The 71,733-nt window shown below is 45.9% G+C and overlaps 1 protein-coding gene and 1 long non-coding RNA gene across 2 annotated transcripts; one reads left to right on the top strand and one right to left on the bottom strand.

The window, feature by feature from the left end:
- Positions 1 to 22,711: 22,711 nt before the first annotated feature.
- Positions 22,712 to 63,984, top strand: CLIC6 (chloride intracellular channel 6). Its single transcript, XM_030880935.3, has 6 exons — positions 22,712 to 24,046; positions 55,365 to 55,474; positions 56,320 to 56,445; positions 57,048 to 57,154; positions 57,715 to 57,896; positions 63,467 to 63,984. The coding sequence occupies exons 1-6, from the start codon at positions 22,712 to 22,714 to the stop codon at positions 63,626 to 63,628; spliced, it is 2,022 nt and encodes a 673-aa protein (XP_030736795.2). The 3' UTR covers positions 63,629 to 63,984.
- On the bottom strand, positions 45,165 to 49,525 carry LOC138842668 (uncharacterized). Its single transcript, XR_011377394.1, has 3 exons — positions 49,441 to 49,525; positions 49,001 to 49,194; positions 45,165 to 45,211 (listed from the first exon to the last, which is right to left on the bottom strand). It is a non-coding gene; the product is annotated as an uncharacterized lncRNA (long non-coding RNA).
- Positions 63,985 to 71,733: the final 7,749 nt, after the last annotated feature.

The following is a 71,733-nucleotide window of genomic DNA, read 5'->3' as shown; positions in this document are numbered from 1 at the left end:
TGCTGATGGTCCCAGCATAAACCTGGCCGGGAACACCCAAACCTTCGGCCCCTGGGTGCTCACTTGTCCGGGGTGGCAGATGTAGGAGGTGTGTTCTGTGCCTGCCCCGCACAGGTCAGTGGAAAAGAAGAGCCACCAATGGTGACACGTAGATGATTTCAAGACTTCAGGGGGGACAGGAATAGGAAGCAGAGTGCCCTGTGTCAGGATGCTGTTGGCCATAAATAACAGAAAGCCCAACGCAGACTGGCTTAGACAAGTGGCTTATTTACTGGCTCACCTAACTGCAAGTCAGACCTCCATGTCCCATGGTTCCCTTGGTTCTGCCCTTCTGTGCGATGGATGCCATGTTCTAGGTCTCACCTCTAGGCACAACAGCATTCGGAGGACCAGAAGGGCGTTTCCTCCTGTGGTTTTTTTCTAAGAGCAAAGGAATTTCCCCAGAGGCACCCCCCCTTCCCCCGGCAAAATGGGTCTAATGGGTCCACCGCTGAACTAATCTTTGGTGCTTGAGTTCCAGAATTCAACTTTAATGGGGGGATGGGACCACAATGACCAGCTTAGATGAATGAGACTCTGCCTTGGACTGGAGGCCACCATAACCATAGCCTGACTGTTACCCCTGGGAATTTATCCAGATGTTGGTGAGCACACTGGACTTCCCTTCAGACGCAAGATAGGGGGTTCAGGTCCATTTTAGGTTGCAAATGCTACTACAAAAGAATTGTGCATACATTCATTTATTTATCCTCGAAGACCATTTCCGTGGAGGAGCTTATAAAACCTCCCAAGCAAACAAAGCTGGTTGATAGGACAGATCAACCTCTCATACCCTCTCCTTTGAAGAGCTCTTCCTGTGATAGTTTGATAATACTCAAAGGAAAGCATCACGTTACCGTGATATCCATAACTAGATGGTTGCCCTAGGTGTTGGAATCCAGAGATAATGGTCAAAGTACACCACCACTAAGAAATTCAGGGGTTTAGAAATAGACTAGGAAAAGAGGAATCTCTTGGGGAATCCTAGAAGTCCTCTCCTCACTTGCAGGTCTCGCCCAGCGTGAGGAACAGGTGTTATCTATTGATAAATATGAGTGTATGTTACTATTTTCTCCCTCTTGCTTTTTTCATTTAATATGATTTTCTGGACATCATTCCATAGCGGTATAGGAACTATTCCTCTTTCATTTCCACATCGTGTACCTGGGCTCCAGTTTATTCAACCAGTTTCTAACTTATTCAACCACTTCCCTATCGATGGACATTCGGGTTGTTTCCAGCCTTTTGCTCTTAAAAGCAATGCTTCTGTGAATGGCTGTGTGCGTGTATCTCAGTTGCATTTTGTCAGTATACCTTTGGGAAAGATTCCTAGAAGTGGGATTGCTGGGCATATATATGCATATATATATTTGCATATATAAATTTGCTAGGTAATGCCAAATCCTCCTCTGTAGAGTTAGACCATTTGAATCACATGGTTTTATCTCTCTCTCTCTCTCTCTCTCTCTCTCTCTCTCGTGCTGTTAAACCATGTTGAAGCTCTATGTTGAACTTATTGTCAAAGCGTCCCACTGAGTTAGAAAAACAAAACAACCCATCTCCTCCCTGCCCTGCCCCCTTCCCCCGCAATGTGTCTCCTTTACTTTCACACAGAACACGTCACTTCTGACACTTCTGGTCACCAAGTAGGTGGGTTTTTTCTCCCACACCAAGCATTTCTGTGACGCCAGCTGTGTCCTACACTTGAACTCAGTCCTGACACTACTGGAGAGAGTGTCAGATCCCACAGATTAGGGGCTCAGTCCCACAAAACTCCCCTCCGCCCACTTCAGATGCCAATAGAAAGACCACGTTGTCACCTGCGCTAGTGACCTAGCGGCTATGAATCAGAGGTTCCCACGACCACCTCCTCGGGTTCACTTAATTTGTTAGAGCAGCTCACAGAACTCAGGAAACCAGTTTACTTATGTTTATTGATTTATTATAAAAGGATATGATAAAGGACACAGATGAGCATCCGGAGGGAAGAGATGTGTAGGGCCAGGTGTCGGGGGAGGGGCACAGAGCTTCCACCCCTCTCCCTGGCACCCCCACACGCTCGCCAGCTCGGAAGCTCTCCGAACCCCTTACTGCTGGGATTTTATGGAGGCTTCATCATGTGGGCATGATTAACCATTAACTCCATTTTCAGCCCTTCTCCCTTCTGAAGAGAATGGAAGGCGGGGCTGAAAATTCCAAGCTTCTCATCATGGCTTGTTCTTTGTGGTGGCCAGCCCCCATCCAGGAGCTGTCCAGGAGTCCACCTATAGTTGCTTCCTTAGAACCAAAGACACTCTTATTACCCAGGAAATGACAAGGGTTTCAGGAGCTCTGAGCCAGGAGACCAGTATGTATATATACAGGTAATTTTCCCCCTATTACCTCACACCCACTTAAGAAAAAAATTACCTTGACAGAACTAAGCTTTTAGTTCCCATTACAGGTTCTATTCAATGTGTCTGTGTATTGGAGTCTTTATTAAGCATGAAAACAAGCCAATTTGGCTACTTAGTGATTAGGCACTTACAAAGGTACCCTAATGCCCTATTTCCAGTATTGATGGCTGTCTATTTCAGCATCATTAAAACTATCGCACTTTGAAATTATTTCAATGAGAAAAGTTCATGCTGTCTGCTGGGGGAAGGATTCTGGTGTTAGAGTATCCCCTGATGGCATTACATGTCCCTCAGGTCTTCTAGAAAAGGGAAACTCCCTCTTGCACCGGACGTTGAATCTCCTGCAGCAAGTCCACTTTTTGTTTACTCCCATGGGTCCAGCCAGGACTCTGGATCCTCTTTGCCTCACAACACCTCCAAAGAGAGCCGGCCGAGGTGCAGCCCCTGGAAATGTGGGAAGGGTTTTGATTCCATTTATCTGGGCGTGGTGGAGGCATGCCAGCCTGTCTGATAACAGACAGGTGCGTCATAAATTCCATGGGCTGACCCCCTAATTTGGGGAATTTGGGCCCCATGATCTGGGGCTTTTGGTAGCAAGTCGAGGCTTCAAATTCCTTTGAAGATTGATCACCTGCCAAAAATCCCCTTACAAGTGAACGTGTCCCAAAAGGAGGGCTTGCACACCTCAGTTACATGATCCACCTTCTTCATGAGCCGGTGGCCTCTAAAAAGGCTTGTGAAGGGATGGGGTGGCAGCAGTGGAAGAAAACAGGAACCTTGAGCTCTCAGAGCCTATGGGTACCAGGGAGGGATCAGGTGATCGAGTCATTCAAAAGCTTCCCTGTAGAAATAAACGCAGGTCAGTTCTGGAACAAAACAAGATTCACTGAAACCAGACCACTGTTTGGCTTCAGGAAAGATTAAAGGGAAGGTTGAGCCTTTTCAAAGAAATAGGGTGCACATCTGCTGTGTAAATTTCACAGGAAGGGAGTAACAGCCCGTGTGATGTTTTGAGAAAGAAGCCACTGATCTATTAAGAAGAAAGGTCATCAGAAAAATCCAGCCTTTGCAAATAAAGTTCAGAAAGGATAGACATTTGGAAATCTGAATTGCTAACCTCTTTTAAAAATAATTAATTAAATATTAGTTTTAAAGTGGCAACAATAATTTTTAATATTATCAGTTTTAAACATAATAAATTGAATGCAGAGGAATCAATAGTCAAAGTCATACTAAGAAAGTATTCAGAGAAACGACTCACTCCCACCCTCACTCCCTCCCCTAGTAACTATATATTGTTATTTTTCCTGCCTTGAGACCACAGCCAGCCCTGGGAATGTGGGAAAGGAAAGAAGAGAAGGGCCTGATGAACAGACAATCCTTTGCAGCTCTGGCCAGGAGGCGGCACCTTTAATCTGGGCTCCTTTCCCCTCAGAGGGGGCAGAGGGGTCCCCTTAATTAAGTGCAGAGCAGAGCCTCCAGGCAAAGCAGAGGGAGGGCCTGGGACGGAGATGGAGCCAGACCCAGGCCAACTGTTGAAAACCAACCTCATTTGTACACTTGCTTCAAGCCCACATTTGCTGAAAAAGTTCCTAAGGGAAGAAGTTCAATTTGGGGAGGGTAGAAACCTTTGGTCTAAAAAAAACTTTAATGCCTCGGAAGAAAATCAGCAACCTCCCAAATCATCCCATTTCAGAGCGCACACTATCAAATGGGCTATCGCCAAAGCCAACAGTTTTTAATGGAACGGCCCCATTAGCACAAAACAAGTTTTTTGAGCCTGTACTCCCGATATCCTAATTTATGTAAATATATTAATTTAAAAATTTAGCCACAAATTTGTATATTTATTTTATTCATAGATTTTATATATTAGTTACAGAATGTTACATTATAAGACATACACAAAAAGCAGGTATTAAGAGCATTAAGGGAATTCCCTGGCGGTCCAGTGGTTAGGACTTGGGGGCTTTCATTTTGGAAGGCTCAGGTTCAATCCCTGGTCAGGGAACTAAGATCCCTGCAAGCCGGAAGAGTGTTAATACCCAAAAAAAGTCTCAATATGTGCTTGTATTTACTTCCTTCACCTCTAGGGTGTGGACACCCCACCCCCTTTGGGACCCCTTGACCCCGGAGGTGGGGGGATGGTGAGACGCGCCTTCATCTCTCTGTTCCAGACTCACAGGGAGGAGGGAGAAGGGGGGACAGGGCTTATGTTGATTGACAGTCTATCATGAGTCAGCACGTCATCAACTCATTTTTATCCTGGATCCAGGGATTAGTGTCTCACTTATCAGACGAGGCTCCCAGGTGGGTGCTGTGTCATGCAGCCTCCACAGGCTGGACCAGGGTGCGACCCCTGAGCAAACCTACTCCAGGGAGTCAGGAAGCTGAAACCAGGACTTAGAGTCCAGCACAGGGACATGCTAACTTCTTTTATTTTGTTTATTTTTCTGCTGGGAAATTCTTTAAAGCATTGTTTTATTTCTTTTGCTTTTTGAAGGTAGCCACTTCAGAGAGCGCTATTCCTCCATCTTCGTCCCACGGGACACTTGTTGTGACTTGTTCACCAGTTGCTTTGTTTGGGACATCTGTTCTGTTTAGCACAGGGTTTCCCATCGTGAGCACTGCTGGCATTTGGGGCTGGATCAGTCTTTGATGTAGGGGCTCTTGTTCCTTGTAGGCTGTTCAGCCGCATCCCTGGTCTCTACCCACTAGATGCCAGTGGTACCCCCCCAAGCTGGGACAACCAAAAATGCCTCCAGATTTGACCAAATGTCCCCCTCAGTTGAGAACTACTGGTGGAAAATCAGCCCCACAATTGCGTTGTTCCTTTCCAGAAACCCCTACCCCGCTACCCTTTGTTATGGAGCCCAGTGCAACCGTCCTACCCTTCGAGATTGGAGCCCCCACTTTCCAGGAAGCAGTTGCATGAGATCTGAGAGAGTGGTGGCCAGTGCCCTCTCCTGGGCCACAGCCACGTCCTCCTAACTCACCTCCTGCAAGTGCTTGCTCCAGATGCATAGCAGTTCTTATCACCCCTCAGTGGACAACGCTTTGGGGAGCCTCAGTGCTCTTCAGATAGCCCAGACTTTCTGACTGGCTCATGGGGTTGTTCTACGCTTGGTGTTTGCCTGCACCTTAAGGGAGATCCCCCTTTACAGCCCGCCTCCCTGAGCCCGTCACGCTTTGCTCCATCCTCCCTGAGATGACTTTTTCTTGACATAGTCCTTGCCCTGGGATTTTTCCATGCTCTTTCATCTGCTGAATGCTATCTCCCACCTTTTTACTTTTTTTTTTTTTCTCTCTCCTTTCCTTTCCTTTCCTTTTTGCCAGCTAAACTTCTATTCTTTTTTCAGGTGTTCCTTAGACCTGACCAAGACTCACTCCACATCTATCCAGCCCCATGTCAGGGCAGGGCGCTGCTCCTATGTGTTCCTAGCAGGCGGCCCTCTCCTAACAGAACATTTGCTGTCCCCGTGTTGTAATTGCTTGGCTAATTGTTTGAGGACTCCTGGGAGTGCGGCTCCATTAGGGCAAAGGCTATGTGCCTTTGTCACCCCTGTATCCCCGTGCCCAGCACAGTGGCTGGCACACCAGCAGGTCTTAGGGCATGCATGCACTGGACGGTGGCTGGCACCAGGTCCATGCCTCCCAAATATTAGGAAGGGTTAAGTTCATAGGATTAAGTTTACAGACTCTGGAGCCAGGCTGTCTAGGTGCGTCGCTGGACTGCGCTGTTTTCCAACTGGGTGCCCTTGGGCAAAGTACTTACCCTCTCTATTCCACAGCGCCTTCGTCTTTTGTGTAGGGTGGTAATAACAGTATTTACCTTAAGAATTATTATAAGTACCATATGAGTTAATATAAGTTATATGCTTAAAACAGTGTCTGGCAGAACTTCAGCGCTAAATAAGAGCTTGCTGTTAGAGTTTCTGAACACTTACTATAAGTCACCCACACTAAAGGGATAAGAGTTTTGATCTGAGGGAGACGGTAGGTGATTGGGAGGAAGATAGGGGGAGAGACAGGGTAGGCTCCGGAGTCCTCATGTCAGAAAAGGAGGAAACCAAGAGCCTGGAATTCTCAAGAATAACATCAGGACCTCGGAGAGGAGGGAGAAGAGGGGAGAAGGATTCCAGAAACTCACTCATTTTACAAGAATTTATGGTCTGTTAATTTTGGGTCCAGGAAAGAAGACTGAAACTCTCTTTGCTGATTCCTCCCCTGTTTGGCCCTCCCTCCCCCGGACTCACATGAGGAAGCATCTCCGGATACCTAATCACCACTTATCACAATGTTTCCATGAGAAAAATGCCTCTCAAGTTCCTCCCTTCTGACTTGTCAACACATCCATTAGAAAAGAGGGGGCTGCAGGTTATACAAAACCAGGGTGGTTTCTTGTTATCGAGCATTTGGCTGAAATGGAAAATTTAAATCTGCCTTGGGGGGTATTTCTAACTCTCCATATTTATGCCATTGGAGAGTTCACCAAAATCTGAAATCTTTTTTTGTTTTTAATTGAAATGTAGTTGTACAATATTACAAAACCCAAATCCTTCATCCACATTTTCAGTTTTGCATTCACAGGTCTGGAGCCATAGAGAAATCACCTGGTGTGGTGTCAAGTCTGGGTTTTGGTGTCTAGAGGGGAAACGACTTCAAACTCCTGAGCAAGGTTATCACCACTTGAGGAGAAGCCGAGAATAGGAACATGTTCTTGATTCTTGATCCTGCGTCCATCAGCTCACACTGGCATTTACTGATTATTTGAGCTCAAGCAGTTGGGAATGCAATGGAAACAGCCAGATTATTTGGAAGCTGTTGAGTTAATTTGGCTGTTTAAACAATTACATCAGGCAGGCAGCTGGGCAGGTAGATTGGATATATTTGCCTGACAACTGTGCAAGGCACCTGGGACAAGGCAAGGGCGAAGGTGGCCTGTTGTAGAGGTTCCGAGGGTCACCTGTGCTGTCTGAGAGACCTGGGTTGGACCACTGACTCTGCTGCTTTCCAGAGTTATTTGATACCCTGAATCTCAATCTGCTTATCTTTAAAATGGGGATGATAGTTTCAGGTACCTTGTAGAGCTCTGCAAGTATGGAGCGAGATAAGCCACCTGCAGAGTTGAGCACATTCATGCATTAGTTATTAATGTTACTGCCTCTGTTTTGTTCTCCAGCAGATGGCATGATCCTATCAGGGGAGAGAACTGATTAGCAAAAGCTCCCTGATGAGCCATTCTGGTTGGAACAATAGCTCTCAGGGAATAGGCAGATTGGGTGAGGAATGAAACAGAGAGATGGCTAAATCGCTTTGCATGATAGATTAACGGGGATTTGGGAGTTAAGTGTAAGCCAGCTAAGGTGGAGAGGGAGAGTGGGACCCCTGTTACAGGTATAACCAATGAAAATTCTTGGGCCCGGGAATGGACTAAGGGCCTTAAGAATCTGTATGTCTACTGTTCAAGTTTTTGGCATTTTTTTCTTGTCGTGGTTCTGACGTAACTAACCCCCAATCCACTACCCGTCATTAGCCCTAAATCTTAAGTAGACACCTCCCACACCATGGAGTCATGTGTTCTAGATTGCCAGGACAATCTCGTGGTTTACACTTGTAGCCTCAGCATAACACTTTCACTTTCAAAAGTGTCCAAGTTTGGACTATCGATTATGTCCCAATTATGCCAACTAAATACCTTCTGTGAGGAGGTATGTTTGAAAAACTAAGGCAAAGAGGCTGGGCTCACCTGGGCTGAGATGAGGAAGAGAGGGGGGAGAAGCAGGTAGAGATGGGACTGGGGTGGGGCAGACACAGGGGCTCGGAGCCAGAGGGGACCACGTGAGACGGGGCAGAGGCAAAGGGAGAGATGCTGAGTTGCCCTCCATGCTCAGATGGGGCTTCCAGCCACCTACCTCTTTGGGGAGAGCTGGAAGACAGGGGATATTCATGAAACTAGCACATGGGTTATTTTTGCAGCATTTTAAGGTCAATTAACATACACACTGAAATACAAAAATTCTATCAGCACTCGAAAATCTCCCGTGCCCTTTGTCGGCAATTCCCGACTCTACTCCCTGCCCTTAGCCAACCACTATCTGTTTTCGGCTTGGATAAATAGTTTTGTATAAAAGGAATCATGCAGTATGTAGCCTTTTGAGTCTGGCTTCTTCCAGTTTTCATCATGCATTTGAGATTCATCCATGTTGTTGCATATTTCAGTAGCTTATGTCTTTCTATTACCGAAAAGTGTTTCATGGTATGTATGTGCCGGTTTCTTTACCCATTTCTCAGTTCAAGGACATTTAGGCTGTTTTCATTAACTGTATAATTTTTAGAAATCAATACATCTGTGTAACTCATATCCCTGTTGAGGAGAAGCCAGGAATAGGAACATTTTAAGATAGACGTATAGGTTTCATTTAAAATACCACTGCGAAACAAATTCTAGTTCAAGGGTTCTTAACCATTTCCGAGCTATGTATCCCTTTGCTACTCTGGGGAACTCTTCTCTGAATATTGTTTTTAATGTATAAAATAAAATGCAGGGCTTCCCTGGTGGCACAGTGGTTGAGAATCCACCTGCTAATGCAGGGGACACGGGTTCGAGCCCTGGTCTGGGAAGATGCCACATGCCGTGGAGAAACTAGGCCCGTGAGCCACTGTGCTCCGCAACAAGAGAGGCTGCGACAGTGAGAGGCCCGCGCACCGCGATGAAGAGTGGCCCTCGCTCGCCGCAACTGGAGACAGCCCTCGCGCAGAAACGAAGACCCAACACAGCCAAAAATAAATAAATAAATAAATAAATAAAATGCATAGGATTATCAAAGAAAGCCAATTACACTGAAATTCAGTTATCAATTATTAAGAAGAAATGTATGCTTAAGAAGAAATATAAGAAGCAATGAAGGAATATATGTATTTCTTTATGAACACATCAAATAAAATCCAGAGGCAGATCTAGTAACTACTGAAATTTTGAAGTAGTGAGGAGCACATGTGACACTTCAAGTCATGTCTGGAATGAGATCTAAAAATATCTGTGATTTTAATTGGGGACAGAGTCACAGATACAATTATTGCCATTTCCCTCTCCTTCATAATTGAAGGAAATGCTAAATTTCAATTTGATTTTCGTGAATATAACAATAGGCATTTTCCCTAGGAACCTCCTGAATTGTATCTTTGGGGACTTGGATTATGGCACCATGCTATAATTAGATCATCCAACTCATTTTGCTGCTACCACCTCAGAAAGGGGAGGAGGGCAACTCCTTTTTGCCAACTTCCACGTCCACAGAGATAGAGCCCGGTCTTTCTCTCTGCTGACTCAACTCTGCTGTTGATTAGTGTATAACCTGCTTATTTCCAGCAGGTACATGATCCCTGGTCTTTTCTGTGACTTCAGAAACTGTTCAGCTTACTAACAGCCATCTAACAATTATGCCTTCAAATCCCATGACAGAAACTTGAACAAAGCCCCCAAAGTCCTCAGGTAGGTGAAACATCTAACTTTATCTCGACCTAGGAGAACTGCCACCTGCATTTATAGCCGTGTGCACACACTAAGAGTAAAAGCAGGGAAAAAAAGGCAAGAAAAGTTTAGCCCGAGTAGAAAAATACAACCCATATTTTGTGAGCTCTGAGTTTCTCTTGAAACATGAGCCAGTTTGATTCTGGGAAAATTCAACTTCCTGGTTTCAAGACAGGCTTACAAAAGAGCTTTCAAGTTTTACATGTATCAAATGCTTCTGCACTCACCCAACAGGATTTTTTAAAAATGTAATGAATATAAGTGCACCAGAGACATACAGACTAGTAATGCCTTAAAAAACCAATTAGACTTATAAGGAGAAATAAATATATATGAAAAAATCTCCAAATAAGTTTGTTTTGAAGTCTTTTTCTCAATCCTCCAAAAAAATCTAGGAATTTTCCCCCTTGCTACCATGTGCCTAAATTACTTTTAGGCCTACCAAGTTCCTTATTTACTCCTTCACTATAAAAACTCACATGGTTCAAATATACCTTATTATATTCTTTAGACAAAAGTCCCACCTAGGTTAACTTCGAGGAACTGTCAAAGATTCTCCACCTGAAAAATAGCTTTCTCACTTGATCTTGGGTACCTGTAAAATTTTAATGGGTGCAAAGCTTTTATTTCTCAAATAGAAATAGGACTTAATGTGCAAATATTCTCTGGAGTGGTAGTTCATTGATCCAAGTTCCCTTGAAGGTATAGATGTTTGATCCTTAGAGCAGTCTTTCTAAACCTGAAAGAGCATGAGACATTCCTGCAGAATCTATAGAACAGACACCAGGGAGTCAAGTCTGACCGATTGGAAAAATCATTTCTGGAGATGAGACTTAGGGAGTCTTTCTTTCTGACCTACTCCCCTGTCATTCTGATGCACAGCTGGGGTTGGACACCATTGCCTTCGTGGACTGAAGGTCTAACGAAGATGCCTTACCTTTGTGTGTCCACAGTTTATGGATTCTGTTCACACATATGTCTTTTTTAGTCCCAAATAACCTTGCAAGAGCAGGACAGCAATCACTTCCCAAAAGTCAGGTTGGGAAGCCAAGGACTGAAAATGTTAAGGGTTGCATCCAAAGACACCCAGATGCCCAGTGCAAGGAAAAGAGGGGGAAGGAAGGGCTGGGTCTGCCTTTGGATTGTTTTGAAATTTTGTTTAAAGGCAAAATCCTATATATTCATAAATGTCATGAGTGGCATCTGTGAAATCAGGGACTTAAATATGAAATGCAGTTTTTAAAAAAGCTGGCTTTCGCTTACACATGTAGTTGGGAGCCTTCCAGAGGGGTGCCGCGCTGGATGTTAAGGGTGTGTTTCTTTTAATTTTCTTGGTGAGAGAAGCTGCCATCTATGTGTCAGCAGAGGAAGGGCTGGTCACTTATCTTGGACTCACCGAAAGACAGGTGCAGGGGGGTTGCCCTGGGTTACTGAGGAAGGGTAGAGTTGGGCTGTTTTTGTTTTGAGGGTAAAGAAGAATTTAGCCCACCCTAGGGGATGTAGAGTGGTGCTGGACTGCACCCTAACCTCAGGCTCTCGGGACCAGCTTGGGCCCCGGGTAGGGGAAGGGAGCGAAACCCGCTTGGGGTGGAACCGAGGGGGGACTTGCTGAGAGCTGTGATGTGGGAACTCCCCTGGGGGGAACTTGGAGTCTAGGAATGGGGTTGTTGACCCGCGAAGCTTTAGCCCCTGGGGCTGTGTGGTGACTGGTATCAGGCATCCCTGCAGAGGGGAGAAGGGCCCCTGGCTTGAGCATCAGCATTTGGTGAAGATGGGAAACCAGAAGAGTGTCTCACCCCTTTGGCATGAGGAAACTTCTGGGGTTCTCGGGCAAATCAAATGAGGGAGAGAGGTCCAAGAAGAAGATACCCAACTTCCTTTCAATGAGGCAAGTGAGTCTGTGAAAAGAGGTGGCTGCATTTCAATGTTGACTCTATAGACAGTTCACATCCACCTGGGCAGGAACTGCAGAGTAACATTGCTAGTGAAAACACATTTGATGGCCCACTGACTGACCAAGGAGGACATTTGCTCCCTAAGAAAAAGCACTGGCTGTGCAAACAATCTGAAAACATTCGGTGGACTTGGATGGCAAGTCAAGCCAGTTCAGTCAAAATAGCATTCATTCATATAACACACCACTATCAAGAGTCTCCTGTATGCCAGGAGCTGTTCTAGGTGCTGACGAGGCACCAGGAGATGAGAGGTAGGCTCCCTGCCCTCCTGGAGCTTCCTGTCTAGGGGGGAGACAGAAGTCCAACAAATAGAACAGAGCTGAGTAAGAGGATGAGAGAGGGAGGGAAGGGAGGGAAGCTGTTTTGCACAGGACAATCAGGGAAGGTGACCTTGAGGAGGTGACTTCAGTAGGGATGTAAAAGAAGTCAGAGAGTGAGCTATGGAGAGACGGGCGTAGAGAGTTTCAGGCAGGGGGCCTGGTTTAGATCGTGTGGGACAGTGATGGGGAACAGTGAGGCAGGAGACAGAGGTCATAGAAAGACTGGGAGATAACACCAGTTTACATAGACCTTCAGAGCTTCTAGAAGAGCTTCAGATTTAGTCCTACGTGTAAAGTGAAGCCATTGGAGGGATTTGAGGGGAGTGGTATTATCCAGTTAACATTTTTAAAGGGTGACTCAAATTGCCAAGTTGAGAATTCACCTGAGAGACAATCCTGGAATCAGGGAGAAGTGTTAGGAGGCTACTGTAGTGGTCCACGCTAGAGATGGAGGTGGTCCGAACTATCACGTGATGAAGGTGAAACCAATTCATTCTTTCATTGACATACAGACAACAAATTTCCATGGGGCTCCTACAACTAATAATCTCTGTTAACACCAAAACACTGACTATAAGAATTTACAAATAATAATTAATTTTTAATTATTTAAAATTAATTTGCAAATATTAATTTTCAAATAATAATGGTTAAGTGGAGATGTTCATGAGGCTTTAGTCTGTGTCGGGCATCCTTCTAAGTGCAGTTGATTCTTGTTATTCTCGGTAGTTCTATAAAGTTGCTGTGAACACTGAATTAGCAAATACAGAGCCGTTGATCCTGGAGAAACACAGGGTTAGGTCCCTGCAAGTCTTTGGTCACAGCTCTTTCATCAACTGATCAATATATAACCTTGTTTAATGTGTGTTTCTTTCTAAAACACATTATTGTGCCTGAGCAAATCTTATTTAATGCATATATTTTCTCCAGCACATCTGTAGCCTTCTTGCAAGTAAGAACACTAGACAGCACGTCAGCACTGCGCTTGGGGGCCATTTTAAACAGTGATGTCAGCAAAAAAGTGCAAAAACCTTGGCATTGAATAGACTGTGAAAAAGACACTTGTTTACAGCATGAGAGCTGAAATAAGGCAGAGTGCAGCCTTATTCAACTTCAGATGGATGTGTATTAGATCATTGTAATTGTACACCTTAAACTTACACAATGTTATATGTCAATGATATCTCAGTAAAGCAGGGAAAAGAAGTGGAGCACACAATCTTATGTCATGACTGTCATGACATGGGAACCTACGCGTTGGGCGACTTTTTTTTTGTTTTTTTTGCTGCTAAGCACATGTCTGCAGATGCCCACAAAAACCCCTGGAGTATTGATTTTGGGGTTACCAATATTTACAATGTAAATGGGGTTACAAATGCATACCAATAAAAAGATTTTTATCAAATCTTTGAATCTTCAAAGAATGCAGGTTGACTATGCTTTATACCCATTGACTCATAACATCCCTGCTAGTGGGAAAGAGGAGTCCAAGGCACAGAGGGGTGAAGTAACTTGCCCCAGTTACTCAGCAGCTCGTAAGAAAGAAGCCAGATTACACTCAGGTGCCCTGGGCTCCCCAAAACTCCACCTGCTCTTTTGACATGTTAAGAGCGCCAGGCATCACGGAGGCCTCCCCATCACTTGTTCTTCAAATTCTCCTGCCAAGAATATCTCTGGCATTGGCGTCTTTCCAGAACATCTTTTTATTGTTTTTAGGGCTGCAGTGCAGGGTCTGGGGAAGGCACCGGGGCCTCTCATCACTGCTCACGGTGGGACAATTGTTAACAAGCTGAAGAACAGGGCCTCAGATTCTGGGGCTACCAGTGGAAATAAATAAACAACAATAAAAGGAAAGCCAATTGAAAAGAGAACAAAATTTAGCAGCAGTATTTGGAAGGCTGGCAGTGGCGGGGCTGGGATTTGGGCGGTAGCCATCATGGTCAACCTGCGTGATGGCTCTGACCCAAAGCCAGCCGTCTGCACAGAGACGGAGGCAGGCTCCCAAGACAGAGCTCGAGGTAAAAGTGGAGCCCAATCTCACTTATATGAGGAATCTAAAGAAGTGAACTCAGAGAAACAGAGAGTAGGCTGGTGGTTGCCAGGGGCTGGGGGTGAGGGAAACGGGGAGGTGTTGGTCAAAGGGTACTTTCAGTTATAAGATGAAAATGTTCTTCAGAGCTAAGGTACAGCGTGGTGATTATAATTAACAATACCGTATTGTTATACTTCAAAGCTGCTAAAAGAGTAGATCTTAAATGTTCCCACCATACCAGAAAACAGTAGTTATATGAGAGAATAGCAGGGTTAAGTAACCTCATTGTCGTAATCATTTCACAATATGGATGTGCATTAGATCATTGTAAGTGTACACCTTCAACTTACACAATGTTATATGTCAATGATATCTCAGTAAAGCAGGGAAAAGAAGTGGAGCGCACAATCTTACGTCATGACTGTCAGGGATTATTAGCATGACTGTTATCTTCTTCTTTTTTTTTTTTTTGCCTGTGCTGGCAGCTTGTGGGATCTAAGTTCTCCGACCAGGGCTCGAACCAGTGTTGCCTGCAGTGGAAGCACAGAGTCCTAACCACTGGACAGCCAGGGAAGTCCCATGACTGTTATTTTTCTACAAGGTCCAAAAGTGATCAAGCTGTCCTCGTGGGAAATATTTCAGAAGAAAAGCCATATCACAGAGTCAGTTTTTCACAACTCTGAATTTGATCCAGTTCAATTCCATGTTATTTCACTCTGTGGCATCCCCTGTTTCTACTGCAGGACAGTGACCACCTCCCAGGGTTGTTGAGAGTGTTAAATGATTTAAAAAGGAATACCTATGTGTTGAGAGCTTTCTTTATAGTGGCAAAATGCAAAACATTCTATTTGCAAGAGGGAGCTGGACAGAACAACCTTTAAGGTCCTTTCAATATTTAATATTCTAAGAGAGGGTGAGATCTTTACTGAGCACTTGTTGTGGATATGACATGTGCTTATCCAGCAGAGCACACCTGCATAGAAAGTGTCAGGTGGAAGTTTAAGTGCTATCCCCAGGGACAGGGGATCTCTTCCCTTCCAGTGCCCTTTCGTCTCAACGTTGGGATCTACTCATTGCCTTTCTTCTGTTTGACTCCATTGACAAGGAGTCTGCTCCCTGCCATTCCTGAGAAACCAACTTTAAATGAACAAGAACTTTGATCTTATTTCTGGCAACCACACCAGCAATAGACTTATGGAAGAATTTGAAACCTAATTTAGACTGCAGTAAAGAAGTATAAGGAGGATAAATTACTGGGCCACGTAAATTTCTAATCTATGCAATTATGCCTTATTTTCAAGATGGGTTATTATAATATATAAGAAATAGTTACGTATAATTTGTTTACGTTAGGTTACTCTACCTGAAATATTTACATTTGGGGTTTTGCCTCAATAATATTGTGCTAATTAGTAAGTAAATATGATAAAATAAAGCCAAATATCTTTATTGTTTTTTCCCCAACATGCATAGTCATCAGTCTGCTTTTAAGACTTTTGTTCCTTGTTGCCAGGCATATAGCGCTCTTTATTTTCTTTCTTTCCTCCCTCCCTCCCTCCCTCCTCCCCTCCTTCCTTCCCTCCCTCCCTCTCTCTGTCTTCCTTCCTTCCTTCCTTTTTTCTTTCTTTCAATCAATAAGTCATTTTCTTGGTTCATTTGAGATGAAGAAGTAAACCTTATCAATAACTGAAGCTTGACTTCCCTCTTTGCTTTTAATGTAATCATTTGTTTCTAATGTATTCTGGATTAAGACACCAGAAAATAGGTTAGATTGAATTTAGAATAAAGTCGTGGGCTCTGAATGAGAGTTCTGTGGCTCAGCCTTGAGGAAAACACTCACGCTTTAAGAGGCCAACTCAGTTATATTGTTTCTGGCTCTGGGAGACCTTCTTTGCTCAATTCCTGATTCCAAGCTTTGTTCTGCTCTGATTAGTGACTTCTAAATACGTGAGATGTTAGATCATAGATTACAGAGCTTGAGTGTTGAAGGAACCCCAAGATCATTTCATCCAAGATGATGCCCATCAAATGAAAGGGATTTCCCAAGGTCACTGAACTCATAACTCACCCATTAAACATATGCATCCCCAGGGAGAATGTGCCAACAGGGCTGAGGCTCTCACCCAGGCAGGCCTTCCTTTTCGGCCCTTATCTCCTTCAAGTCCAATCAGATTAAACCCAACCAAATTATAAAGGAAAATCCAGATGTTAGTAGTATTTTGGAGTGTAAAAATCATGAGCTAGATGATTTTTTTAAACTGTGTTAAATCAACAAATTTCAAACATTTGACTCCAGGTTTTTAAGAAATGTATTTCAATATATGAGCAGCAAAAATATTTTTACAAAGCATGGCCTTGGCATATTTGGGCTTAGAGGGTGTAGTTAAGGATCTTCAGAGTAAACAAATGTATAATCAAAGTTATTGATGAAACATGGCGTGGTACACCAGCAAGAACAAGCGTGAATATGAAAAACTCTATAGCTTAGTAAGCTTTTTCCACTCTGCAGAATTACACAGCAGGGAAGGAACCTTGTTTTGTTTACGTTTATTTTTACAACACTAGCTGAGGCTGTGTCACAAGAAATGTCCTCAGAAAAAGTTTGTGTGGTGATGGACGAATGGATAAATGATGGGTGGGTGGATAGAAGGATGATGGATGGATAGATTTGGTGATGGATAGGTGGATGGATGGGTAGATTTTCTCAGTTCTGTGAGTAAAATGGAGATAGCTTCTCTAGATGACAGTTTTCATGACTACATCACATAGAGATGATAACCCAGTTTTGAGATGTGGTACATGTTTTCTTTGTGGATCTGTAGTTACAGGTAGAAGGAAAAAAACAAAGGATTGGAAAGTCTAACAATGGGTAGCTTGTGTTTCTCCTGGCTGCTTAGAACTTACCTAGCTCCTGGCAGGTGACAGGTATTTTTTGGGTATTTAGGAACAAGACGTACTCCAGTGCATCCTTTCTCCTTAGCTTCACCTATCGTTTTCTTTTTTGCGGTACGCGGGCCTCTCACCGTTGTGGCCTCTCCCAGTGCGGAGCGCAGGCTCCGGATGCGCAGGCTCAGCGGCCACGGCTCACGGGCCCAGCCGCTCCGCGGCATGTGGGATCTTCCCGGACCGGGGCACGAACCCTTGTCCCCTACATCGGCAGGCGGACTCTCAACCACTGCGCCACCAGGGAAGCCCCATTTTCATTTTTTAAAAATTGAAGTATAGCTGATTTGCAATGTTGTGTCAGTTTCTGGTGTACAGCAGAGTTGATTCAGTTATATATATATATATACGTATATGTATACATATATATTCTTTTTCATATTCTTTTCCATTATGGTTTGTTACAGAATATTGAATATAGTTCCCTGTGCTATACAGTAGGACATTGTTGTTCATCTATATCTATTTTATATACAGTAGCTTGTATCTGCTAATCCCAAACTCCTAATTTATCCCTCCCCCCCTTTCCCCCTTGGTAACCATAAGTTTGTTTTCTATGTCTGTGAGTCTGTTTCTGTTTTGTAAATAAGTTCATTTGTACCATATTTTAGATTCCACATATAAGTGATATCATATGATATTTGTCTTTCTCTGTCTGACCTACTTCACTTAGTATGACAATCTCTAGGTCCATCCATGTTGCTGCAAATGGCATTATTTCATTCTTTTTTATGGCTGAGTATATTTTTTGTTCTGATAAATTTTTTCCGTTTCTGGTAAGGAATAGAAGTTTAGAAAATTGAATTTCCTAAATTCAGTCAATGTATCAATGGATGCCCAGGGCCATGAAAGCTGGCTTCCTGTCAAGTGTCAAGGGATTAACATTTTAGAAAAATGTCCTGTGTTCTGCAAGAGTGAGGTGGATTCCAATATCTGGGCAGTACAAAACAATAGGACCAATAATTACCTGAAGGCAAATTAATAATATTAGTTGACTATTGTGCAGAAATTTCATGGCTTACGAAACACTTTACATATTATCTCTTTCAATGCTCAGAAGAATCCAATGCAGTAAGTGTATCACCAATGGCCAGTAAGCAGCAGAATCATGATTTGAAGCTAGATTTCTAGACACGAATCTTATAACCTCTCCATCATTTCAAAAAGCTTCTCATTAGGACTCAGTAAAATGTAGGAGATGCTTTAAGGGGTGGAAGCCCACCCCAACACAGCATAGACCCCCTCATCCACTGCTCCAAGTTCCTGGTGGAGTCAACAAATTGGATTAAGGCATTTTCTATGGCAGATCTTGTAATTAGGGGGCTGGAGGGAGGCTGGATTTCCTCTAACACAACGAGTGACATTATGGGCTGGTTAATTCTTTGTTGTGACGACTGTCCTGCGTGTTGGAGGAGGTTTAGTAGCAGCCCTCACCTCTACCCACTAGACGCCAGTAGCACCCTCCCATCATGACAACCAGAAAATGTGTCCCAGACGTTATCAAATATCCCATGACAAAATTGCCCCTAGCCAAAACCCAGTGTTCAAGATTAAGCTCTGTTCCGTCAGGTCAGCATCCATCACTATAGATTACAGGGTTCTGGAGGACTGGAGAGAAATGATCACAAACTCAGGGTTTAAAAAACTAAAAAGAAACCCAAGTTTCTAAAACTTGTAGGGAGCAAATACAGGAGATTGGACATTTTTAGAAAAACACCAACATGCTAAGAAAAAACTTTACAGATAGAGGTGAAAGGTTTAAAATTGACTTTCAGTCTTAATTTCTGGTATTGTTTCCATCTCCCCCAGGATTGTTACTGATGCTGCTGGTGTCAGAAGGAAAGGAAACAGAATAAGAAGCTCAAACTACAGTCTCCAGGACCCAGAAACCAGCTTGGCAGGAGGTTTCCATACCCTTCCTCCCCTGCCCTTCTCCCTGGGCTGAACGTGTTCTATCAACACTCCTTCCAGGTTATGGGCTACCTTTCCAGAAAGGCTTTCAGCAGGTGGTTTGTCATAAAAATTTGGGGACTCCTCCCTCTGTCCCTCCTTCTCCTCCTTCACCCCTCCCTCCTCCTCTTTTTCTTGCTTTTTAAAATCTCTTCTATCATCCAAAAAAGCATTTGTTCAAAATCTAGTTTGTTTTGAGAACAGTGCAAAATCACATGGAAAGAAAACAGAAGAAACGCTCACTAGCTAGATGAGTTCGTGGTGGAGTGACCATATAATTCACTGACCAAACTAGGACACTTTCGAGAGCGGCAGAGGATGCTCTTATGATCATGCTGCCGAGACAGAAGGCATAACCTGGACCATCCCATGCTAAGTGGGACAAAGTGTCACCCTAGTTCTCCATGGCTCTTCCAGCCCTGTAATACCCCGTTCTGTCAATATGTGACCGCTCTGTCCCCTGGGACAAGTACAACAGGGAGGCTGTAATGTTAACAAGAAGCGGCGCTGTGCTGAGTATGACACATACGTTTTTTGATTTAAAACGCACAATTACAATGATCCTATTATAACACTCACTGTTCCAGATGAAAAACTTACTCAAGATCACACAGTTAATACATGATAAAGTGGGATTTAAGTCAGGCAATCTGACCAGAGAACCTCCTCGTTTCACACGACATTATTTGTGTTGGTTTGTGTGATGTTCTTATCGGCTTGCAAGACGCTCTATCCATGCACAATCCCTGCCTCCTAGTTGAGGACTATTCTGTGCCGATATCCTTCTCTTAACTGAACTATACTTTTACAGATAACAAAGCCAGGTTTGGGGCCATTCTTAGGTGGGGAGGAAGAGCTTGAAGAGAAATCAGTGCAAGGGGGACTTCTGTTTGGTCATAAGTGCAGCCAGTGATCTGAATGTTCTAGACACATCATCATCCCAAGGGCTCTTCTGAAAGGAGCAGAGATCTGCCAGAGAAAGAGGGGATCTCTGTGGAAATGAGTCTGTTTGTTCTGGGAAAACAGCAAAAACAACAAACCTTTAAAACATTTATTTATAAGAATTTGAGAGATTTTCTTTGTAATCCTCGAGTTACCCTGCTTCATGTTTCCTCGTAAAATATGGTAGGAAAACTCTAAAATTACTAAAATCGACTTAATTATCAGCAGTTTTGACTCCCATCCCTGAATTTGTCACCTCTGTTTAACCCTCCGTGGTATTTAAATAGCTAATCTGGTGCTGGCTGCCCAGTCAACACTGTGCAAATCTCCAAGTGACTTCACAGTGACCTTCGCAACTCGATTTATTTGGTATTTCCTTTGTGTTCCTTTATAGCAATTGACCGGCCTTTGCTAATTATTAAAAGTATTTGCTGAAGTATTCACCACCGTCAGTAGATAAGAATTTCTGGGAACAGCCTGTCTTGTGACATTAGCTTGTCCCCCACAGTATAAAACCAACTGAGAAAAGTCTTTTTGAAAACTGGTTCAGGTTGATATATACCTATATGAAAGCACGCATGCATTCGTTCATTCAGCATATATTTATTGAGTGCCTACTATATGCCTGGTCCTGTTCTAGGCAGTAACACACAAAAACTCCTGCCTTCACAGAACTGCCATCCTAGTGGGGTGGGATGAGGGAGACAGATAATGAGTACATAGAGTATATTACATGTCAGATGGAAATACCTGCTATGGAGAAAAATAAGGCAGAAGACGGTGACTGAGAATAAAAGCTGTGTTTTAAAATAGAGTGCCATCCATGTTCATTGCAGCTTTACGCACATGCGTCCCCTACATTGGAAGGCGGACTCTTAACCACTGAACCACCAGGGAAGCCCCCCCCCCTTTTCTAAGGCTGAATAATATTCCATTGTAAGTACCGGGTTGGCCAAAAAGATCGTTCGGGTTTTTCGTAAGATGTTATGGAAAACCCCGAACGAACTTTTTGGCCAACCCAATACCTACCATGTTTGTTTCATCCACTCCTCCACGGAAGAACCTTCAGGTTGTTTCCATGTCTTGAGACATCCTGGTGATTGGCCAAATGTGTGACTCACACACTGTGATTGGCCCTATCACAGATACTCCCTGATTTTTTAGTGATAATAGAACCCTCTGTGGACATGATAGACAAATGAGTCTCAGGGCAGTATCAAAGCTTTTGAGAGCCTGACAAGTTCAATCAGTCTTGATTTGGGAACCCTGCTCGCTCACATTTAGGCTGTGCCACCCTGGGCAACCAGCCCCTTACTGTCACCCACATGATCCAGCCTGACACATAAACTGACTACATAATTTTCATCATAACTTCTCCTTCTCGTTCCCCTTCTCCCCCTCCTCCCCCCTCCCCTCCCCTTCTTCTCCTTCTCCTCCTTCTTCTCCTTCTTCTTCTTTCTTCTTCTTCTCCTTCTTCTTCTAAGAGGAAAGGTCTGTGATCCTGGGAGATTTCTAATCCAGTGATTTCCATAGCTCCCTTTCTTCAAATCTTCCATTTTCATCTCCCCACCTTCAGCTCCCCAAGCCCTTAACACACAACTTTAAGGCGAAAGCCTTGAACATGGGTTTAGAAAATCTAGGAGAATCAGAAAGATAAGCAGGTTCTTGGCATCTTCAGGGACAAGGGAGATGCAGAATATCACCCCAGAGGGCAGAACCCCCAGTACTTGTCATGGAGAGAGTACAGGACCCATCCCTGGTCCAAGAAGGTCACCTGGCTCCACTTGCTCCTATATCGGGGCCTCTGGAACTTCTCAGCAGGACCCTGGAGAAATTGGAAGGAGGCGGTGTGGCCTCCCCTTCTTTCTTTCAGGATTTACCCCTCTTGCTCTAGGACACTGAGGCACTACAGGGGCATCCGCAGTTGCACAGCTGCTGAGCTTAACCCCTGACCCCTGGGAAGGTGGGAATTAGGTGTTTGGGTGTTGTGTGTGTTTGGGGGTGATTTTAATGGCTCTGGAACTTGAAGCCGTTCCAGAAAACACCAAAGCGGTCAGTAGAATCAGGATCTTTTCACTGAAACCCACAAAGGTCACAAGAAAGACTGTCATTGGCCAAGCTCTCAGGCCACTCAAATAGGCAGAGAAGAGGGGATGCAAACCCCGCCCAAGTCCCAGCGGGGATGGAGTTGGCACCGGGGACTTCTGGCCAACCCCTGGACAGAGGGCCAGGCATTTCAAAGGGTGCAGCAGCTAAGCACCCTCCCCAGCAGCGCACTGCACCTCCGCGAGCGCGTTTCCAGGGAACCAAGGTCGGAATTAGGGTCCAGGTGGGAATCAGGCGCGCAACCAGCGAGAAGCACGAGCGGAGGAGGAATAGCCCAGAGAGCTTAAGCCCGGGAGAAGGGGCGCAGCGTTTTGGAGCGGGAGGATTTCGCCCCGCGCGCCCAGCGTACCGCCCAGGCGCCTCCAGAGTCCCGGGCAGGGGGTCCTCTCGCAGCTGGCGCAGCGGCCCCTGGCACCGCGCCCTTCGCCCAGCGCCACCTGGCTCCTCAGCAGCGTCCAGGAAGGGTCTCTGGTCAAAGACAGGGATCTGCGGCCATGACCGAGGTCGCGGAGCCGGACGGGGGCTCCCCGGGTCCCCAGAGCCAGCCCGAGGGCTCGGCGCTTCAGGCGGAGAGACGGGGCGAGCCGGGGGCTTCCGGCCCTGAGGCGCAGAGGCAGGAGGCGAGAGAGGGCGCCGCGGAGGCGCCGAGGGGCGGGGGACCGGGCGCAGCCGCGACGGCCGAGGTGACGGAAGGAGAAGGGCCTGGGCCGGACGGAGGGCGCGCGGGCGAGGTGGCGCCGGACGCAGGCGGTGGCCCGGGGGCTGAGACGCGGGGCGCGAGCGGAGAGCAGGGCGAGGCCGAGGCGGAGAAGGGCTCCCGGGAGGGAGAGGAGCGGGCGAGCGGCGCGGAGCTGGCGGAGGAGGCGAGCCCGGGGTGCGGCGCGCAGGGCGAGGCCCCGGGGGAAGCCCCGGGGGAGGCTCAGGTGGAGCCTGGGGATCCCGCGGCCCCCGGGGCGAAGGAAGAGGCGGAGAGCGGGCCGGAGGAGCCGGGAGGCAGCGCGCCTGGGCCGGCGGGGGCCCGCATGGACGCCGACGGGCTGACGGGGGACAGCACGGCCGCCGAGGCGCCGGCGGGGGACAGCACGGTCACCGAGGGGCCGGCGGGGGACAGCACGGTCGCCGAGGGGCCAGCGGGGGACAGCACGGTCGCCGAGGGGCTGGCGGGGGACAGCATGGTCCCCGAAGGACCGGCGGGGCTCCGCGTGGACGCCGAGGGGCCGACGGGGGTCAGCACTGTCGCCGAGGGGCCGGCGGGGGTCAGCACGGATGTCGGGGGGCCGACGGGAGAGGCGCACAGGGCCCAGGGTGAGCCCCGGGATGGAGGGGACAGCAGCCCGCAGACCCAGGCCGAGGCGACTGAGGCCGCAGCGTCGGAGAGCGCGGAGTGCAGCCCTGGGGAGCTTGCGGGGGAGCCTCCGGGTGCAGCGGCGGGGGCCGCGGAAGAGACAGGGGGCCGGGAGGGAGAGGAGTCGCAGGAAGCGGCCCCCGGGGGCGCGAGGGCAGATGCTGGCGAGGACGAGGACCAGGGTGCGCCCCTGGGGCAGAGAGAGGAGGCAGAGGAGGAGAGGCGAGAGCGGGGTCCAGAGGGGCCAGGCGAGGAGGCCACAGCCGGGGGCGCGGACGAGCCCCTCGACGGCAGCGCGGATGGGGAGGTGGCCCAGCCGACGGAGGCCCGGGAACCCGAGGCCGAGCTGAGCAACCACCTGGCGGAGGGGGACAGCACCGAGCGCGGAGACGAGACCGCGCCGGTGAACGGTGGCCAGGAGGACGGCGAGGTGTCCGAGGAGGGGGCCCCGGGACAGGAGCACGACATCACCCTCTTCGTGAAGGTAAATCTGGCTTCTTGCAACTCCCAGGACGCCCCCTCCCATCCTTAGTCTTGGTCTGTTGAGATCTGATCCCAGAGGGACGCGCAGGGATGAAGCTCTTGGCGCCCTGATGGTCACTGAGCACTTCTATCCGCGGGGTGGGGGTGGGGGGTGCGGGTGGGGGGAGAGGCGGGACAGCTTGGGTTTCAGGGAGAAGAGGTAAAGGAGCGTTACAAAGAAGAACTGAGGGTTTGGAAGCAAAAAGTTTGGGGTGAGAGTGGTGGGAGATGGGGATGCGGGTCCAGCGTCCCCCTGTCCTTTGTACTGAAAATCCTAACTAGCCCTTCTAGTCAGGAGGTTATTAAAGAATTCACTTTAAAAAACAAAAACAAAACCCCACCCAGCCCTGCTGATGTTCAAAGCAATTTCTGCCAAAGGAAACGTTAATACCTAAAGTGAATAAATGCAAACAGGTAGGTTGTCATGTGAGAAGTTATCTCCGGACTCAAACCTCAGAGACCCAGAGCGGGCCCAAATTTTCAGCTCCAGAAAGGTCTTCCATTTCTGTAGAATTGATAAGGTATGTTTGGGAGGAAAGTGGAAGTTTATTTAAATACTGTAATATTTATTGAACATTTAACATTTACTTTGGAAGAATGCAAGATGCTGACGACTTGAACATCGTCTGCCTTTATGTCCTAGTTTCAGCCTTACTTCAAAGGTTCAAAGAGGACAAGGATTCTGTAGCGACACAAGTGAGGAAGTTTTAGGTTGAAATAAACATTCCTACAAGACATCACAAATGAGGAACTAGGTTCCGGGGGCAGCTCACAGGAGGATCTTTGTTGAAAAAGCCCTTCCCAAAGACCTTTGGCCAGATGGGGAAAACAGCAGATAATAAGGTCAAGAATGTGCATTGTATGTTGAATCATAATCCTTCCAAAATACTTTCAGGCTTATAGAGGCCGGTTATGACCTAAACCTCCTTGGGAGAAATATAAGCAAATTTTAATAAGCCAAAAAAAAAAAAGAAAAAAAAAAAGAAAAACAGTTCCCAAAGTGATTAAGATCAGAATTTCAGGAATTCTTTGGGTGGCAAGAGAGTTTGGGAAGAACAGCCTTGCGTTTCTTCACTGTGCTGTTCTGAGCAAATTTTAAGATGCTGAGACATTTTAAGATTATGTATTGGGACATAACCTGAGGGTACAATCCCTAGGAGGGTCACTGGGAGCCAGAAGACTTCAGGGAAGTTAGGGGAGGGGGAAATCCGAGCAAGTGTTGCTGTGTGTGCCCCAAATCTGCTCCTTGGTTTAAGAAATTTCCCCTTGTTCTGGTCGCCTGACTACATAATTCCAGCCTCTTGTTACAGCTTGGAAACACAGCTTCCTGATAGTCTTTCTGCTTCCATCCTCGGCTCCCTCGAATCTAGTCCCTTGGTCATAGCCAGTGAGCTAAGAAAGAAAAGATCTGATCATTTTGTTTCCTAGTATAATCTTCAGTTGTTTATTACAGACTTTCAGATAAATCCACACTCCTTAGCCAGGTCACAAGGCTATCCGCGGTGTGATTCCTGTCTCCTTGGCACTGCCTGAGTATCCCTCCCACCCAGCTTTGCTACCCATGGTACCGCTATGCCAGCCTTGTTAGACTACTTACTGGTCCTAGAGGGAACCACATTCTTTTCTGCCTGGAAATTTTGCATGTGCTGTACCTGAATCGAGTTTCCTTCCCTTCACCCCTCCCGGTCTTCCCTGCCTGGCTATCTGCTATGTGTCCAAGATTCAGCATGGCCATCATCTCCTCTGGGGAGACTTTTCCAACCCCAATTTGGGTTGGGTATCCCTCTGTCTAAGCTCCACTCACACATGGCACTACCTTCTGCGTGCTGTCTCCAACGTGGAGCACAGGTCTGGAACGTGAAGGTGTGTGTGAACGGGTGGCTGCCTGTGTGAGATAGTAGACTGTAGTGATCAACAGCACAGAGTTTAGAGCCAGTGGGTCTGGGACCAAATCCTGGCTCTGCTCCTTTCTTGCTGTGTGACCTTGGGCAAGTTACTTGATTTTCTGTGCCTTTGTTGCTTATGGATAAAACAGGAACAATCATAGTTCTTACTCCATGAGTTTGTGGGACATTCAAAATTAGGATTGTATAAAACACTCAGAACAGTACCTGACTTGAGATAAGCCTGCTATAAATGTGACTTCTTATTGTTACATCTGCTCAGCTCTGATAAACTTTCATTGATTTTGCACAGGAATAATCCCTTTCCCATTCCATCCCTGCCATTTTATTTATTTATTTATTTCTGGCAAATATCTCTAGTTTCCTAATTACCTCCATTTTCTGGGGAAAAGAATATTATGAAAGGTAAAAACAAGTTGTTTTCTCAGACTCTGCTCAGTAGTTTGTGAAGGCAGAGGCAAGGGGGCATGTCGTGGACTGCTTAACCAGAATGTTTGACTCTGATGATTGGTTTGGTGCTCAGTTGTTGTTTTCCTTTCTTTAAGGAAACAAATGGATCTCCAAACAGTGAAATTGGTTTTCAAGCAATTACTGCTTGATACAGCTTCTGAGGGTCACCTAGGATGTGCCCCGTAGGATTGTTAAGGCATATCTCACTTTCTTCTTCTTCTTTTTTTCGTTTTTTGGCCATGCCACACTGCATGCGGGATCTTAGTTCCCTGACCAGGGATCGAACCCGTGCCCCCTGCATTGGAAGCATGGGGTCTTAACCACTGGACCACCAGGGAAGTCCTTACTTTCTTCTTATCCTTCTGATCATTCCCTTGAAAAACAAAAGATCTCAAACACAAATCAAGCAAAAACACTTTAGACTATTTTAGCTCTTGAGTTTGTAATACTCGATTTAAAATCCTTAATTTAGTTCAGAATAGGATTTCTTTGCCAGATTTAACCTTCTCTAGGTTCCTTCTTTGGGCTCCACTTTATCTGGACGCTGTATTCCATAATGGACGTCTGACCTCCTGGGTTTTATAAACATGTCAGGCAAGTGTGTCTTGGTGGGTTTTTGATTCCATGATTGATGTGTAAAACTGTTCTTTAAGGAGAGAACATTCTCCTAGGCTTCATATGACAGCCTACTAAACACAATTTTTAAAATTAACTAGCCCTCATTCTATTTGGGAACTTTTAACTTTTACATTTCTTCCTGTTTAAAAAAATAAATGTATTGGTTACAAATAAATGTATTGGTTACCAGAAAGTAATGACATACGACCCAGTAAAATGTAATAATAAAATCTGCTTCTAATTTTAGCCACCTGGTGGTTTATGTTCCCCATCTTTGTGAGAATTGTCATTTTATTAGTCATTTTGTTTTATTCTATAGGTATGCAAGAATGTCTTCTTGGATGTAAAAGCCAGGAATGTATAGAACAGGCCACAGGAAAGCCTCCTTGAATTACTGTATGGTAAATGAATTGCTGACTATGCTAATTTTTAGTTCTGTTTTCTCAAAGAAGTGTTCATTATTTACCATCTAATTATACGGCAACCCTGCAATATATTTAGTAAGAAAGATTCTTTTCTTCTTTGTTCGTGAAAAGGAAGGAGGACAACATAATAACACACCAACATAGTAACAACAAACGACAAACAAAATACTAACACCATAGCGTAAGGTTAGGACTTCAGCAGCTGTGGCGGTTTAGTCGCCAAGGAAGTCTCACTTACAGGTTCGGTTCATCTAATACTTTGAGGCAGTGTCTAGGGATGGGATAGTCTGAGATATGGATTTTCTGGCAAATTCAAATGACTTAAAAAATCTTAATGTGACCAGTGAATAATCCTGGGCCAGACTCTAAGAAATTCTTAAATTACGTTTCGGAGATCATTCATATAACCACTAATACACAGCTAACGCTGAGCTTGAAAACTTGCATTTGCCATCACATTTGGGTTCTCCAGGGAGATGAAACTGAGGACGGAACAAAGTAGAACTTGAGAAAGACATGGCCTTTGAGGATAACCAGCAAGGACCTACTACTGTACAGCACAGGGAACTCTGCTCAGTGTTATGTGGCAGCCTGGACGGGAAGGGAGTCTGGGGGAGAATGGATACATGTATATGTATGGCTGAGTCGCTTTGCTGTGCACCTGAAACTATCACAGCGTTGTTAATCGACTATACTCTAATATAAAATAAAAAGTTAAAAAAAAAAGACAAGGCTTTGAATGAGCATTGTCACCTGGAGATACCTCCCCTCCCCAAATAAATAAGTAACTAAATCAAGCCTCCCAAGCATTGTCATATCACACGGGGGGATGGGAGCGGGGCGGGGGTCTGTGGGGACCAACATCTGAGGCACTCCTCGTGGGTCAGAAGGCTGCAGCTGTCTGTGCATCTTCAGCCAGGTGTGAGCAGGCTGAGACCTGCCCTGTGGGGTTTGGTCTCTGAAGAGCTTGAAAGGGAGATGTTATTTTCATAACTAAGTATGAATTGTGTGTTTAGAAGGGAAATGAGCAAAAATGCACTTCAGGGACTTTAATGTTTCCCCCCAAATGACATTTTTTTGTCATTTGTTTTCTGAGTGTCAACACCACTTACTTACAAATGACGTCTATGAAATCATACAAGGTTCGTTGGGGTGGAAACCAAGGTGGAACATCATGCTTTGCTAACTTCTTAGACACACGTGTGCGCACAGTGCATGCGCATGAGATCCACAGGGTGTCCTTACTGCCTGGCACGGTGGTGGGCTCGTGGGAGGTCCTCAATCAGTGATTTTTGGTAATGGTAGGTAAATAACCAGATGGATGGATGATTGGCTCAAGGTGACTTGGCTAGTGAGAAGCTGGACTCAAGCCCCGTTCCCCACTGCCCCAGTCTAGTGTCTCTTGTGGAAGAGCCAGAGACACTCTTCTCCCTGAAGATGTCATAGTCTGGCACAGGGTCTGGTACATAATGGGCATCCTGGTAATGCTGGTAGGAAGAGAAGATGGGATCAAGGATGAGTAGGACGCTATGAGAGTATATATAGGACGACCTGCACATACAATGGTGGTCACTAAAGAGTTATTGATTCAGTTGTATTTGGGGAGACACAGAGAGTGGGACCCTTTGATAATCCCAGCACAAATTCTTCAAGATTTTCTAAAATAGGCTGGCTTTGCGCTAGCCATTTTCTGAGCTCCTTTGATATTCAGCAAAGAAAAGTTTTCTCTGAGAGTTGGGGAGGTGGATGCTTAAATCTCCTAAGCGTCTCCTTTTCCGTCATTGATTTTCTCTGCTCTTTTTCTGACAGAGTGATGATTTGTAAACTGGGGTCTGTATCTGGGCAAAGTTGAGGGAGATATCTTCTAAAATATTTCAACTTTTATTTTACTATTTTCTTCTACTTTATTTCAAAAGTTGAGTAAATTAAATTTTTTAAAAATTGAAATAAAATAGAGGTTAAAGATATTTATGCACAGTTTGGTCATTCATGTAATCCATGAGATTCTTTTGTAAAATGTACTTTTTTAAAAGAAAAAACAATATATTAGGATAAGAAAAACTTATAAAACAATACAATGTGATGAAAAATAAATCTTCGTCCATGTCTGAGGCCCAGCCTCTCAGTTTTCTCCCTAGAGATATTCTGTGCATATTCAAACATATATGTAAGTATCCTCACTGTTTTAGTTACTTACTGCTGTGTAACAAATTACTCTGAGACTTAGCATCTTAAAACAATAAACGTTTATTATTCACAGTTTCTCTGCATCAGGAATTTGGGAGCAGCTTAGTTGGGTAGTTCTGGCTCCTGAAGTTGTAGCCAAGATGTTTGCAGGGCTGTGGTCTCATCTGAAGGATTGATTGTGGTTGGCTCCACTTCCACAGTGGTTGACTCACATGGCTGTCGGCAAGAGGTTCAATTGCTCATCACTTGGACCCTCCCCATAGGGCTGCTTTAGTGTCCTCAAACATGACATCTGGCTTTCCCCAGAGCAGGGGGATCCAAGAGAGAAGAATGCCTTTTATGACCTTGTCTCAGAAGTCACACAGTCATTTCTGTTTTATTCTCTTAACTAGGTCCAGCCTTCAGGGAGATTGGAATTCCATCCCACCTTTTAAAGAGAAAGTCAAAGAATTTGTGGACTATTAAAAAAAAACACCACACCTACTTTTTTCTTTTTCATAAAAGTAGTACACTGGAAATACATTCGGTTATATCTTACATTCTTTACTTAACATCATATCTTAGAAATCATTCCCTATCAGTGCCTGTAGCTCTCTCACATTCTTGTTAAAAATTTTGCATTTTTCTAGTAATGGGTGTATTCTACAATCAGTTTCCCACTTCTTACATTGTATGAATTCCTGTTCAAAACAAAGCTTAACATGTATAGATAGCAGCGTCATTTCATACCCCACCCTGCTCCATCTGAAAATGGAAGGTATATCACTTTGATCTTGGCTTGCCGTCTTCCGAAACGGATTCGTGATCAGTAGTCATCTGCGATAAAGTGATATCAGTATTGTTTCCAAGGTTGTGTCTCCTAGCCAGATGTTCTTTTTGGATTCCATGCGTTGAAAGAATTGACCAAAATGTGTACAGATTGATCACAAATCCTATCTGTAGAGGACCAGTGAATTGTGGAAGCCTACCCATAGCTTATGTTTGATGAGAGGGAGGATAGAAATATACAAATATCAAAGATTGTTTGGAAAGATAATTTTGAAGCTTCTGGAAGGGTAGCTTTATGGAGAAACACAGACCATGTTGATATATATTTATTCAGTCTGTGAAGGAAAGTCTGATTTTATATATGCGTGCAAGATCATCAGATTAAAAAAATTCTCCATTTTTACCCGTTTTATGGACTCTACCCCAACTTACTCTCTCTCTTTCCTTCTTCACTTGGTCATCCATCTGAAAGTTGAGTCTTGATATGGGGCAAAGAAAAGCTGCTTCTCAGTCTTTCAAACTACCAAGTGGTATTTTGGACCCAAGTAGGCTATTGAAAGGGAATGTTTATTGAGTACCCACCACGTACCAGACACTCTGCATGGGGCTGGGGGTACTACAGTGACAAACAGTGATGAACACAGCTCCTGCTTTTCTGCAGCCTTAGCCTTAGAGAGTGACCCGGAAGGAGATAATTACGATGCTGTGCGAGGGAGGAGAACGTGGCGCGGGGGAGGGGTTGGTGGGACAGGTGGGCAGAGCGGGACGGCAGCCCGGGTGCTGACGGACAGAAAGGAGAGATTTGGCCTCTAGATCTCTGACCGCAAGGGCTCTGCCCTTCTGCTGTACTCCCCTCTATCTGGAAGGTTGTGCTGTGTACAGTGCACGGATCAATGAATGATGGCAGTGAACAAACGTGGCTACTATATCAGGTGGACTGAATTGCGTGGTCAGCTGTGATTTTTATTTTTGATTTACAATGTTGTGTTAGTTTCTGGTGTACAGCAAAGTGATTCCGTTATACATTCACACACACAGAGTTTTGCATTCTTTTCCAGTGTGGTTTAGTACCGAATATTGAATATAGCTCCCTGTGCTATAGAGTATGTCCTTGGTCCTTGTCGTTTATCTATTTTATATGTAGTAGCTTGTATCTGTTAATCCCAAACACCTAATTTATCCCTCCTCCCTGCTTTCCCCTTTGTTAACCATAAGTTCATTTTCTATGCCTGTGAGGGCGTGGTCAGCTTTTAATGGTACATTTTGCAGAATGTAAATTTTGTGATTTCGTAGATTCTTTCCATCTAAGCCAGCAATGCCTCAACTGTCAGATTGCATTTACAGACGTTGGCTTTTGTCTGAGCACGGTAACTGACCAACTATTAAAGTACTAGGCCTGTTAAAAATCATTTTTACCTTTCTAATTCCATGGCAGGAGACTATGGTAAGGAATACAGTTGACGACCGAAATGGGGGAGTGATGCAGGTCACTCAGCGGTGTTTAGCTGGTGAATGGGCTGGTCCTAGGGGTTCAAGACAGCTTCACACACTTGTCTGGTGTCTTGGCAGGTTGGCTGGAAGGCTGTGCGGCTGGGATGGTCAACTGGAGCGCCTACAGGCAGCCCCTCCAGTATGCTGGCCTCAGGGAGGGTCAGTGGACAAGGCAGAAGGTACATGGCCTTTCCCACCATATTCTAGTGGTTACCAAGTAGTCACAGAAGTCAGGCCACATTCAGAGGGAGGAGAATCAGACCACTTCCCAATGCGAGGAGAGTCAAAGGATCTGTAGCCTTCTTTAACCCACCACACTATCTGATTTCAGGGTGTGCCGAAATGCTCACATCATTTATTTAGATCCAGGTCTTTGCTAACTTGGACTGGTTTAAGAACATTTTAGCCGTGCGTAAAGCACTGGAGTTATTATTATTTTTTATATTCAGTGATGAGCAGAGCAATGTAGCTGTAGTACTTACCACAACAAATCTCAATTCCATAACCTTAATGCACAAGCAAAGAGGGTCTCGAGCCCCGATCTGGGCCACTCCATATGCCCTTTTTACAGTCATTTCTTTGTCATATCTAAGAGACAGCCACTTATTCTTATTGATACAAAGGAGAAGCAGTACGTGCTGGTTAAGTAGCTACTAGTCTCAGTGCCCCCTTTTTGTTTCGAGTGTGCAAGTTTAGAGCTGTTCTGGAGAAGCGAGAGATTGGGTTCCCTTTTAAACCGGTGAGATTCTGCCTTCCGGCCAGTGAGACTCTTTGCTGGGGAGGGTGGCCAGTAGGAAGCCCCTCATTATGCACACCTATCCATCCCCCTACGGTGCCGCTGGCCCACCTCCAGCCACAGTGGGCTGCGGGGATGAGGATCAGGGTAGGGGGGCACCTGTTCTCTTCCCTGGCTGGGGGCACACGAGGGGTTCTGATGGGGCCCTTAGGACAGTGGCCACAAGCATGACCAAGACATGCAGCACATCTCAGCTGTCATGTGCTGTGAAGATCACCCAGCATAAAGGTGTTATTGGAGATCCGGAGACATAAGGCTTTCTTCCTAAATGAGGATGATTAACACTTTTTTTTTGGTGCCTTTGGTGTCAGGGCGTTGGACACGGTGAGTTCAAAGAATCTTGGAAAGATTTAATCTCTCCCCAACTTTGTTCCTTTTGCTTGAACTCCATCCAGGCTGGATGCCTTCAACTCTCTTCCCATAAATGGTCAGACGAGATGAAGTGTGGGTTGCACTCAATGGCTTTTTTGGTGTCATTTAACTCTCTGAACAGAGAAATCCATGCTTAAGAAAACTCAGAGGTATTGACACATCAGGTATGGAGGGAGACTTTTTTTGTTAATGCCATTTTAACCAATATATTATGATTATTCGCATCGTGGACAGCAGCAATAAAGGAAGATTACTCTGTTACTCTCCAGCTAGTGAGATATGCTAGTGCTCAGATACAGTGCTCTGCTCATCACTGGGTAATACAAAACAACACCATTGCTTTTAGGCACTGCTAAAAAAATTTTAAACCAGTTCAAGTTAGTCAAGACCTGGATCTATAAGTAAATGATTGGAGCATTTCAGCACACCCTGAAATCGGATAGTGTGGTGGATTAAAGAAGGCTACAGATCCCTTGACCCTCCTGCCATTGGGAAGTGGGGTCTGATTCTCCTCCCTCTGAACGTGGCCTGACCTCTGTGACCACTTGGTAACCAGTAGCGTATGGTGGGAGTGATGCTGTGTGGTTTTTATTACAAAAGGCTGTGCAGCTTCTGCCTTGTTCAGTGAGGCCCCTGAGGCCAGCGTACCGGAGGGGCTGCCTGTAGGCGCTCCAGTTGACCATCCCAGCCGCACAGCCTTCCAGCCAACCTGCCAAGACACCAGACAAGTGTGTGAAGCTGTCTTGAACCCCTGGGACCAGCCCATTCACCAGCTGAACACCGCTGAGTGACCTTGTCAACGTCACATGGAATAGAATAATCATTTAGGCAAGCCTTACCCTACCCAAATTCCTAACTCACAAATCATGATCTATAATAAAGCACACAACTTAGGCTGCTAAATGTGGAGTGATTTGTTACCGGGCAAAGGTAACTGGGACATGTGACTTATGACACTTCTAAGCCGGTGAAATCTGAATGGGCGGAAAGATGGCCAAGGTGAGAGGTGCAGAGCGGGTTAAAGTAGTTCCAAGTGGGGTGGGGGGCAGTGCAGGTAAAAGGAGGGCCCCGTGTGGCCAGTTCTTCTGTTTGGTGCACGCGTTTTCCCCTTTGGAGTCACTCTAAGAAATGGAATACGCTCAGTCATTCAAGAACGTAAACCACCAGGGTATAGAGAAACAGGCTGCGTTATTAAGCTGGTCTTCCAGAACAAGGTGTTCCTTTGTTGTAATAATTCCTTGTGAGAATTTTACAAGGAAATAAGCTTTTCATCTCTGTGTAAAAGCTTCAGTTGGTATCAGGCCATATTATTAAATAAGGATTAAAAACAGGCCCAGAGTTTTTAAAGCAGAATTCATATAGGAGGATAAAAAGTAGCAAGTTTCATTTTGTTCGTCCGTGTGCTTCTTATGAGTTGATTCCACCCACTGTGACAATGAACGCCGACATAACTAAGCCTGTGGCCAGAATTGAAAGCTAAGAGCAATTGGGTTCAGTGATTAAGTTTGTGGGTCAAGGGTGGTCACCCACCTAATCCACCTCATAAGACATTGCTACGGCAGTCGAAAAGGATAAATACTATACTTTCTTGGGAATGAATTTAGGTTTCATAGGCTTTTTGAAAAGCTCAGATCTGTTTCAAAGTTTTAAGATCTAAAATATATTCGTTAGGATCTAGGTGTAATGAGGAATGCAATCGTCCCTGAGTTCTAAGGTTATGGAGGAGTGAGAAGAAGCATTTTTCAAGACAGAGCATAATCCCCTTTGTGGCCTGGACCGAGGACTCTAATAGACGCATTTTACTGATAAAGGGCAGCAAAGCTTTCCCCTCCTTGGGTGTGCAAAGTCAGTCTAGAAAATGATATCAACGGTGTAGTCATTTATTTCTTTAAGAAGAAAAACACTCAATACTCGCTGCACTTATGATACATTTCTCCTTTATAGGCTTACAAGAAGTGTGATGGTAATGTCTGTGTCATGGGATGAGCTAGTATGATAACAATAAACGATACCAACAAAGGTATGAAAATGAGGGCCACGATTCTTATCTGCAAGGAGCGTTGTTTCTGGTGCTGGGTTTTATTGGTGGTTGCTGTTCTCGCTGGCTCCACCAGAGGGCAGAAGAGGAACCAGAAGGGGCGTAAGTCCAGGGAGCCAACTGGGCAGTTTCCTCTCCAGTTAGCGTTCCCTCTGCCTTGCAGAAAAGTTAAAGAAACCGAGAAGACCTTCAGATGGTCTGTGCTACACAGTAGTCATGGTGATGGTACAGCTGGAACCGCTGGCCTTTTACCTGCAAGCAGCCTCCTACAGCCCTTCCTGTTGACCGTGGCAGAATAATGGGTGGTGATATGGGAGCCCAGCTGCGTGGTCCAGCTTTCTGTCCACCTGCCCACGGACCCTCGTCCCTCCTAACTGCAGAGTGTTGTGCTCTCTGGAACCACCCCACATGGCTCCTTCCTGCCCTAACCAAGAGGTGGGGATAAGACCAGTGGGGACGTTGCTGGCACAGACTATAGAGGAAGAAGGGAGATGATGATGCTGTGCTGAGAAAAGCCTGGGCAGAGGGTGCCGGAGGAGAGGTTATCGGACCTCAGTAAGTGGTGTGTCTCATGAATGTGGGTGTCCTTCAGTCTCTAAGGGAGACTCGCAAGTAGGAATTCCAGAATTTGAGCTAGGATATCAAATTCCGATGACTGCCATGTCACAATCTCCCCAAAGAAAGAAGCTTTCCTGCATTCCTTGCCCCTAACAGAAATTGTGAAATTAGTTAAGAATTTAGTACTTTAAGGGACTCTATCACTTTTCTATTGGTTTCTCCTCATGTCGTCTCTGTCACCCACTTAAAGGGTTTATATACCCTTTAGAACACTTTGTCTTTCATTGGACACTCCTCCCCCAATTTTGTAGTTTATTGGGCATTTCTACAAAAGTTGTTCCTTTAGTTCTTGGCAAAGAAAATAATCTTCTCTTGTATCATTGTTTCCGTGGGAAAATCAGTGAATATATCAGTTCAACTCCGTCATCTTTCCCAGGGCCACTTATTATGCACGTCTTTCCACCAAAAGGTAGCAGCGGGTGATATCTCAGTAACAGAATTATGTTTTAATCTGCAGTCCAGATTTTCAGAACTATACCTTATTCTGGAAAATTAGGTGAATTGGCTTTTCAAGGTTTGTAGAGTATGACTTATTAAGTTCTTACTTCCTGCACCAATAACGTCAGAATAAAAATGGAAAGAGTTAAAAATCCCCTGAAGTTATTAAACCGATTCACAGAGAATAGTAATGTGAAGTGAGTTTACGGCTTTAAACTGTATCCACTGTATGTGGGATTTCGGGATGTTCTCAACACAATGGGTTCCCCAAACTGGGTCAGGAATAGAGTAAAGCATGGGAATTCTGGAAGCTGGCTCTTCTCTGGGGGGTGGAGTCTCTCCTTCTGCCACATTGTTGCCGTCCTGTCCACCTTGAGGATGTGTTGACACATCAGACACTGAGTATTTCTGTTCACAGTGCGGTGGAGTGCTGACCGCCAATGTGTTTTGAGGGGGTCATTGATTGACTCATGGATTCATCGATTCAGCAAACATTCTCAAGCATTCTTAAACATCCCAAATTCCATAAAATGAAATCTTTTATTATTTTTGCACAATTTTGTCTCTCAGAACGAGGTTTTGTTTCCTGGTTTGGGGCACCCAGTGTTTTGTGCCATTTTTACCCTCGTGCCAAACGAGATAGTGCCAAACCAAGCCCCCTCAGCTGCCTCTTCTCCTGGTGTTGTTGGAAGGTCTCTATGACCAGGGTCTTGCAGACCATTATCAGTTAGTGTGGATTTGAACACAGATGGGGTGCAGGGAACCAGAGCAGGTCCTGTTTACATGGTGCCCGTGGATGGACTGGACAAGCATGGCATGTAGCCCCTTAGGATACCTAAGACCTAATAAGTCCTTTCCCTCGCCCAGTAAATCTCCTTGACTCTCTCATTTTCATATCTGTGTGGATGCCTTTATTTTGATGACAGATAAATGAGAACCCTCACAAAATCTTCACATTCTATTTTCTTCCTGAAATACAGAGCACGTCTTTTCCTATTTAGTTAATTACCTACAGGCACCCTAGTGTACAGTATTTTCAAGTTATTCTACACAAAAAGTAATATTTTGTTGTTTCATCTCTGAATTCCAGTTTTCCAAGCCTTACAAAACTGAAATAAGACACTCCCGTAAGAAACTGGCCTTGCCCAGATTGGATTTAGGATAATAAATGAACATCTTGAGAAATCCCCAGCCTCTTCTCCTGTGGTGTCGGTGTGTCCTTCTCCACAAGGCAGATGAAGGGATCCATTGCCCTGGAACTGGATTGCTGGGGCCACAGTAAGATTTGCAACAAATTAGGGACACCAGTTCCTAGCCACTTAGCATAAATGTCGTTTTTGAAAACAGGAGCCCTTGAACTGTTTGCTCATTGGCTGGTTTGTGAACCACTGCGAAGCTGGCCCCAGGGTCACTGTTTTTTTTTTTGACCTAATAGGTCAGGGTTAGGGAATCTTGAAACAGGATAGCACTCCCTCTTTCTTCTTCCTCAGGGGTGAGGGTGGGGAGAGAGTTCACCAAAAAAAGCTTGTGGCACAGAAAAGACTTCTGTATAATAAAGCCAGGGCATTAGCCTTGGCCTTGGTCAGCCAGTTAGGTGTTTCTCCAAATTTGGAACTTGGCTGGTCCCTTTTGGTCTGAGACCACAGACCTTCCCCGTTGCGTGGGTCAAGCCAGGCCAGAGAATATAGTCATATAACTAACAGTGGGAAAGGGGGGAAGGTAAAGCTTCCAGATAATTCTGTAACGTCTGAAGTCTTCTAAAATCGCTCCGTTCAAATTGCTAACATCAAGGTTAACATCAAGGTTGGCACCTTGTAGTACCACTACAAGGTGGTACTGTGTGCCTCTGCTCACTGACAAAGAACTTTCAAGTTCAGCAAGTTAATTATCCATGACCTAGGAACCCCTGACCTTGTAAGGATTCTCAGATTACAAGGAAATACAAAATGAAATCTAATTGTTAAAATGGGAGTAGTTACCCTGTCGAGCACAGTTCCAGGACAATTTTGTGATTTTCCTAAACTCCATATGTTTTTTTGGGGGGGGGAGGTTCTGACTCTGACTTTCCTGCTTTTGAAGCATAAAGCCAACTTTTCCTATTTTATACACAATGTGATTTTATGTACTCCTGGTTGATTCTTTTGTCTCTTTTCACTGATACAAGATGACAGGCTGGTTTGAACCTAAACTTGTGAAACCTGAGGTTTCTGGTTAGTAATGCAGGCTTACCTTCAACTCAGTGGTCAGGAGAAAAGGGAGCAGCGGGGAAAATTAGCAAGTTGATGTAGCTTAGGTTTCTTAAACATGAAGATGTAGGTCTGAACTGAATAAAGTTGCATTTAAATTAAAAAGTGCCTTCCCACTCTACCATTGATCTGGCATCTCCCATTGTGCATTACATAATTGCATTATACACATTGCATTATACAATATAGATACAATATATACAATATATATATACAATATATATACTATATATATATATATATACAATTGCATTATACACATTGCATAATTGCATCTCCCATTGTGCATTACATAATTGCCCCTCTCCTTTACGAGAAGTTTTGTTTGTGCTGGGAGCTGTTCATTTGTTTGCTCTTCTTGTTGAAGTTGCAAAAACCATTTAGGGATAATTCCACTATTTCATTAAACAAGACACTGGCAGGAGAAACTGACTACCTGATCGACTAGACATTTCTGTTTGTTCTTTAAAATGAAGCAAAAATTTTCAGTGAATATGTCATCCATGAGATCTACTACGAACTTTAATTTAGAAAACCAAATCTATTTAGTACCTAAGGTCGCTACTTTTCAGTATACCTGATTTAATTAATTAATTAGTTTTTATTGAGGTATAATTGACAGACACCATTATATTAGTTTCAGGTGTACATAATGATTTGATATTTGTATTTATTGCAAAATGATCACCACAGTAAGTGTAGTTAACATCCATCATCACACAGAGTTACAAATATTTTTCTTTCTTGTGATGAGAACTTTTAAGATCTACTTTCTTACCAACTTTCAAGTCTGCAATATGGTATTATTAATTATAGTCGCCATGCTGTACGTTACATCCTCATGAATTGTTTATTTTATAATTGGAAACTTATACCTTTCGGCCCCCTTAACCCATTTCACCCCCATCCCCACCTCTGGCAGCCATCAATCCATTCTCTGTATCCCTAAGCTTGTTTGCTTGTTTTTTCTTTTTTTTAAGATTCCACATATAAATGAGATCATATGGTATTTGTCTGTCTCTGTCTGACTTATTTCACTTAACATAATGCCCTCAAAATCCATACATCTTGTCACTAACGGCAATATTTCAATCTTTTTTAATAGCTGAATAATATTCCTTTGTGTGTGTGTGTGTATATATGTATGTATGTGTGTGTATGTGTGTGTATACATATATATACACACATATACATATACCACATTTTCTTTATCCATTCATCTGTTGATGGACACTTAGTTAGTTTCCATATCTTGGCTATTGTAAATAGTGCTGCAATGAACACGGGGGTGCATGTATCTTTTTGAGTTAGTGTTTTCATTTTCTTTGAATAAATACCCAGGAACGGAATTGCTGAATCAAACAGTAGTTCTATTTTTAATTTTTTGAGGAACTTCTATACTGTTTTCCACAGTGGCTGCACCAATTTACAGTCCCACCAACAGTGTGTGAGGGTTCCCTTCTCTCCACACCGTCTGCGACACTTGTTATTTTTTGTCTTCTTGGTAATAGCTATTCTAAAACAGGTGTGAGGTGATGTCTCATTGTGGTTTTGATTTGCATGTCCCTGATGATGAGTGATGTTGAGCATCTTTTCATGTGCCTGTTGGCCATCCGCATGTCTTTGGAAAAATGTCTGTTCAGATCCTCTGCTCATTTTAAAATCAGATTGTTTGAGATCTTTTTGCTGTTGAGTTGTACAAGGTCTTTATATATTTTGGATATTAGCCTCTTATTGGATATATGATTTGAAAATATTTTCTGCCATTCAGTAAATTGCCTTTTCATTTTGGTGATGGTTTCCTTTGCTGTGCCTAGAAGCTTTTTAGTTTGATGTAGTCCCACTTGTTTATTTTTTCTTTTGTTGCCTTTTCTTTTGGTGTCAAATACAAAAATTGTCACCAAGACTGATGTCAAGGAGCTTTCTGCGTATGTTTTCTTCTAGGAGTTTTGTGGTTTCAGGTCTTGCATTCAAGTCTTCAATCCATTTTGAATGAATTTTTGTGTATGATGTAACACAGTGTCCCAGTTTCATTCTTTTGTATGTTGCTGTCCAGTTTTCTTAACACCATTTATTGAAGAGACTGTCCTTTCCCCATTGTATATTCTTGCCTCCTCTGTTGTAAGTTAATTGACTATACATGCGTGGGTTTATTTCTGGGCTCTCAGTTCTGTTTCCACTAATCTATGTGTCTGGTTTTATGCCAATACCATATTATTTTGATTACTATAGATTTGTAATGTAGTTTGAAATCAGGAAGCGTGAGCTTCCAGCTTTGGCCTTCGTTCTCAAGATTGCTTTGGTTATTCAAGGTCTTTGGGATTTAATTTTATATTTTGAATACCTTTCATAGCTATAGTGACCAGCTGTAGTAATTAATATGGCTTCTTAAAAGTGCCTTGAACTTTTTGGAATGAGATCTGACAAGCATACCTTTACAAAAGGAACTTTAACGACTTTGCCACTTCATCAAACACCTGTAGGAAGGCGTAGAAAGTGTTGCCAAAATGGACCCTTTCATGCTGTGTATGAGGAAATGGACAAACAGTGCCAGCTTGTGGGAAGGTTAGAGGTTTCTGGGACTGGTGTCCTCCCCTAGGTTGGCCCTCGGGAAGACAAGAGTAACCAGCACCATTTCTTAACAGACAGTGGCTTTTTTTCTAGACAATTCTCTGAGATTCAGGCTTTTGTGGAAGGATGATGTGGGCATTTTTAGACAGGTGGATTCTCCCAACACTCACATATCATACCATACAGGTGATCCCTGCCTTCTACCTGGAAAGTTAATCACAAAGCCTCTGATTTCTGCCATCTTTCAACGTTAAAAGGAAAGCATTCTAAAATCCACAATGAGAATTCCCTCAAAAACCTTTAAGATATTTCTGATTAACTGACTAGTTTCAGATTGAACAAAAAATATTATAAAATTCCCAGTCTCCTCCTTCCCTGACCCAGATCTATACAACTTTCATAAGTTGGCCATTGAAACCAACATGAGTGTCTTTAAGGCACTAGACTTTCATCTTTGTAAGTAGATAGTTTCAGACCTTTGGCCTCCTTAAAACTTATGAACATTACAAAGAAAAATAGAGAGGGAGTTTGTTTATTTTTCAGGAAACTACATGTTTCTAAAGAATTTTGCAAAAGAGCTAGAGAATTCTGAACAAACTGAATCTGAACACTTTTAGAGAAAGTCAGAATTTCGTTTTCATGGTCTGCTCTGCCCAGAATATGGGGTGACCCTACTCTCCCACCCACGACGATGAGAGTCCAGAAATAATTTGCAGATCTTCAGTTGTTATTTTCCTATCATGAGCAAAGTGCGTTCAAGTCAGCTGCTGTTCTCACAGAGAGTTGCATTAGTAAAGGCATTACCGTTTGGGTCCCAATTGTGTTTGGTACCCGGTTATTGCAGTGCCAAGGACAGGAAGACAATGCCCTCTTTGGGTAGTTTTCCTGTGGGGTCTCAAGGGGGTCATGGGTATGGAAACCAAGGCACTCTAGTCTTTCCAGGACTTTCCTGGTTTTAAAACTGACAATCCTGGGTAGCAGGAAACCTGAGTCCCAGGCAAATTGGGTGGTTTAGCCTCCTACCGGGCCTAAAAACTTATTTGTGACATTTTCCACCAGACCCTAATGAGGAATGGGTGTGTTTAAAGGGAAGGTGAGAGTCAGAAAGTGCATCTCAAGACCACTAGGAGGCGCTAATAACTTCTTGAAGACCTTGCACACCTGATGCCAGCGTCCTTTTGAGAAGGCAGGTTCTAAAAACCATAGTAAGGAGCCAAGATTGAAAAGAGCAAAGTGTCATCTTGAGAGGATGATCTGTAACTGTGCCTTGTCATATTTTTGGCCAGATGTATCCTCAGATCGGTTTTACCAAATTAAAAAATTGGGGGAATAGACAGCCTGCTGAGTCAAGTAGTCAAGCCCCCTGCGTTAGGGGCTTGTCCGCCAGACTCTGTGGCCCCACAGGTGACGTGGAGGAACGAGCAGGCCTCCCCAGAATTCAGATCAAAAAGGCTATTGTAATTCACAAGTCCACACAGAGGAGCTGTGGTCTCGGCTTGGCTATCGGTGGGCTCAATACAGAGCTTCTTCAAATGACAACATTGCAAATCCCTGGCACATGAGGAGAGGCTCATGCAGGAAGTTTCTAGAAATAGGCTAAGTGCCGCCTACTTCAGGGTTCACCCTTCTGTGTGACTGCTGTGCGGTTGATCCACTGCGTCGTCTTAGGAAAAGGTTTAGGATTCCCATAGGGAATCGTTAGCTATGTTAGTCTTCTATTGCTGCTGTAACACATTACCACACACTTGGGGGCTTAAACCAACTCAGATGTATTATTTGACGGTTCCATCGGTCAGAAGTTTGACACAGGTCTCACTGGGCTAAAACTCAGGCTCCAGTGGTCCTCCATTTCTTTCTGGAGGCTTTAGGGGAGGTCCATGTCGTTGCCTTTTCCAGCTTCCACAGGGCACCTACATTCCTTGGCTTGGGGCCCCCTTTTCTTCATCTGCAAAGCCAGCAACATTCATCTCTCTGACCGTTGTTCTCTAGTCAAATCTTCTCTGACCACAGCTGGGAAAGGTCCTCACTTTTGAGGATGCCTGTGACCAGACTGGGCCCACCTGACAACCCAGGGTAGCTTCCCTATCTCAAATCCATAACCTCCGTCACATTTGCAAAGTCCTTTTTTGCCATTAAGGTAACATATTCACGGGTTCTGAGTATTAGGATGTGGGCCTCTGAGGGGCCATTATTCTGCCTACTGCACTGGCAAATAGACTTTGAACTTGTTCTTTCACATTCTGTCATTGTCACCCCAGGCCACGGCTAGAATGAGTTGAGGTCAAGCCTAGACCTACTTGGAAACTTAATTGGTGGTTATTTTCCTGGCGGCTTCTGAGATCGCCCACCGGTCCTTAACCAGTGCCTTCTCGGACTCTGAAATGAGAAGGGCAAGTCCTAAAAGTCCTTTTTCTACGGCAGGCAGTGGTCTTGCTTTGTGCTCAACACTCTGCTGTTTTTATTGAAAGCTGTTTATGGCCAAGATTAGGCATTTGGTTCTACCTGCCTTACAAATCCCAGACCCAAACTCTTTTGGCCACATGCCAAGGAACAGGCTACGTGGGCTGTGTTGGACTGGATTAGAGTGGTTTTGACAGGATCTTTCAAGGAGTACCTTGACGCTGCCTGCCCTGCTGGAAGAAGAAGTGGGCTGTCTGCACAGCTTTGCTGGACTCCCCAGTTCTCACAGGGGGATGCCAGCCCTGCATGGCTGTGTGCGTCTGGGAAGGGGGTGCTCTGTTGTTAACCTGGCAGGAAGACTGTTTGCCTCCAAGTGCGGGGCTAGGGGATGCAAGACAAGCTCACTGTCGTCTTGACTTCTAGCACAGGTTTCCTAGGGAGGGAACAGAACATGTAGCACCCAGCCAGAGGCTCCCTCCACGCCCCCAGCCCACTTGGCTACCAAAGTTGTCCCCCAGGACTGTGAAATGTCCCAAGCACTGTTTGTCCTTTGCACTTTTCACTTGCTTCTGCTGTGTGTTTTATTACAATGGATTCGTGCAAGTCGCCTCCAAGTCACCTTACTGAAAGGAGGTGGGGTAAAACAAACAAGCAGACTACCCAGCCAGTGCCCTTTGTGCTGAGGAGGGGCCCTGCTGGCGCTGGAGCCTCTCCATTTGGACATGGGCCAGGGTCCAGAGTGGGATGAAGAGGACAGCCTCTAGCTGATTCCTGGGCTCAAATCCGACTGTGAGACCTTCTCACCTGCGTAATGAGATAGTAATGGCACCTACATCTAATAGGGTTGCTCTCAGGATTCACTGAGTTAATAAAAGCAGAGTGTTTAGAACTACAGCTTGCAAAGAGCAAAGGCTATGTAAGTGTTAGTTGCTATCATCATCATCATCATCATTTCATAAAATAGCCGTTTTGTTTCTAATGACATTTGTAAGTGACAGATCTGAAATCTGTGAACTTCTTAAGGCCTTAGGTGAGCTATTTTGAGAAGATGAATCTACTTATGTGTCTTCTTTTTTAGAATGAGAGGTGGGAGCTGAATTCCAAGCTGATACTTACTAATCACACTGATCTTTCCAGCCCTAAGTTCCCCAGAGGAGGTGTACACGCAAGTCTGTCAGGTTTTCTCCCAGCCGATGACCTAGGGGGTACCTAGAAGGTTTTCCTATTTGACTGGGACAGAAGTTCTTGCTGTTCTTTTTGACCCAAAGGGTAATATGGAGGATCAAACAGAAATCGTGGTCTTTGTTGAGATCAAGTTAAGGATTTAAGGATGAGCAGGTCATGGTTTCTGGCCCACTAGTGCGGTGCCCTTTGGTCTGGAGTGTCTGTTGCTCCCGGAGACGGGCTATTCTGGGGTGGGTTTGCCACCTGAATTGCACCACCAATTTGTAAGAGTTTTTCATCATTTTATTTCTTAGATCTCAGTGATACTCTGCCCTTTTCCCTCTCTTTGTGCACTTCATGGTTATGATTGTTAATCTTAAGAAAGCGCTATGCAAATATACGTATATCCACGTGACAGTTTTTTAAAATCTCAGCTCTTTATTGACGATACTCAAATAAGGTAGGTAATCTGATAAGGAAAAAAAAAACCAGAAACAAACCCCAAATCAAGCAAGAATACCGAAAAGAATTCAAGGTTTGCATCCTCTAACTTAAGAAGAAGGGGAAGGCACTTAGTCGGTCTTTCCTTTTGCTGGTGTCCAGTCTCTCAGGGCCCCCTCAGTTTTCTGAACCAAGCGCCACTAGAGGGAAACAGGAAGTTGACACATATTAATACGTGAAGGTGTGGAAAGGTGAGTCTCAGCCTCTGCACGTGGATGTGTTCTGATTTCATTTCAGTTTGCTTATTTTCTTTCTTACCTAGAGCTTCAGAGGCTGAACCTAACAGTGTAGAATCGATCTTGACTGAAATACTAAACGATTCTTCCAGCGGCTGTGGTTTAACATGGGCTGGTACTCAGCCTCCGGAGTATCCACAAGGGAGGACAGTTTCTTTCTTTATCTGTTAATTAATTTAAATTAGTTTTTATTTATTTTTAAAATGTTTAATTGAGGTATACTTGACATACGTTATATTAGCTTTAGGTATACAACATAAAGATTCAATATTTGTGTATATTTTGAAATGATCACCCCAAGAAAGTGTAGCTAACATCCCTCACCACACATAGTTACGACATTTTCTTCTTTCTTGTGGTGAGAACTTTTAAGATCTACTCTCTTAGCAACTTTCAAGTACAAAATACACTTTTATTAACTATAGTCACCATGCTGTACCTTACATCCCCAGGACTTATTTATTTTATAAATGGAAGTTTGTACCTTTTGACCCCCTTCACCCATTTCACCTCCCCCTGCCCCGCTGGCAACCACCAATCTGTTCTCTATAACTCTGAGCTTTGTTTTGTTTTAGATTCCACATAGAAATGAGATCATATGGTATTTGTCTTTTTCTGTCCTCAAATACCCTCAGAGTCTATCCATCTTGTCACTAATGGCAGGATTTCAATTTTTTAATAGCTTAATTATATTCCATTGTGTATATATATACCACATTTTCATTATCCATTCATCCATCAGTAGACACTTGGTCGTTTCCATATCTTGGTTATTATTGATAATGTACAATGAACATGGGGGTGCATATATCTTTTCGAGTTAGTGTTTTTGGGTCTGTCACACCCAGAGCTGGGCAATTCTGGGGTACAGTTGCTACCTGAACTGTACCACCGATTTTAACTGCTTCTCTTTCCCGAAGGTGGCCTGACAGCCGGGAGGGGAAATGCCGTTCCTGTATTAGCTGGCTCTGTGCAATTTGGGGAGTTTGCCAGGCTTGTCTTAAATTCCCGCGTCCTTTCCTCACCCCAGGAGGCCTCAGCCTCTGTTCATCTGTTCTCCCTCCCGGGGAGCTGAGAGTCCCAACTCCTCAGCATTCAGGAGATCAACTACCCAATCTGATCAATCGGTTATGTTCATCTGTGCTGTTGGTCTTCTGATGAAGGAGGAACAAAGCCCCACTTCTAGGTTACTAGGAGGTCGTTAATAATGTTTTTGACCCTCACAAAAAATAAAGCTCTCACCTGGGTGGACAGTAGGGTGACCAGCCGTCCCACCTTGCCTGAGACTTACTGGGGGGGATGAGGGATTTCCGACTTTAAAAATCACAGTCGCAGGCAAACCGGGTCGCCCAGCGATTGTCCTCTGGGGTGGGTGAAGAAAGCAACCCCAGGACAGGTAGGCTGGGGAGGGGATGGGGCCAATAAGGCTGGGCTTGCTGATATCATCCTCAGGGGTGAGGCGTGGTTTCTCTGTGTTTAAAGGAACTCCCCGTGACAAGGAGCTTCTTAGAACTTTTGAGAACAGTGACCATTGGCTCCACAAGGTGAGTTTTCCTGGAGTGACTTCCATGGGCCTGACTGTGCTGCCTGGGGAGCTGGAGGAAAATGAATGTGTCATGGGCACTGCCGGGGAAAAGACAGTTTAATCACCGGCTCTACAGAGGCTGATGCGGTCCTCCCTGAAGGGATGGAACCAACAGAAAATAATTAGGAGACAGTTTGGTACTAAACCAGGCAGAGCCGACTGTATTGTCAGTGAACTTCAGAAAAAGCAAAAAGAAATGCCGACCAGAGAGTCATAGAAAAGGATACAGAGCTGGAAAAAGTCACTGACCTGACCTGAGCAGGAGTGAGGTGGTAGCAGGTGGATAAGGGGGATTTCAGGAAGGTGACGTGGGATATGTAAGGACAGCATTTAAGGGGAGTAACTAACTGGCTTGACAGGCCGGCATCTATTAGATGGTGGAGAGGAGGGGAGGGGGAGGGGGGGAAGGCAGAGGAGGGAAGGAGGGAGTCAGAAAGGAAGGGAAGGGGTAGGCAGGTGGGGGGAGGGAGGAAGGAGGGAGGGTGTAACAGTGCTTCCGCATGTCAGGCATCGTTCTGTGTGTTTTCTCTTAACGTCTAATTCATTCTCACCCAACATGCAGGGGCAGGTAAAATTAACCTTATGGTGTAAATGAGCGAAGAGCTGTGCTGGAAGGTTAGGTACTCTGCCCCGGCCACACTGCTCGATAGCAATGTAGCTGGAATTTGCACTTGAGCAGCATTCCAGCAGAATGCGCTAAGGACAGTGGCGTCCCGGTTAACCTTATCCAGGATACGGGGAAAGATCGGAGGGACTAGGAAGCCCAGGCAGAGAGAGCCGGCAGGAGGCTGCTGCAGGAATCTGGGTGGGAGGCTCGGAGACCCGGGCAAGAAGGATTTCAAAGGAGGAAGGCTGTGCTGGGGTCTGAGTGAAGTTCAGGAAAAGGGTGAGAGATCTGGTTTTCATCGTGAGGACCTGGAAAGAAGCTGGACCCATTAACTGGATCCAGTTTACAAGAACTCGAGTGATCTTTGTTCACCTAATCCAGTTTGGGTTTGGGGGCAGGTTATTTATTAGTCTCTCTGTGCCTCCGTGTTCTCATCTGTAAAATGGAAGTTGAAATAGGACATCTTACTCTCCAATGGAGTTGGAGAGGATTGACTCTGATCACGTCCATAAATAGTTTGGAAGGGTACTTGAAATCAGAGTTGGTCTTCAAGAGGTGTTAGTTTTTAAAAATCACCTTCAAAATTGCTGATTTGGGAGGACATTTTCTTCAAAAACATTCTTATTGGACAAGGAAGAGATGGGATGGCTTGTTTCTCCCCCAGTTAGTTAGCATAGCCTTTCTCCACGTGGATCTGCAATTCCAGCGTGTTGAACGCCAAGTCCTGATGGAAGAGTGGTTGCTTTCTTCTCTCATTACACGGAACCCACTCTCCCCCAGGTGATCACAAAAGACAGAGGCCTTTGGTGTCACTTCTTGAAAAGTAAGCAGCTTCCCTGGGCTTGTCAACCCTGCCATCGGTCAGGTGCACCCAGTCCTCCTGATGCCCTTTCCTCTGGACTTTTCCCCAAGAGGTCTGTGTAACTCCCAGACACGAATGCCAGGCCAGGGCCCTCCTATTTTGCCTCCTGGCTAAAGATCTGTTTGCTTTTGCAATTAAGAAAAAGACTTCAGTTGTTAATTTTCACTTGGAATAGATACAGGAGGTGTTAGGTTTTTTTGGGAAAAAAAAAATCAGTGCTCCTTTAAGGCCTATACGGTTTGGCATGAAAATCACACTAATTGAACCTTGTTAAAAAGTACCCTAAGTCCCATAATTGTCTGTTCTGGGGCTCTCAGGTTTGGAAGAGTAACGATGATGATGGAATAGCTGCCTTTATTGGGTGCCCAGGAGACTCAAGCGTATCACACAGAGATCTTACAAGGCATAGGGATTTTTATCCCTATTTTTTAAATGGAGAAACTGAGGCTCAGGGAGAACAAATGAATTGCCCGAGGCCACTCGATTAGTAAGTAGTGGGGCCCAAGTTCACACTGGCTTTCCCTGGCCCCGTACCCATTCCCCTGGACTATGTTGTCTCCAAGAGACCTCATGTTGCTCAAAATGGAAACTTCAATGTGTCTGGCAAGTGGAAAGAATTATACGTTTTTTTCAACTTACAGATTATTCAAAATCAGGAAGTCTCTGGGGCTTCCCTGGTGGCGCAGTAGTTAAGAGTCCGCCTGCAGATGCAGGGGACACGGGTTTGTGCCCCGGTCCGGGAAGATCCCACATGCCGCGGAGCGGCTGGGCCCGTGAGCCATGGCCGCTGAGCCTGCGCGTCCAGAGCCTGTGCTCTCACAACAGTGAGAGACCTGCGAACCGTAAAAAAAAAAAAAAAAAAAAAAAAATCAGGAAGTGTCTGACTGATTTAAATACTGCATTTTAAGTCAAACCGCTAGTCCAGAAGGCTTGGGGGAGACTTTGCTGCCCATGACTTGGGCCCTTTGGGCTCTCTCAACCATCCCCCCTCCCTCCCTCCTCTCCTCTCCTCCATCTCCATCCCCCTCCCCTCCCTTCCCCTGCCTCCACCTCTTCCCCTCCCCCTCACTCCTGCCCACCTTCTGTTCTTTTCCCTCCAGTTGGATGCCACTCTCCTTGGGTGATCTCTTAGTAGTGAGAAGTTGTGAGCTTCTAAAAGGGAAAAGTTCACGGACATTGGCCCAGCAAAGAAAGAGGAGAGAGGCCCAGGGAGGCACTTTCTGAAGTGGACCAGGCTCCAGGCGCATGGGAGCAACAGGGTTCAGGCCCTTAGTCATGCTTGGAGTGTTTACTGTGTGCCAGGAACTCCGCCAGGGCCGGCAGGAGCCGCCCGGATGAAGGAAGATGGGTCCCGGGCTCCAGACCTGTGTCGAGGGTTAGGGACATCCTGGCCTTCCTGCCTGCTTCCACATGGGAGCAAGAAAAGACCCAGGAGGAGTGTCCCCCACCTGTCCCACAGGCCTTGTCGCTGGGTTGGGACAGTTTCCCTGGTCCTGACCTGCTCCAAATGGCAGGCGGACATGGTGGGTGCAGGCTGGGGGGTACGTGCGCAGACACTGCACCCACATTTCTCTTTACAAGCACTAGCTACTCCAGTGCCCTGAACTCATGGTGGTCCCCCTCCCGTCCTCCTGGGGTTGAGTTTAGAGCACACACATTCAACGAGAGGTGCTCATGCAACCCTGACGTCATCTGTAAAGAGGCGTGTGCATGGGAAGGACAGCATCTGTGGACCGGGGGTGCTGGCTGACTGCCCAGCTTGGAGGCCGGATCTTTGTGCTTGGCCGTGCTGGGCAGTTTCCATCGCCAGGCCCCAAAGCACGCGAGACTGTCGTGCTTTCTGCAAAGGACCCAGGAGGAATTCAGGGAAATCTGTAGGTGGGGCTCGGAGGGCGGGAGTCGGTCCCACCTGGTTGGCTGCAGCTGTTTCTCTCTGGCTGTGCTGTGTCCCGCCTTCAGCCGGACCAGCTGCCAACAGAGGAGCATTCTGGCCGGCCCTTTGGACCACATTGTTCTTCCTGGGGAAGGACTGATTCTGGTGGCTGCCCATGGCCTCCCACGCCAAACTGTCTTCTGACTCTGGCCTCCTCAGATCAGCTACTGATTTCATTCAGCCTCGAGTCCCTCCAGATCATTGGAAACACACGGCCCATTATTACTCACCAGTTTTCTCTGGGTCCCTGGGATGGAGCCAGCCAAATTAGCTCTTTGCCCCCAGATCCCTCCTGCTTTTCTGCAGGGACAGGAACACTCCCCCGCACACAGGATGGACATCCTACCTCCTTGGTTGAAAGCCAGTTCTCAGAAAGGGGACAATTAGAATATTTCCAATTTATTGCCTCTTCCTTTATCCTCCCTCCATCCGCAAATCACTTTTTCATGACATTTACATAGAGTAGGGACAAATGCTTCCTTCTCAGAATGTGTTTACCATTTAGGCCCTCATGGAATTTTCTAGAGAGAAGGTAGGGACCAGAAAGAAGGTGGGGAATCAGGTGGTGGGTGCATGACCTGTTCTGGTGGGAAGGTCAGAGAGGGGTGCTAGGGAGCCACCAGGAGTATCTTGAGGGGGTCATCACCCCTTGGTCAGGTCTGGCGGGGGTGGGGGTGGGCGGGTCCCTCAAAGGGAGTGGCGAGTGGGAGTCATTTTAGTGGAAGGTGTGGTGGGTGGTCCCCTTCCGTGTAACTACAGACCAGCCCTGGAAAGGTCGTCTGGCGGAAACCGAAAGCACTGAGAGGAAATTTAAAAAAATGCTCCCCACTGATTCTAAATGGAGTGAGCGTGCAGAGAGTAGGTGGGAGAGGCTCTGATCTGAGGAGGATCTGCTGACCTTTGTAGCGACATTTGGACCTTTACACCTCAGGCCGTGAGTGGAGACCCAGCAGAATCACCAACGTTCTTGAACGCCGCTGCTGGGCTCAGTGGCGAACGGAATTTCTCAGAACGGTCAGAGGCACCAGTGTTTTTCTTTTGAGAATGACCGTCGTCGTAGGTGCTCAACAAAGTTGCATTTGAAAGGCAGACCTCCAAATCCAGGTTATCCAAGTGCCTGGGTCTTCACTGGAAACAAAAGACACTCTGATCTCTTAAACTGCCTCATTTGATTTTAATCAGAAGTGTATACATACAGAATTTCCCCGTAGGTTGAGAGCTCTGCTGAGAAATCTTAGCCCAGAGTGTAATTAGCCTGAGAGAATTAGCGGCATCAGAAAATAAAACTGCATACGGTAAAACGTCCCGATTATGGCAACAGTGTTGGTTATTCACCCCTGATGTCTATGTGTGTACCCCATCATCTTGTCTGGTGATGACTGTGACCAGAGTGACACTCTCCCATTGTTGCCCAATAATGGGCAGTGGAGATGGTATATCTTTGCCTTTTGCTAGCACATCCCAGCACTGAAGCACATTAAAGTAATACAATCAGGCAGCGAGGCGTCCTAGTCCCTCCCACCGTGTTCCCGTAACCCCCACATGTACAACAGGCTGAGACAGAAAAAAAATTTATTTTAGAGCAATTTAAGATGAGGCAACACTGGTTATGTAAATCCTGTTTTATGGGCAGTCGTGGCAGCTGGCTAATTCTTCTAAACTGCCTAACAGCCTTCAGTCCAGCAGCTGCGCTGGCTTGGAACAATTCTGTTTGAAGGCCACACGGGGGGAAATGTACAATCATGGCTTTTATCACGATCTTCTGGGCTGTGGGCGCTATGGCTGTGCAGACCGTTGTCCCACCTTCCTGGCACCCATGTTAAGGACCAGTTGCAGTTCTGGGAAGGAGCCTGTTAAGAAGGCTAAGTTTTGATGGAGTGGATGACACAGGCCATTGGTATATTTTAAAATATGAATTGCTCCTACCCCCTTTTTATTTCTTCTAAAGGGATAGCTGCCAGGACTCAGGAAAAGGTGAGAGCAATTACAAGGGAAAACACTGGCTTGAGTTTGAGACCGTGAAAGAGACAGAGTGAGGCAGAGAGACCCGTGCAGAGTAATTATTCTCCAGATGCTGCTGTCCCAGGCACAGGGTTCTTGGTCAAGGTGAGTTTCATCAAGAAGCCCGGTGAAGAACACCTGGGCTCAGCGGGGATCTTGCTGAATTCAGAATGAGTTATTCCAGGATTTCCAAGGTCAGAGACACAAGGCAGAAGGAGAAGAACAATTGCCCCACTCTGAAGAACTTATCTCAGACTTTGCTGAGCTTAGTGTAACTACTATAAAAATAAGAGGTTTAAAAGCTGCAGAACAAGTCAGGACTGGCCAAACTATGTGCCTTTGTGTGCCAGCGCTTTCATCCCCCCTTGGCCCCCTTCTTTGGCATGACTCTGCCCAAACCTACAGTGGTTAAGAAGGCACCATGCTTTAGGAGGGCTCCCCAGCAGGAAGCCGCTGGGAGTTTTATGTAACTCAGCTCTGCGCTGTTTCTTTTTCCAGGACAGAGCCGAGGACGAGACAGGGCAGCCTTCAAAATGGCCATAAGGCTATGGGACCAGGTGGCCAGGGGGCCGCCTGCAGGGCAGTTGTGATGACTACTTGGATGCTTGGGTCCTAGCTATGCACCTCCCCCACCCCTCAAGCTCCAGCAACTTCAGACTCCAGCTGGGGGAATTCTCAGCCCTTCCCTCTACTGGGGGGGGGGGAGGGAGAGCTGGAGGGGTTGGAGGGGCTGAAGCAAGTACCCAGAGCTTAGGGGTCTCTGAAGTCACTTATCTGAATCTGTTGGTGCCTCTTCAGGTGTATTAAGTTCACCCTTTATCTTTACACTTATGCAGCTGTTTTTATCAACTAGGAGGTCTTGCAAGTCTTCTTATCAACAGATCATCCAGCTGGGGGGTTTGAACCGTTCTGTCCTATGCATTGATCATAACACTGGGCCAGCCTACCCTCTTGTCCAGGGTGGGGCTGAGACCACTGACCACAGGCATCACATCACCTTGGGGGAGCTTGTTAAAAATTCAGATCCCTGGACCCCATGCAAGACCCACTGAATCTGACTCTGTATTTTTAAAATTAATATTTCTGCTTCTTTTTTGTATTAAAATATAACATGCAGTAAAGGAAACAAACCTTAACTAAGACTTAGTCAATTCAGTATACCCACCGTGTAGCCACCACACAGCTCAAGCTGTAGAATGTTGCCACCACCCAGAAGCCTCCCTCTCAGCCTTTCCAGACAATACCTAGCTTCCAAAGGCAACTGCTCTTCTGATTCCCGTCACATAGAGAAGTTTGCCTGTGTTTGAACTTCACCTGCATTGAATTATGCAGGACTCTTTTGAGTCTGGTTTCTTTCCCTCCACATTATGTATGTGAGATTCATCCACATCGTGGCTTGTAGTAATAGCTAATTTTTTCCACTGTGGCGTCTTGTCCTACCATATGAATGTACTATCATTTATGTATTCATTCTATTCTTCATGGTGTCTGAGTCGTTTTCAGGTTTCGGTTATTACACTAAAGCTGCTAAGAACATGCATATAAGTGCTTTTTGTGTTCCTAAGCACTATTTCTGTTGGCAGTGGAATAGCTGTGTCATAGCATAAATGCATATTTATCTTGGGTAGATAATTGCCAAACAGTTTTCCAGAGTAGTTGTAGCAGTTTGCACTCTCACTGGCAATGGATGGGAATTCAGTTGCTCTGCATTCCTGTCTGCACTTGATATTGTCCGATCTTTTCACTTTAGCCATTCTGTAGGTGTGTAGTGGAATCTATTTGTGGTTGTAACGTGCATTGCCCTACTGGCTAGTGATGCTAAGAGTGTTTTCATGTGCTTATTGACCATTTGGATTTTGTCTTTTGTGAAGAGGCTGATCAAGTCTTTTTAACATTGGGTCTGGGGTCTCTTATACTCTCCTTTTATAGGGACATCTTGTTATTAACAACCTCTCCGGGTGACTTCGGAACCTCATGCCAGAGAACCACCTCTGAAGTTCTCTTTAAGTTGTCCAGTTTTCTTAAGGCATCATTTTCCTTTCTTCAATTCCCAAACCACAGCTCACCTTCTGCCTTGTGTCCTTCTGTTATTCAGGTTATAGATTCACTGCTTTCCTCTCAACTTTCCTTGAACTGCATGTGGCAGAAATGGACTTCCTGGATTAAATATGGCTGTGTTTCTGTCATTGCAGTCTGTCTGAGTCTCCTGGTCTTTCCGTCAGCATTTTGTTATCACTGTAACCTTGCCAGAGACGCATGGGGTGGAGAAAGATGGGAAGAGAAAGAAGAGTGTGGGAACTCCCCCAGGAGGATGAAGCCCCACGGCTCCCCTCTCTTCTCCAACGCCTGCCTTTCTCCTCTCCCAGGAGCCCACAGGAAGGAGGATGTCTGTTCAGTAATTTTCTGTGCCTGTGTCTCAGGGATGTGTGTGTGGATGTGACCTGCTTAGGTCATCAGGGAGGCACTGTTTCCTATCCTTCCACCCTCAATGTCTACTGTGCAACAATCTACCATCTAAGTACAAATGCTCCCCAACGGATGAGGGGACCTAAAATTTTTTACAGTGTCCGGGGGTCTAAGAACTCGTATAATCCAGCCTTCATTCTAGAGATGAAAATAGTAGAGAATACTGGGGATGGTGTCTCCGTGGGAGAACCTGCTAGTGTGTTTTCACACATGATCATCCTGGAAAGAGAGGTGTGTTCCTTCTGAAGGGGATCGAGAGATGGAGGGAGGGAAAGAGCATGTTTTCCTTTTTTGCCTTTAGTAGCAAAGGGGCTTCCCTCTTGCCACTCTTTGCCTCTGTGTACTGCTATTCAGAGGCCCAGCGTGGCAGGAAGTGGTGAGGTGTGGGAAGGAGAACAGAAAATGCTCAGTGAGTGCATGTGTGTCCTCCCTTCCCCTCCCCAGCTCCCACTTGGAGGCTGGTGGAGGGGGCCTCAGAAGGCTATTTACAGTATCATCACCATTAACGAAAATTCATCATGGTTTTGTGTGCATGGCATAGCAGAGTCTGGCATTTCTAACTGTGAGACTGGCTCTGATAAGGATTTCTTTTTCCATTTGTAGGCTGGTTGTGATGGTGAGAGTATTGGAAATTGCCCATTTTCTCAGCGTATCTTTATGATTCTCTGGCTAAAGGGCGTTATATTTAATGTGACAACGGTGGACTTGAAAAGGTACGACAGGGTTTCTGCAGTATTTAAATAACTGTACCTAATTCCCTACACACACACACACACACACACACACACACACACACACAGATGGAGACACACACACAGACACACACAGGCATACAAACAGACACACATGCAGGCACACAGAGACACAGACACAGAGGCACACACCGACACACACACACAAACACACACACACTTCTAGGCCCCATGGGCGATATTGCAGGCACATCCACCCCGGGTCAGGACCCTTGATTGAAGCGGGAGTAGTGTGGGCCACACAGTAATTACAGAACGGGATCAGACGTAATCCAGGAAGAGTGGGGGTTGAGGGTGCGCCATGAAGAGCCTGCTCTGCCAGTTACCGGTCAGCTGTGAACCTCTCAAAAGCCTGTCCGAGGGCTTCCCTGGTGGCGCAGTGGTTGAGAGTCCGCCTGCCGGTGCAGGGGACGCGGGTTCGTGCCCCGGTCCAGGAAGGTCCCACATGCCGCGGAGCGGCTGGGCCCGTGAGCCATGGCCGCTGAGCCTGCGCGTCCGGAGCCTGTGCTCCGCAACGGGAGAGGCCACAACAGTGAGAGGCCCGCGTACCGCAAAGAAACAAACAAACAAAAAAACCCAGCCTGTCCGAGCACCACTCCTGGCTGGTAACGCTGGGGAGAGTTAACGTTTCACCTCCGTCTCCAGATAAAGGGCCACACTTTCCTCGCCAGTAGGACAGTTTGTAAACCCACAATCGCCTTTGAAATTCTCAAGGGTGGTTTCTCTTAAACTGGGGAGGACACAGTTCAGCCTTGGAAATGATCCAAACAGTGGCGCTACCAATGCTGCCCTTCCCTCCCACCCAGGAAACCCGCGGACCTGCAGAACCTGGCTCCCGGCACCAACCCGCCTTTCATGACTTTTGATGGTGAGGTCAAGACGGACGTGAATAAGATCGAGGAGTTCCTAGAGGAGAAGTTAGCCCCCCCAAGGTGGGCCTCATCAAAACCCGTGTTCACCACTCGCTTGTCACTTCTCCCCGTTCACAGACAATTCCGTGTGTTGGTTTTCTCTGGCCACGGTACCTACTTCCCGAGTTGTACCTGTGACGTGCCACAGAAGGCACAGCGAGATTAGAAACGCTGAGCTTAGGTGGCTCGAATTTCTTTGCTCCGCACCTGCGGTTTGGCAATTAGGGGTTGACGGCAGGAAGTGGGGAGGAAGTAGGCCAATGTCACGTGGGTGGGTCGCTTCTGCTGGAAGGTAAGGAGCGGGTGTTAGCACGCAGCATCACAGCGGGCTGGACCTGGAAGGGAACCTTCTAGTCCATTACCTCTATTTCAGGAGGGAGGGAACTAGACCAGTAAGGCCAGGTGGGGCCCCGCGTTCCAGGGTGAGAAGAGTCCGTCCAGTGCTTTTCCCCTGGACGGCGTTGCTCTCAACTTTGAAGATGGAAAGATTAGGCAAACATTCAAGGGGCAGTTTTCATGTTTATATCCACTCAGAGAAAGTCACTTCCTCCCCCTGCCTCACATCGTATTCTCCTAACTCAAACGTGGCTGATCTGTGATCCTCTCATTTTGAATTTTTCAAGGTACCCTAAGCTGGGGACCCAACACGCTGAATCTAACTCTGCTGGAAATGATGTGTTTGCCAAGTTCTCAGCATTTATTAAAAACACCAAGAAGGATGCAAACGAGAGTGAGTCCCTCCCATCTTCCTGTTTTCTGCTTTCTACTTGGACCTCCGCTCCGCCTCTAGTGTGGCTTCTTATAAGATCTTGGGAATTCTGACTCGTTTCACAGTGGGGAGGGACCTGTACATAGAAGTGAGGAAAAAGTACCTCTGACCTTGACACATGGGTTTCAAGAGATTGAGTGCTTCTTCTAGAGGCGGGGAGCCCAGAAAACCACATTTTTAGGGGAGAATAATCACCACCAGGGATTCCTTGCCGCACCATGGGACTCAGTATGAACGAAGCTTCTACTGCTGCTTACTTCATTGTGTGATTTCCATAAAGATTTTTGAAGAAATGAATGAGTTCTAGAAGTAGCAGTGTTGTGTAGATGGCAGAATTACTTTCCAGGGAGAAGTGAGTCCTTTATTCAGATCTCGTAAATCCACTTCTCTCTTTCCCAAGTCTCCAATGCTCACTGGCCGTGTCTCGGGAAGGAAGGGACAAACTCCTTCTTCGGTGTCTAGAGAGAGGTGACCCTAACTCCCATGGCTCACGTTAGTCATTTTTTGCCCTTCTGTTTTAGTTTACGAAAGGAACCTCTTAAAGGCCCTGAAGAAGCTGGATAATTACCTAAACAGTCCTCTGCCTGATGAAATAGATGCCTACAGCACCGAGGAAGTTACTGTTTCTGGAAGGAAGTTCCTGGATGGGGATGAACTCACGCTGGCCGACTGTAACCTCTTACCCAAGCTCCACATTATTAAGGTTTGTCCTTCCTCTTACCTGAGGTGCTGAATACATGAATGGGGCTTTGTTTCATTTTGTTTTCACTTGTGTTTTTGCCAGACATCGAAACGATCTAAAATGCGGACTCTTGCATTTAAAAATCTAGCTTGTTTCTGTTTGGGGCAGGCAAGCCCCAAGTTTCAGATCTGTGGATGACATTCTCAGCTGGTCCTCAGAGGTTCTCAAGAAGCATCTGAGAACGTGGCTCCCATCCTTCCATCCTCACTGCTTCTCTTTTTGAGTCTCACCCCCGGAGCCTAAAGAAAAGCTATGTGAAAGCAACTTGAGGGAATACATTGATTATACCTGGTGTTTCATGAAGCTCCAGGATTGGAGATGGTGTGTGGAATCTGCTAGTATTAAAATGTGAACTTGGGGAATTCCCTGGCTGTCCAGTGGTTAAGACTTGGTGCCCTCACTGTGGTGGCCCAGGTTCAGCCCCTGGTTGGGGAACTAAGATCCTGCAAGCCGAGTGGCCAAAACAAAACAAACAAATAAACAAACAAAACAAAACAAAAAAAACTGAGCCAACCTGGAAAAAAAAAAGTGAATTCAGTCAATTGTTGGTGATGGACAGGGTAAGCCTAGCCCTGTCTAGGGACAAGAGGGCGTTGGTTCCTATCACCGACCCCTACAGCTGGGGAGCAGCTGACAGCTCCTTGGCTGGACCTCTGCCAGGTTTGGCATCCTGTCTTCCCAGGTGGTTGACTTGGACTTGTGACAAGTCCACACTTGGACTCCTTAGTTATGGCTGCTCTCAGAAGTGCCCCAGCCTGTCTATCACTTACAGGTGTTAGTTGTTATTATCATTATCACTGTTGATATGTCCTTGGTCCTCAGTAGCCTCAGATGCCCCAGGAAGAAACTCAACCCCTGTTCTGGGGCATCTTTATTATTCAAATCCTACCAGCTCCAGAGCTAGGTCCTTGGTATAAGCATAGGGGAGATGGGAGAGAAGACACAGGGAAATACAAGTCAAGGACCCTGTGTTCTAATAACACATTTAATTAGCACTTAGAAATTTACAAATTAGGTTCACACAGTCTGTGGCATTGATGTCCTGGGGGCTACTAGCCACCCCTGGTTACTGCAAGTCATTCCCTTGCCTTTCTCTTCCTTCCCTACTCCATCCCAGTCCTTGCTACATTTTTCTTCTTTCTTCTGTCTTCCTTGTTGCGCTCAGAGGGTACCAACTTGAAATTCCAGCCTTGAAGACACCGTTGATCCTGTAAGTGAATATTCGTTTCCGTAGCTGTGCCAGTCCTCTGACACTTAAAATTAGCGAAAGCATCTCAACCCCTCAAACCTGCTACATTGGGGATATTCTAAATTGGACATTTGGGAGCCATTTTCCAACGAGTTATTTATGTAGTTGTGTTTGGTTTAGTCCCTTTACTGAATGTATTCTAATCATTGCTATGACCAGTGCGGCATGACAGAAGCACATGGAGGTTAGGGAAGGAAAGAGAAATACACAGACACACACACACACACACACACACACACACACACACAATTGCCACTTATTTAGCCCCTATAAAAAAAGAGAGTTTAAAATGTCAGTAGAGGGGTAAACCTCAGAGTAAAATAAAGCAGTCCAGGGCTCCAATATAAGACCTAACTGCAAAATCTTCAAAGCCAGTTAGCACTCAAAATACCAAGCAGCTTAGTAATCTTCCAGGATGGAGCATTTCTGAAAGGAAATGAGAATCAGTGTGAAGGAATTTATGGTAAAAAGATGAGAGAATAGAGGAATTTATCATTTATTCCCTTCCTGAAACCCAGCAAAAACATTATGAAGGACTAAAACATTATCTCCACCTTTTATAAAACTAGACTTAGAAACTTCAGCCAGTGTGAGGGCTCACAGAGCCTAGGCATGCTTCTCTAGATCTTCAGCAAGGTTCAGATGTCTCTAAAAGTAAATATTACAGCCCTGAAATGCCCAACCCAGACTTCTTTGTTTGAGGACAGGGCACGGAGTGGGCCACGAGAGAGGCAGGACCATCCCTACAGAGCTGAGATCTCTGTGGAGGCAGAGTTGAAGGCGGAACTGTTCAGAGGTGCCATCTGTATGTTCACCACCGTCCTCTAATGCAAAGGTACAGGGAGGGGAGGTGAAGGGGAGGAGAGAAGACAAGTGGCATTCTGCTTTGTGACTGCTGAGTGGAGAAAAGAAACAAGCTCTGAACAAGTCAAAAGAAAGACTGTAAATGATCTGAGCTCCACTTTTAGCCATGGTGACCACTTCCTAATCTGTGAGCCTCAGAGTGGAGGATGCACTAACCTTGACTTTGACCCTGACTGTAGCCCTAACCCTAATGTGTCCCTGGGACAGAGTATAGAGCAGTGTGTGATGAGCAGGTATTTGGGGGTAAAATCCATATTGGTCTACCTGCTGCGCTGCCTCACTCCCTTTGCCCACCACACTGTTTTTAAACAAATGGTAGGTCCAATAGATCCGCCCATTAAAAGATGGTTAATAACCAGAAAAAATCCAAGTGGGATTTCTATGTGAACAGAGATGATCCAAAAGGAGGGGGGAAAGGTTAAAGAAAGAACAAAAGAGGAAAAGGCAGATGAGAAACACGTATCTGATAAAGATTGCTCCAGTAAACCAAAGAATTTTTCAGACAGATGCTTCTCTGTGGCCTCAAAAAAAATGAAAGAGAACCTTTGGTGAAAACGCTCAAAGACGAGTCACAAGATACCAAAAAATATAATGTCACAAGGAAGATGGGAATCAAGCTGGTAGAACTAAAAAACACGCCTAAAGAAAATAATTTCAGAAACAAAAGTGATGTTAGAAGTAGCAAGAAGTGGAAAAAGACATTGCAGAAATTCATCAGACATCAGAGGACGGGCCTGAGAAGATTATCCCAAATCGGATGGAGAAGAAGCACGAGGTAAAGGGCCATTAGCGAGACCCCATAATCAGAAAAAAGAGAACAGGAAAGAAAAAAGAGAGAAGAAGAAGGCTCAAAGGTAAATTATTTTGAACTAAAGGATGACCTGAACCTTTAGTTTAACATGCCATGATTAGAAAAATATTGCCCAGAACAATCAACACTATCACATATTTGGTAAATTATTGAACTTTGAGGATAAAAAAGAACCCTTTGGGTGTCTAGATGATGATGATGATGGTGATGATGGTAATAATAATAATAATAATAGTAATAACAGTAATAAAAGATAAAACCACCTACACAAGGAGGGAATTCAGACTAGCCTCATATGTCTCTAGGACCACATTAAAATCCAGGAAACAGTGGTTTAATAGTTAAAGGATTAAAAGAAAGGTTGTGTGATGTAAGAATTTTATACCCTTGTAAATTGTTGTTTTTACCTAGACTTCTGGTTTCAATGAAATAAGCACTCCTGAGCCAATTTTAAAAATAGAATTGCTATATAATGAAATAATAAAAAATGATAATAAAATAAGAATCCAGGAACAGAGAAGGTGTGTGATATAGAAGGATTGATGCTAAACATAGAACCTATTTAAATCTAAAACCAGAACTAGCCTAAACAGCAGTGGGAACTCTAGCTACTGGAAAGAAACAGAATGTAGTAAACTTGGCTGTTTTACACCATTGGAAGGAGGGTAAGGGAGCAGGAAAGAAAAGAAGTGTAGGTATACTAATTTCCTCATTTGTCATTATCAGGAGTAAGTAGAGATCATCTAAAGTTGATAAATCAAGAAATAAAGAATTCTTATTATTTAAAGTTATAGAAGAAACGACTGGAAGAGTTAAAACAGACCATAAACCTTCTAAACCAGCAGAAAGGGAAACCCATACACACACATGAACACAAAAATACTCACAGGAAGTTGGAAAACAAAGTATTACATTCATAAGATATAATACAAATACAAGCTTATGTCTGTGAAAGGCATATAGATAACAAACTTACTCAGAAATGCTAAAATAGAAAGAGGGGCAAAGCTAAGCCAGGCAAATGCAAACGAAAGGAAAGCAGAATTCTTGACATCAACATCAGGAAGTTTGAATTCAAGCAGAAGATGTTAATTTAGGAGGCTCTCTGAAAGTTCTGTGGTCTTGTTTTACTGCATCAATAGCTCCTGGCCTCCAAAATCTGAGAAATAAGTCCCGAAGTTCTTCTTCTTTATTTTTATTTATTTATTTATTTTTTTGCGGTACGCGGGCCTCTCACTGTTGTGGCCTCTCCCGTTGCGGAGCACAGGCTCTGGATGCGCAGGCTCAGTGGCAACGGCTCACGGGCCCAGCTGCTCCGCGGCATGTGGGATCTTCCTGGACCGGGGCACGAACCCGTGTCCCCTGCATCGGCAGGCGGACTCTCAACCACTGCGCCACCAGGGAAGCCCCCAAAGATCTTCTAATTGGTGATACATTCCATGCTCATGCCATCCAAACGTCCCAGGAGCCAATGCAATGGAAAGGAACAAAGCAGAATGGGCCGTTGTAACCCTGGGTCCTTGTTATGGGATGAATCATGTCCCCCCAAATTTATATGTTCAAGTCCTAACTCCCAGTACCTCAGAACGTGACCTTATTTGGAAATAGGGTCTTTGCAGATGTTATTAGTTAGGGTGAGTAGGATGGGCCCCCTAACCCAACATGACTGGTGTCCTTATAAAAGGGAATTTGGACACAGACACACCAGCACAGGGAAAACGCCATGTGAAGATCGGAGCTGTGCTCCCACAAGCCAGAACCTGGGGGAGGGACCTGGAACAGGTCCTTCCCCAGAGCCTTCAGAGGGAGCCTGGCTCTCCTGACACCTTGATCTTGGACTTCTGGCCTCCAGGACTGTTAGAGAAGAAATTTCTGTTGTTCCAAGCCACCCAAGCTTGTAGTGCTTTGTTAAGGCAACTCCAGGAAACTCATACTATCTCCAACAGTATACACCCTCCTTTGTGATGAATTCCCCAACGGTACCCTTCCAGCCAGAGGAAACATCTCACATCATTGTGTTTTCATGATGTTCATTCTCAGCTACCCTGTCCGTACATCCACTATTTCCAGGAGAATAAGAATAAGGATTTTTTGCACACGGTAGACCCACAGTGAAATGATCCTGTCAGGGGCAGAAGGATAGAAATCCACAGGAGTAACATACACAGCTGTTTGGGATTTCAGGAGGTGAGGCTCAGCAGATAGGAAAAAGAGAGGGCACTCCACGGTGATCCTGGCACAATCTAAACTGAAGATCCAACATGAACCTCAGGTACCAGATAACACAGCAGCAGAACACAGGGAGAGACAACTTCCAGCAACACAAAGAGAAATCCACTGGAGTGCGGAGCAAATTCATGCCAGAGCATCACAAGGACTGTGTGATACATTGGTGGGCACGGTTGTGTAGCGCCTCTGTTTTGAGTCCCACGCTCAGTATGCCCCGTGCAAACTCAAAATGCAACTCCGAGCGGCCCAAACGGCTGTAGGACGACATGGCAACTTGAGAAGCAGAATATATTACACGCCTCAAAAGAATGGATTGTCTGATCTAACTGCCTATGTTGGTGGGTTGTCCCTTTCTGACTATTTCCTCTTCATTTTCAGATCGTGGCCAAGAGATACAGAGATTTTGAATTTCCTTCCGAAATGACTGGCATCTGGAGATACTTGAACAACGCGTATGCCAGGGATGAGTTCACAAACACGTGTCCAGCCAACCAGGAGATAGAACACGCATATTCGGATGTTGCAAAAAGAATGAAGTGAAGTCGGGGTGTTTTCTGTCTCATCTCGGTCGTATGAGCTAGACTATGAAAAGAGTGTGTCCTTTGTGTTTCCCTCCCAATAACCATCCTTTGCAAAATAATGCCCATATTTTAACAGTGCACAGGCCATAGCGTGATCCACTCAACACCAAATGATACAGAGTCTTGTAATTTGTCAACTCGTGTATCTGAATAATACCAGTATCTGTTGTTATACACACCAATTATCCAGTTTATATTCATCTATGTCTTTAACATTCTGGGAGCTGCAGCACATGCCCTGAATATCTGTAATCTACGATATTTAGGGCATGTGTTTTGCAGTTTAAGTTTCAAAGCAAACAAGGTTCGGTTCAATTCCGCCTTTATTTAAAAAATTGTATCTGTCTCTGATCGTTTTTAATCATGCATAGCCTATGTTTTTCTGCTCTAAAATAGTAGTTTAATTTTTTTCAGAACGAAAACTTTGTTTTTGTAATTACAAAGTACACGCTTATTTTAATATTTTAAAACAATGTCAGAGGGTATAAAGAAGAAAGAAAAAAAATCACCTAAACTTTCACTACACTTAGATAACTCCTGATAACTTACTGGTGAACATCTTCCAAATCCTCAGACTCTCTCTTTCTCACACACACATTCACACCGCACATAAGTTCATGCCTCCGTGGTATTGTGTTAGTTTATTTTCAAGGACCGGTGAGGGGACCCCTTGGTAATGCCTTGATGGTCAGCCATAGAGGACCTAAAACAACAGATTCAGCAATGCAGAGCTCAAGAGGGCGCTTGTGACCAAGTTTCACAGGGATGGAGAACTGTAGGGTCACATACCCACAGGGACTTGCAGGGACAAGCGGGGACCGGAAGCCATGGAGTGTCCCCATCTGCCTTGTTCCTGCCTCCATGATGCCACTGCCCCTGGTTCCAGGGAGGGGATGGAGGAGGGTGCCTGTCAGGGGCCTTCTCTTGCTCCCCGCCTCTCACAGAGACCATGCCTTCAGGAGGACTCTTGACATCAGCTGTGTGTTGCAGAATCTCCGTGCCCTGTGTTGAAATGTGGACCAAACACACCTTGATCCCTTCTGATGGCCGCTCTCTCCAAGACATAACAACACTGCGCCTCTTGGGCCATGATGCCGTGTAGGGCTAGCCCGGATCTGGTTGCTTCTCTGCTCTCTCTAGTGTCATTTCGAGGTCAAGCAAGGAAAATCCAGAGAGATTAGATTCATGGCGACTCCTCTTGGGCAGTTCTGGCAAATAGTCATGCTGGGGAGGAAGTGGAAACTGCTGAGTCAAAAGAGTTTCTGGTTCATCTGTGACTTGCCCTGCCCCATCCGTGAGCCAGTCCCTCAGGCGCAGCTCCCTGTGGGCTGGGGCCCGGCTCCGAATCAGGCCTTGGAGCACAGAATGGGAGGCTGTTTCCACACTCATCGAGACTCACTGGGTTTGAGTGTCATCTGCCAGGCTGTGTCCCTTTGACATTTGTACACACCTTCCGGAAGACCTGCTTGTCCAGCAGGTGACAGCATGTGGTTGATGTTAAACGCTCGTTAGAAAAAAAATACATACACCTGCTCACCGGGCGATTGATTTGGAAGAGAGGAAAATGCATTAACAGTAACCGTTCTGGGATTTAGTGAAAGATGTCTAGTGAGAGAAACAAAGTCCTTGAGATGGTGGCCACTTTCTCTCCCCTCTTGCTGGATGCTGCGGTTTCACCGGGGGCGGCCGACCCCAGCCCTCCACTTGCTTTGTTAGCCATGTATTTTTGGAGGTTGTGTCTAGCATGTGCCACCATGATTCCTGTTTCACATCTGTTTAGGAGTCAGATTTTTAAGGTGCGTTTTACCGTGTTACCTTTAAACTTAGTAAATGAATTGACTACCCGATGTTACTAGTGCAAACTTTGTATTTTTAGAGGTTAAAGTAATCTACACAAACTCCGTGATGCCTTAAAAATTAAATGAATTATAAAAATGTTTACATGGAACCAATATCTTTGATTTTTCTTTTTTTTTTACTTTGCATTCTCCACTAAGATGTCGTGTGTGTGTGTGTGTGTGTGTGTGTGTGTGTGTGTGTGTGTATCGTTTCACCTGATCCTCTGCCTGATGGGAAAATATGTGGGGTAAGTCCCAGGATATGATTTGCCCCAGGACACACATCACTAAAATCACCCTGATCCACGCCACCCTAGGGATAGTCCTGTACTATAATTCTCTTTTAAAAAGGTAGGATGGGATAGGAGTTAATACTTACAGGAACTTTAGAAAGGGGACCCCACTGAGACTTAAAGACATAAAATGAATGGGAATGAGCTTCCTTTAAAATGGCAAGAGCAACTCTGAACCAGAGATAATCAGTAGTTGAATTCGAGATTATCTGTATTTGAATTGTGACCCACAAAGACATTCTAATGGAGCCTTAAAGAGGTCTGAGAAAACACGTGTGACCTGTCCTTGTCCAGGTGGCTGAAATAGAAGCCCTGCGGACTGTTCCATTTTTAAGTGTATTTGTAGGAAATCGGCTGGTTCCTGGCAGCCTTCCCCTCCCGGGGGCCCTGCCCCGCACACCCGCTTCAGAGGCCCCTAAAAATCTATTCATATGTGGGAAGGTGGGAAATATTCCAGGGCTGTTCAGCGAGCTTAAAGTCTTTATTAGGTGTGGGTTTCTTCCAAACGACATGCATTTGTTCTTCCAAACATACCATGCAGAATGCAAATACAAGCTGTGAGTACAGCACTCCTCTGAGGCTGATCGTGGGACGGTTCTCAGGCTGAGGGGATTCTGTTCTTGCTTTTAGTTGCCCAAGAGGCTGGACAATTCAGAAAAAATTCGCTTTACCTCTGAACATAGAATCTCCAAATGTAGGCTAAAAAAGAATATGTGTCACAAAGTTGTACTTTCTGGTCATGGTCCAGCAAGTAGGGCTGGAACGATAGAATTTAGCTCAGGAAAGAACTTTCAGAGACCAGAGTTCTCAGTAGGTCTCCTGTGATCAACGGGACCATCCCCAGGAATTCAATGTATGCCCAAGCCCTCCTGTCCAGACAGACACTCGTGCACATACTACATACGTGCACACTCACATACATACACACAGACATACTCTCATACACTCACAGTCACAGAGACACACATTCACATATACGCACAGTGACCACACGGCCACAGCACTTTCACACATGTCCAAACGTGTAGATATACATTCACACGCATATACACAAACACATCCACATTCACACACGCAAACATACACGTTCATGCAGTACACTCACACACTGGCATACACCCATGTACCTACATATGTACACACACACACGCACATACACACAGCCTGCAAGGCGAGGTCTGGGCTCCCTTCCACCCCTCCTTCAATCACTGACCAGAAACACACTCTTAGCAATATTCCACCCACGCCTCCACCCCAACTTCCAGTGGTTCATAGTTAGGCTTTGGAAAAAAAAAAATTAAAGAATAGCTTTTTTTAAATAAGAAAAACCCAATCTTTCTTTTACAGTTTAGAGAACCAAGATGTGTATCATTCTAAGAACATATGATTCACAAAACCCTGGACACATAAAATGGATCAATTAAGGGATGTTTGTTTGTGTCACAATTCTGAATTTTTCCATATGACCAGTTTCCCTTCGCATGTTTGATTTGAGCTTTAACATGTGAGCGCATTTTGGGGTGCCAGAAGACCAGATGCCTGTGGTGTCTCCCCGTGATTCGCCGGGGCCTCTGCAGGTGGTGGGCCTTGCGGGGGTCCCTGCCCCCTGCCCGTGGGCTCAGGGACCCAGAGGAGCGGCTGCCGGCCATACGGCCTGTGCTTGGGCAAAGTCACCCTCCCACTGCAGAGGGTACCAGCCATGTCTCCCTTGCCTTGAACAGGCCACTTAGTCAGGGAGAAGGCCTGAGCCGCCATTTTTGTGTCAGGCCACAGTCCAGGGGAAACTGTGTTCAGAAGAAGCAGGGAGTTACAGATTTGGGGACGGAGACATCTAATTAGGGAGTAAGGCCTGGTACTGGGTCGCCAGTGGACATTAGAGCATCTGCTGTTCATCTCTGCCCTGTCAGGGACCACTGCCCATGTTGCCCTGCCTCTCTCCCGCGGCCCCTGGACCTGGCAGCCATCCCAACAACCCTCTTGAAGCAAGGCCAGTTTTCTTGACGACACACCCACTTCCATCTTTTCCTCACTTCCCTTCAGTAAGGGGCTCCCTGTCATACCCCTGGATAAGGGGACCAAGACAAGGCCATCCGTGACTGGCCAGGGGATCACCCACGGCTCAGCTGACCTGCCGAGCTCCGTCTCCTGCAAAGCCATCTCTCCAGGTGGCTGCTGTGAATCTGAATCAGGCCCCTTCCTGAAAGCCAGACCTTCTACTACTGCTACACACTTAACTAACACCTACTAGAACCCGGGGAAGCCGGTCAATATTTCAGATCCCCTCAGGCTCCAGGAGAATCACTCCAGAAGGAGGGGAACCATCCTCGCTCGGGTGAAAGGGGGTGTTGAAATAGCATGAAGGGTTTTTGCTTGCTTGCTTTTCTCTGACATTAAGTGCTAACAAGTTAGACATGTTTCTAGCCTCATCCCCATAAGGCACTTTGAAGCAGTGGTGATGTTAAAAAAGAAAAAACAAACAAGAGGACACATAGGGTCCTAAACTGGCCCTCAGTACCTCTGACACATCTGAATGATCATTGAATCTCTCTGAGCCTCGCTCTTCTCGACTGTAAAATGGGAACAATATCTCACAGTCGTGTAGAAATTGGTGTGTTTAGTTCTCTGTGAAGACTGCCAGGCAGCTGGCTGCATACAAGTGGTATTTGCTCTTATACGGGTTGTGTCAAAAGGGACAGAGCACGCGATGACACGTTTACAGGACCTTGAACCTTTCTTACAGAGGAGGAAAACAGTTACACCCTGACTTCCTGGTTCCCTACAGTGAAGCACCACCTGGGGGATGGTGGTGGCTGACTGCCCAGCTCTCCCCTTTGGTCAGTCCCTGTGAGCCGTCCAGGGCTGGGCCAGTCCTCTCTCAGGCCCCTGTGAACTGGGTGGGCTCCACAGTGGACGGTTGGCTCTACTGGGACCCCTCGCATTTGGCTTAGAGACAGTTTTCAGCCGCATGGCATTTACTCGAGGCCCTGAGAAGCGGAAAGGCAGGTACACCCAGGGGAGCGGTCTGCAAGCCAGAGTCCAAAGCCCACCTGGGCAGGATGCCCCTCTCACCACTAGGGGGCGCTTCTTCCCATTCCCCCCCCCCCCCCCCCCCCCGAATGGGGCTTCCGACGGGAACCTGTTGGGTTAACCACCCCGGCCTGAGGCAGATTCAGCTTCAGACCTTCATCCAAACCCGGTCCAGCCTTCTCGGTGTCAGCCTGGGGTGGCCCACGGGTCAAAGTGTGGCTTTTCCGGGCCAGAGAAGCAAAGTATAGAAGGATCCTGCAGGTCTCAGCCAGCTTGCAGGAGGTCCACACCCACGACAGGCTGTGTGTTCTGGTGCATCGAAGGCTGTCATGCAGGGGTTCTGTAGCTTTCTGCCTTCTGTCCTCAAGGGCCGGAAGCTCCCTGTTACCCTACCTCAGGCACAACTCCCTCTAGATGGCCCCTCACCCATTTCCTGTTGGTGAAAACAGATGCGGGTGGAGGCGTGTCCTGCCTTGTAGACTTCAGGGGCTGAAAAGAGCCCTGGAGTCCCTCCTTGGCCTCCCCCACTCCCAGCGCATGAGCCCAATGCTCCGATGTCTCAGAGACGCACGAAGATCTTAAGGAAGGGCCAAGTGCCAGGATCCTGAGAGGCCTACAGTGGTGGAGGGTCCCACTCCCCACCTCACAAGCCTGGGCTCCTGGAGCCAGCACACCTGCCTAGCAGACTTGTCCTCATGGCCCCGGGCCTGGAGGAAGGTGTGAGGACACCTGAATGGGTGGTTGCGTGGCTGGTAGGAGGATGCACTCTCCTGCCTCCATCCTGCGGCCGCATCCCCAGACGTCCTCCTGGCCCCTCACCAGCCCCTGAGGGGAGGAGGGGCACCACGTTGTGGGGACGGAGGATGGGGAATGAGGTTCCTGCTGCTGGTGGGAGCCCTGGGGTTACCGCTGGACGACAGCCTACTCCATCGCTCCTGAATCAACGGCCAAGCAATGGACAAATTCGTCCATTTGATTTCCCTGTAGGACTGTATTAAAAAGCAGCCGGGCAGTCTGGACATCTGACCTTTCTGCCCAGTCCACCGTCCTCAGACTGCTGTCCAAACTGGGCCTCAGGTATTTTGCTGCCGGAGAAGAAGAAAAAAGTAATGAATGTCTTGTGGCTCGTTTGTGAGTGTGTTATTATGCCACGGAGCTCAGCTTCATTTGTCACCAAAGCCCACATCTTTGCTGGCTCTTTCTGGCATCCAAGTGGGTTGATGTCTTGAGTGTGTTCCTTCGTGAAGGAACCTGGCCTCCCTTCATCAAACCAGAAGGCGGCTGCTCACAACCCACAAAAAGCAGAAGATGGAGACAGATCTTGGATGTTCCTGGAAAGAGACTCAAGGGAAAAAGGGGCGGGCGAGGGCTGTAGCATACGCCACAGGTATGTAAGTACTTTCTTGTACCCACGGGCCTTTCGGGAAGCCCATGAAACTGACACAAAAACTGAGTTTAGCTGCAGCTACAAGCTGCCCAGTGTCGAGGTTTGTGACTTGTGGGGAGGCCAGAGGCCCAGAGCTGCCCATGAGCCCTGGGCAGTGTCATCCGACCTGGCCCTTGCTGGTCATATCATGTGCCAAAGTATTTGAAAGGTGTGTAGGAGTGTCTGAAACACTTGCACGTGATTTTCCAACGGTGTGGACTGCACTCAAAAAAGTATAAGGAACACACAGGTTATTCTGACAAGGTTTTTTGCCTCTTGGTTTTTAAATCTGGAACAAGGATGAGAGGCTTATTTGCGGGGTTCCCTTTCTTCATGATCTTGGGCTCTCCCAAGATTGGAGCCAAGAGGAAGGAGAAATGGATTAAGGAGGCACCTGGAATTCTAAGGGAGACCGAGTAGCAGGATGTATCCTGCCTCCATCAAAATTGTTCAACTTTTATTTTATTTTAGTTTTTTGCAGCTCACGGGTCCCAAAAGGGAACATTGTTTGAAAGAAAATCTTAGGGTTATTTGGTGGCGGTTCAGGTGTTGGGCAGGCCATTTTGGTGCATATTTTGGTATTTTTTTCCAGCTCAGGCAAGGGAACGAAGAATTTGTTGTATTGAGTATGATACTAGAATACACAAAAATTAAAAAGAAGTAAAAAACATGTGTCTTGCTTTTAAAGACTGGGTGGTGATAATGACAAAATAGAACAGCAGCCAGAAAGATGCCCCAGAACATCTGGTATAATGGAAGCCAAATGGGTGAGTGGCCAAAGTGCACACTTTTACCCTGTAGCTGAGGTGATGCTACCCCAAATGACGTAATAGAGTGACCAAGCGCATTTGGGTAGCGCTTTACAAAGCCTGTAACAAGTGTGTGGTTCCATAAGTCACGGGTGTGTGTCGGAAGTTGAGGAGGGCATTGTGACAGCAGCGAGGTGGCCGCCATCTTGCCTCATGGTCCTGGAGAGGCCTTACTGGCTTACTGGGTTCTGTCAACTCTGGGGCCTTCTACCATCTAGAGGGGGCGAGATATTCCAGTCAGAGAATCGGCAGCTTACAGGCTTGGAGGTGGCAATAAATGGAGGAGCGGGTGGGATATTGGCTAAAGTTTTGTTTGCCTCGTCTTTCATGTGAAAACTAAGGGGTGGGCTAGACTGGTAGGTTTCAACCTTGACAATGTATCAGAATCATCTGAGTAGCCTTAATAGCTACCAATGCCCAAGGCACACCTTAGATCAGCTTGAATCACAGTCTCTGGGTTTGGGCTTGGACATTGGTGTTTTTAAAATCTCCCCAGGAGATTCTCTTGTGCAGCTGGGATTAACAGCCACTGGCTAGGTGCTCTCTGAAGTTATTTCCAGCATCAACTCTCTAATTTCTGGGTCCTGGGTTACACAGTCCTGGTGGGGGTGGGAGAGGGGTAAGAGTGAGGGAGGGGTTGCCCATACACATTATCTCTACCCCCAGGGCAG

Source organism: Globicephala melas, chromosome 4 (assembly GCF_963455315.2).
Source record: "Globicephala melas chromosome 4, mGloMel1.2, whole genome shotgun sequence".
Taxonomy (NCBI): domain Eukaryota; kingdom Metazoa; phylum Chordata; class Mammalia; order Artiodactyla; family Delphinidae; genus Globicephala; species Globicephala melas.
This window is presented reverse-complemented; position numbering and strand designations above follow the sequence as displayed.

Bases quoted from the DNA above. Each gene is read 5' to 3' on its own strand.
- CLIC6 (XM_030880935.3), top strand. From the start codon at position 22,712: ATGACCGAGGTCGCGGAGCCGGACGGGGGCTCCCCGGGTCCCCAGAGC. The intron at 56,446-57,047 runs GTGGGCCTCATC...GAATTTTTCAAG, and splicing joins GAGAAGTTAGCCCCCCCAAG to GTACCCTAAGCTGGGGACCC. The intron at 57,897-63,466 runs GTTTGTCCTTCC...CTTCATTTTCAG, and splicing joins CCAAGCTCCACATTATTAAG to ATCGTGGCCAAGAGATACAG.